Genomic DNA, 54,552 nt, shown 5'->3' with positions numbered 1-54,552 from the left:
GTGACGTTCATCGCATCCAAGTTAGGCGTCTGGGATAAAAGCCACCTCTTTAAATGTGGGGGAATGGAAGGAGAGGGGGAGAGAGATTCTTCAAGCAGCCAGATGAGAAGACAAAGCTGAGGTTAAACACAGTAGTTGTGATGAGACAACCTCTCAACAACTTGTGGAAGTCGCTAGTGGCAGATCAGATGAGGAGCCAAGAGGAGCTTGTTTGGATGTGGTGAAAAGAAATAACTATTTCCAGAGACTGGGATGGGAATAAGAAGTTTGAATTTCAAGTGAGCAGAATGAGTGTATCACAAGAAGCCAGTGGTAGGGAGGAGTCATGCAGTGCGCCCACCTGGGAATACTTATGGGAGGGGGCTGGGGGAATCACACAGCAAAAATGGCAGAGTTCTGCACCAACAGCAAATACCTCTGAAATCTCCTGCGGGGACAGTCTATAGGATACCTGTCTTCTCCTTCTTAACCTTTGCTCTTCTGTGTAAGTGAAATTAAGCCATTATTGCTATAAGTTACTCTTTGATACATGGTCTACATAGTGGCTCCCAAATATCTTCCTAAGGACTCAACCCTTTGCTATGATTTTGCAGCATGGAATTCTAATTCTTCACTCAACTGAAAAAAACCAAACCAAACCAAAACCAAAACAACGAACTACAACCAAAAACATTGTCTTACTCCTTCTTACATGCACACAAAAATTATCAGTATAGTGCAATTTTGTAGTATAGGTTTATTTTAGAACTCACCTACCAGACAGGCTGTCACAGGAAAAGCTGGTAGGAAGACACCCGATTTTTAAAAAAATCCTGCCACTGAAGGAGAGAGAGTTGTTTGGCACTGTTAGACTGCTGTGCACAAATATTGTGTACCAGCAAAAGCATAAGTATTTAGAGGACTTTACTAGACCTATCACACTGAGCTGAGTATCCTATACAATAGACTAGAAACCATCTCCCATCTGGACCCTTGCATTTTTATGGTCAGAGAAAATGGTGGGAGCTCTCAAAGCCAACTTCCAGTACCTTGCTTAAAAAAAAAGGGAGATGCAGGCTGAAATCCCCTCTGGGTGAGAATGGTCCAGAATTCTGTTCCTTGCTCCCCGGATGAGTTCTCCAATGACTATATTGCTATATATAACATGACTACATCTCCTCCTCCTCCAGCAGATCTTCTGAAGAGAAGAATTAGGCAAATGTGCAGTCAAAGATGACACCCAGACACCTCACACGCAGAAGTAATTTCAGTCCTGAATTTGCTTCACTGCAGTGACTGCCAGCCAGCAATGACACACGTGGCCTGTTCTAAAATTTTCAGCTACCTGGTTGTGAGGAATTCCATCTCTTCTCAGTTGCCCACATCTTTGTGGCACTGTGTAATGCCAAGCACCTCCTCTACTGCCTTTGAAAGCTACTAACAGAGGATTTGTGGATTAGTGCAGTGCCTTCTTCCTTCTGTATGAATAGTAGGAAGAGCTGGGGATAGAGGGACTGGAACATAAAGCTTTGAGACTCTTTGAGCTGACTGAATGGCAGCTAAACAGGGAGAAGTGTGTGCCATTTGTTCTCTTGTTCTCTTCCATATGTAGTCACTGCTCTTTCCTAACAACTCTGAAATGCAGCTGCTCCATGACAAGTAAAGGATGAGAAAACAGGCATGCATGACTCGTTGACTAGTAAAATTTTCCAAAGACTGGGCCAGGAGCACACAGAAGTCCTGGGGATAGCAGTAAATATACATTCCCTTGGGGTCTTCGGAGTGGAGAGAAGGCAAGCATCTCCTCTGTTTCCTCCCTCACATAAAAAATACCCTTAAGGTCTGCACGTTTCCAAATAGGTTTTATGCTCTGATTTCAGTGTAGTAATATGATTCAGTAATTTCATTATACAAATTCATCTAACTTAGGGCGCCTATTATTTGCTCTTCTTTTATCCAGTCATCACCAAAAAAAGCATGAATAGGTTTTAACCTATTTGATAAAAGCACATTAATAAAAATAATTTGGTGACAATACTGTTTAAGAACTTTTTTTTCATCATGAAAAACTGCAGGAGATTTCAAATACAAGGCAGCTCTTGGCCCTGCATGGAAGAGGAGTGTGACGCAGACATGAAAGAGGTACAACACCCATCTGTCTTTCAGTGTGGCTTCGATAATGATAGGCAGAATTTCAACAGGCATCTATGTAGAGGGGGTGGCAAGCAGAAAGCCTTGTCATGACAGCTAGTGAGTTTTCACAGATAGTCATCCATGGAGACAAACCAGAGAAATGTGATTAATGAGCTGGAATAACACGATCTTGACGAGTGCCGTAGTTTGTGCTACAATGTTCCTTCACACTGCACACATCTGTCACAAACAAGCTCATGAAATCATTTGCTATTTGCTTTATCTGCAAAACATTCTTTGTGTGCTGACATCATACAGAACGGGCCAGGGTAAGCAAATAAAACCCTGTGGCAAACGGCTTGGTCTAACAGTAACACCTGTCCTCTTAACTTGCTCTGGCCAATTATTTCACAGGGCTAAGCTGATAGCAATGCCCATAGCTTGGGTGAGAAGGTCTAACAACCATCTTTACAGTCTAGCCCTTTTGCTCAAAGTTAGTCTGAGTCACAGAGTTAGGCAGAGAGTCTAAATGTAGTTTAGAATGTAGTAGTGGTGGCAGGATGTGAGAAAACTGCTGCTCCCAAATGACCAGCACATTCTAGCATTAGAAGTGACAGTTCAGGCTTGCTCTATTTTTCTCCAATGGCCGGTGGTAAGTCACCATCAGTGAGAGGACTCCAGCCCTTTGGACCGACCTGGAAAGACCACACTGATGTTCTTATCTTCTCCACACTTGACCCACTGTTCTCCACTTTATGGTTTCACTCATCCTATCACCTCCCTACCCTGGCTATTGAGTTCTACCAGCTCCTCTCTTCTGTCATCATTCAGCCCTCACAGGGGTTGAATTCAGGTGGCATTATAATTTTCCTCATTGTGCTTATGTTGACTTTTTCTTTAATTCCTGAAAAGTAATTCTACTTACCTTCAAGTTCTAGGCCTCTAACTTAAATCAAAGGTTCCAACTCCTGTAATTTTACAGTAAATCTTGAAAATGTGGTGGTATTCTTTAAACATTAACTACTGCAGTAATTTGAGAGTCTCCATTCCATAATAAAACAAATTTCTAGCTCTCATTTCATGGAGGGAAGCTCAAAAACACAACTCCCAGACTTACAAAAAGAAGACAATAAAAAGAAAAAGATATAGATAATTAATTTTTAAATTAATATTTAGAAAAAGGCTCAAGAGTTTGAAAACTTGATGTTGGCAAGGCGCCTAACCCCACCCTTCTTCAGCAGTCTTCCTTTGGACTGATTGTTTAGTTAGATAAATTTGATGAGAAAAGCATCATGTACCCTAAGCAGGCTCTATTTTTACGGTAAATCCCCTAACCTTTTCCAAGTGAAATAGAACAATTTGTCCCTTCATGGATTAAGTAGGATAAAGCTTTTTTTCATTAATTTAAACTTTTTACTCTGATTTCTAGAATTAATTCTATATGTTTCTGTAATTAACTCTACAATTCTGTTTCAGTCTTCCAATCCTCATCTCTCTTGGCACCCACTGTGCAGACCCTCTCACAGAAAGACTGGCTGATATCCAGCGACATCCACACCACCCTTCTACAATGCCAAGCCACCATAAAAAGATCCATAAAATCTGCAGGCCCTGAACCTTGTTACTCTGCCAGCAAGGAAAAAAAAAAGTCACAGAAAATGGGATGGTATCAACAGGAAAAATTAGAGAAGAGATGGAAGACAGAAGGAGGTAGATTTTGTGATGTTTTAGAGAATATCCATAGTTATATACTAAGTATCTAGTGATACCAATAATGATAGCACAAAGGGAGCAGTTTAGATTAATACATGTAATTTGCACATTTAAAACAGTAACTCATTTACAGGAAGTCTTTTCTTACTTGCTGAATAGAATTCAATATAATACACTTGGTATACCTCTATTCACAGTACATCCTCATCCTGGCAAGATTCTCTAATTGCCAATCTTTCCAGGATATAATACATGCCATCTGGAGGGAATGTTTCTCTTTCCCCCACCCTCCCATCTGTTATATATTTCTCTTTGATCTCCCCACCCCCAGCATTTTATCCTCTGATCATCCCTAGACCTCAAACTCTAGCTGTACAACCATTCTCACTTTCAATCTCACTGTATTTCTGTTTGGCTTTTGCCTTCTGGTTTTATCATACTACTGAAACTACTAGTTTGCAAGAGTCTTAAATGAATCCTTATTCATTTCTAATTCTAATCCACCTTTTTTTTTCTTGAAATTCTGAGTAAGCTTCCTAAATTCATTGTAGGACTTCTGCTATCTGATTATATACTCTTTAATCAGGCAGATTGCCTGCATTATGGTCACAAAATCAGAAAAAGAAGTACGAAAGGAGTTCAAGATCCTACCTACCCAAGGCAGGATCAGTTCTTTCTAGAGCAATTTCTGAAAAATAACTATGCAAGATTTCTTACAGAGAAGGCCTTAAAATACAAAGAGATTCCACATCCTCTCCACAAAACTCAGTTCCAGGGCTTTGCTGCCTTTATATTTAGAAATATCGGTCCCTTTATATTTAAAAAGATATTCATAGCATCAGTCCTGAAGTTCCCTAGCAGCATTTTGAGTCTTTTTTTCTTGAGCTACCCCAGTGAAAATGGAGAATAGCTTGTTACCCTCTTCTTTCAGCAACCTTTTACATATTTGAATACTCTTATCACGTCCCTTTTCTGTCTTCTTTTGTTTTAGACTAAACAATTTTAGATTTTTCAAGCTCAGCTTGTAAGTCATATTTTTAAACCTCTAATGATTTTACACTCTTGTGGATTCTCTCCAACTGATTCACATCTTTTTTGAAGCAGCAATTGCAAACCTAGGCACAGAATTCCAAATGAGACCTTACCAGCAGTGAGGAAAGAGGAAATATGAGGGTGGGGTTTTTTTTGAGAGGGGTAAGTTATACAAAGGTTCTATGCATTTCAACAAGGGGGAGAAGCTTGGGTGATTTTGGTGTGTTTTTCCCCCTCAATGTGTAGGCTGACGGTCTCTCATACACTTGAAAATTGTATGCAGAACTGTATTGAACCAGTCAGTCCCTGTTTCATTACTGGATTGCTCATTACTTGTGCCAAAGCATAGTACTTTGCACTTGTCCTTAATGAATTGCATCTTATTTACTGAAAACCTTTCTCCACTTAAAAAAAATAATTTTAAATCTCTATTTTTCTATTCTTTTGCTTGAAGTCAGGCACAGTTATAATAATAACAGTGCTGGACTCAAGATATGTTCCTACGGAAACGCCTGACACAACTTCAGGTAGACCTTGAAGGACTGATGACTCTTTTTGGTCACCAGAATTCCAAGAAATTATACATCATGAAGTTTCACCCAGACTTTAATTTCACCATTTGCTTACAAAAAATATTATCAAAGATGGTATCAAAAATATTAGTAATGTCGGTATGTACTTATATGACAGCCAAAGCTTTTACTCAGTCCACAATTCCTATTATTCTATTCTAGATGATATTAGGTTTGTGATGTATGTGGTATATTCTTAAGCGTAATGTCTGTTAAGAATGACTTTATGGTCTTCTGGAGGCTTATAAACTGACTTTATTTTCACTCTACTGGGAACTGCACTTCTAGCTTACTTCTGATAGATCATTAAGAGCATCCTAAGGTGAAATGTAGTGGGCCCAGCTGAGTAGGAAACATCTAAAAGTGACTCTTTCCCTTTAACTCATTCCATTCAAATTCATTCCTCTTTCTTTAATGCCCTGTGCAATCCTTTTTGCATGTGGCAGGATCTTGCAGGATATGTATAGTCCAGGGACACATCAGGTGGGATGAAGTTATTTGAGATTCTAGGCAGCTGTTGAACAGCAAAGCGGAGCACAGAGCAGAGGAGCAAAATCCCATTTATGTTTGTATGTTTTCCTCCGATTCACTACAGCCATTTATTAGAAGAATAAGGAGCTTCTATGACTCATGATCATTTCCATGCAACTGTTGGTTCCACAAATTCGAATCACACACACAAATCTGAGCTAGAGCAGATGCAGTGTGGGTCTGCCAACAGAACCCACTAATGGGTCATTTGAATTGAAGGAAATTTCTCTTGCTTTCAGATAGCCCCACACATACTGAACTGATAGCAGTTGGTGTCACTGTTCTCCCTCTGGAAAGCTAATAGGAGGTAAGGAATGGTATGGCAGCATTTTTAGAGAATAACAAACTTATGTATCCTGCTGAGCAGTGACTCGGCCTTAGGTCTGCCTAGTCCACCTAAACCCCTCTCGGCAGCTAGCTGGGCTTGCATGTTGTAGCTCCAGACCTGTGGCTCTGCCAAATGGCCCTTCACACAACGTTTGTGGCCAATTAATGGAATGGTATGGAAGCCCCTACAGGAAGGTGGCCTGCAAAGCAGGAAATCTGCATACGACAATGAGTTTGATATTCCTTGTCATCTTACTTCTGCACAAAACTAAGGCTTCTAACACTCTATATAACAAAACTGAATCTTCCAGAGCAGATCACAGGATCACAGAATCCCAGGATGGAAGGGACCTCAGGGATCATCTAGTCCAACCTTTCTAGGAAGAGCACAGTCTAGACAAGATGGCCCAGCACCCTGTCCAGCCGACTCTTGAAGGTGTCCAATGTGGCCTAGTCAACCACTTCCCTGGGGAGATTATTCCAGTGGGTGACTGTCCTCACTGTGAAAAATTTCCCTCTCGTGTCCAATCGGAATCTCCCCAAGAACAACTTGTGTCCATTCCCCCTTGTCCTCTCCATGGGACTCCATGTAAAAAGGGAGTCTCCGTCTTCTTTGTAGCTACCCCTTAAGTACTGGTACACGGTGATGAGATCCCCTCTGAGCCTCCTTTTCTCAAGGCTGAACAAACCCAGCTCTCCCAGCCTATCCTCGTATGGCAGCTTCCCAGTCCTTTGATCATCTTGGTGGCCTTTCTCTGGACCCCTTCCAGCCTGTCCACGTCCTTTTTGTAGAGCGGGGACCAGAACTTTACGCAGTACTCCAGGTGTGGCCTGACAAGCGCTGAATAGAGCGGAATAATGACTTCTTTCTCTCTGCTGGTGATGCACTTTTTGATGCAACCAGCATCCTGTTGGCCTTCTTGGCCGCAGCAGCACACTGTTCGCTCATGTTGAGCTTTCTGTCCACCAGTACCCCCAGGTCCCTTTCCAAGGAGCTGCTCTCCAGCCAGGTGGATCCCAGTCTGTAATGCACTCCTGGATTATGTTTCCCCAGGTGCGTGACCTTACACTTGTCCTTGTTGAACTTCATAAGGTTCTTGCTGGCCCACTCTTCCAGACTATCCAGATCTTCCCACAGAGCAGCTCTCCCTTCTAGAGTGGCTACTTCCCCACTCAACTTGGTGTCATCAATATTTACCTTCAACACCAAAACACCAGAGCCAAGTCCCGGCTCCTGACCAGATAATCAGAAAACTGAATGTGAGTCTTCTCCAGCTCAGAAAAATTACCAAAATTTTGATTCTTGGATCTCGTGGAGGGGAAGACTCTTTCTTTCTTTCTCCATTCTTCCCTCTTCAAACACACATTTTGACCAGATCTACCCATTTCCTTATACACACCCTCACACATCAAACAGCTTTTCCAAACACAAGTTGTCATGCTTTGTTCCTCCAGATACCTTTTTCTTTCATGAATCAGTATTTTCTAATAAAAAACCAAGATTTTTTTCCTTGATCCCAAACACCTGCTCAAATATACACTTATTTTTTCACTGCAAATCTCATATTTAACGATAAAGTTGTAGATAAAATTCCCCCTTCTACAGCTAGAAAAAGACTTGTTGAGACTGTGACAGAATTTCAAGCATATTATTTCTAGGCCAGTTCTGTCATTAACGGTCTGAATTTCCTCCCCTTAAACATACAAACACAAACTATTCTTTTGGCTGGAAAGAGAGTGAAGAACAGAGTAGGCTGTGGCATTTCCTTCAAATAATCCTGTCTCTGTGCCAAAAGCCTACCTTTTTTATCTTGCACCAAATGCAATGAGTTCAGAGTAGCTTTGTCTCATGTTAGAGCACAAGCTCGATTTTTTAATTTGCTTTCAGTATACCATGAGAGTACTTCTTGAATACATTTTTGGACTCACTAACACTTTCCTAAAATTATTTATTGGCATCAGTTTCAGCAAAACACAAAGAAGAAAAATGACCCTTGCTTTTCAGCTACTAACAGTAGTAGGAGATGGGTGAAAGGGCAAGAAAGTGTCTTTCTAATGCACATCTTGCCTGGCTTATGAAGGCAGCCGAGAAAGTTCTCACTTTGCTTGAAGTGATGTGTTTGTGAAAGTCTTATTTCTCCCCCCACATTTCTTCTGCAATGTCCAGTCTTGAAAACAAAGTGACAGATGTTCTCTTGGATCAGCTTGTGAGACTTGCAATGTCAGGAGTGCAAACAGACTTCAGCCCTTCAGTTCAGGAAATGAGATGCAGACAATCTGATAAATAAACAGTGTTTATTACTCCAGTTTAAAGTGTGCTTTGGACTTCTTTTAAAAATACTCCTACGAGGAACTGAGGATGAATATTAAACATATGCTCCTAATTTAGAGACCTCAATTGCGAGGTCAGAGTGGTCTTTAACTTACACAATTTTTATAGTGAGGTTATAACAGAAGTGAATGTTTCTGAACTTTAACCATATTAAGGAAAAAATAACAAGAAATCTGAGTTACTTAGAAATACACTCCGAAGAAACCTACAAGCCTTATGAATACACAGAGATGAATTAGAATAATAGGATTTAGGACAGTGCGCTAAATAGAATACTTTGCGATTTAAATTGAGAGAGACAGAGATTTAAATCAGCTGATACGTAATTACCCAGTTTGGACTGGGACATGACAGAGTGGAAAATATTCTTATACTCATGCAAATAAGTATGCATTTTAATGGTTACAGTGTCATAAATTTAGATTCATACGTCATCTAAACGGCACTTCCTTTGCCAGCAACATAGAGATCCCTAATGCAGCACTAAGATAAGGCATTTCACTATTAATTCTGTGCAGTGTCATGTGCCACCCTACTTCTCTGTCACATCTATGTGGACTACACAGCACAGAAGAGACCAGCATCCATGGCTCCAATGACACATACGCATCCAGACAGAAGTAGTGACAGCCAGGGACCATAAACTTGCCCTGCATGTTCACCAGGAGATGCAAATGACCAGGCACACCAGGACAATTAACTTAATAAAAAGCCTGCAAGGACTTTCTTCCTGTTCTGAGAAAGGGAAGAAGAGGGTTTAGCATGCAGTAGGTGAACTTTGGAGTAAACTGATGTTCTCTTATGAGCTTCACTGTCCTTTGGGACTTGCATAAAATTACAATTTGGCCCTCAAAAGAGAAGACAGAGACCCACTGAGTCACCAGTGACATTTCCTGCACTGCTTTGGATTTGTCGAGGCACCTCCCTTCCAGCTATGCAGTAAGCATCATTTCCAACAGACGGAAGTGATTCAGAACCCATGAAACGGTCATTTTTCCAAGTGATGGAGAACTATTACTGAATGAGTTATCATTTGAATAGCTTTTAGTGCCACATTTGAATTTTGAATGAATTCAAATTCTAGTGAAAGGTGTTGAACAAGCAGCATCAAGCCATGAGCCCTCGTACTCACTATTTCCAAGAGGAACACCCAATACTTGGTGTGACTTCCATTTTTTCCTAGCCTTAGACTCTGCATCACTCTCTTGTTTTTGGAATAATGATTTTTGAAAGAAAAAAAAATGGTTGCACAGACTGATGTGTCCTTTATATTTATCTTCTATAATAAAGAGGAGCATGATCAGCATCCCTCAGAATATAATTAATACCCAGTCCTAGCAGCAGCAATATTATACATATGCTTATCTGAGAGAAATTGTCATCTGTTTTATTTTGTTTGCAAGACAGCAATCAGCAGAAGACGCTTTTCAGATTTTTTATCATTCTAAATTAATGAGATGTAGACTGATAAGCCAATTATGAAAGATTCTGTGAAAATCCTTACACTCATCCTAGATTGCAAACTCTTCAGTCAGGGTTGTTCTGTTTATCTGTCCATATTAGTCCTGTTATCCTATAACCTGTGTGAAGTCTCCAAGTTTGACTACAGAAAGAGATAACTAATAGGAATACCAATACAGCTATGAAAGATTCTGTAGTTCAGCAGTAACTCACAGACTGCTATTTCTAATTTGAAACATTTTCCCCAACCTCTTCCTCGTAACTAAGGTCATCATAAATAATGAAAATATTCATGTTACATAAACACAGAGCTTTTGTTTCTTTCTGATCCATGTTTCAGACCTAACACTTTTCATTTTTATTAGTCTACTGTTTCCTTAAATGGCAAGTTTATATCAAAACAGACATTTTCTGTATTTTCGGTATTGCTCTATAAAGTTATTTAGTAAACTTTATATTTCAGAGAAGTGACAAGATGTGTTCTACAGCAAAATTTTACAGTTTTCTAAGCCCAAGACATGTAATGTGTTTAGCTATCACGTATACCTTCTTTTTCCATAAGTGAAACTGCAGCTGTTTGGAGAATCCAGTCTTGGACCAACTCTGTCCCTATAACAGAGGAAGCAATAAAACACTCACTGTAGCAGGCGATTCTGGATGCTACCTACTGCATTCAAGAGGTCCTTAACTAGAAGGCAGCATCATAATTTCTCCCTTTTTATGACCCTATAGCCAGATGCAGATGGTCAGAAAATAGTGCATACTTAAACCTGGTTCACGGGATCCCATCAGGAGAAACCGAGGTAGTACCTTCCAGGACTGCATGACTTTTATCCCTTGCATGAAAAAGAGGGAAGGGGGAACTGCATGCAGAAGTCAAGGTTGGAAGTTTCATATGCACCAAGTAAGACTCACCAAGTTTGGCATGGTCTCTGGGTGAGCTATGTCAGAGGTCTTTCTTAAGTCAGTTTAACTTTTCTGGAAGTCAACTCAACCCATACCTAGATTAATTAATTTTAAAGTTATGACTAGTCGCTACCTCAGAGCAAATGTGTTTTGCTGATAAGGATGGCACGTAGAGGCAGGGTTTACTGTGCATGCTATGAAGACTGTCTGGGTGACTAGTTAACAGAGCTCTACAGATGCTCTGTTCCACCTGAGTTACTTTGAGATTAATAATAGATTAAAAAAACCCCCAAACCTCAAGAGTTAAGGCTTTGGCAACAGGTTCAATTAATGTCATATAGAAGCTACCAAATCTTTTGCTGAAGTGAACAATGGTGGGGAGCCCAGCGGATCCCGTTTGGCTGTTGGAAAATGTCTCACACAATGTGCTGTGATGCCACATACGAGCCAGTGGCTACCAGGGGGTACATTCAGGTCCATGTGTCTCGCCTTCATCACCTGCAAAAAGGGATCCACGTCCAAGTGCTGATGTGTTTGATATCACAACAGGGGCCCAACCCCAATTATCCTTTGGCAGTGGTGACAGATGTCCTTATTAACGCTGACATTAAAGACGAGCATGAGGGAAGACAAAATGGCTGCCAGCTTCCTATCCCCAGCTCTCGCAGAGGTCACAACCGCTCTCTTCAGCTAAATTCTCTTACATGTATGTATTTATTGGCAATTTTTTAGCCCACCCCGCTCACCCACAACTGGCGGCGTCGAGCGGACCGCCGCCGCCGGCTCGCCCTCTGCCTCTTCCCCCTCGGGGCGGTGATTTACCAGCAGACGGGCGTTGCCCCCCTCGCAGCGGAGGGGAGCGAACCCTGCCCGCTGTGCCTGGTCCGGCCCGCCTGAGGGCTCCCCTTCAGACCGGCCCCCCCCGACCCGCCCGCGGGGAGCCGTCCCTCCCCGGCCGGGGTGGGGCCTGGCCGTCGTTGCCGCCACGGAGCTCCGGCGGCGGCTGCTGGAGGCGGCGGCGGCGGGCACGTCCCACATATAACCCTGCCGCCCCGCTCGGCGCCGTCCTCACAGCTTTCCGCGGCCGCCTGGGGACGGCGCTCACTGTGTGCGGCGGCTTGGCCATGGCTCGGCACCTCAGCCCTGCGAGCTAGTCCCGGGGAGCAGCAGAGCTGCCGCGCCTCGGACGAACTGAGCTTGGCCTTGACTCTGCGCCTTTACACTCCAGCCTCCTTTCTTCCATCAGCTGCTCTTTCCCGCTCCGCCTGCAGAAGCCCTGCTGGGGCAGAAGGGACTTCCCCACCCGTGTGTGCATAAAGCCCGACTTTCCCTTCCCTTGCGATTGCACGTTCTCCCCCTCCTCCGCCTCCTCCCCTCGAGCCGGGCGGGCTCGCACCCCTTCTCCGCCGCTCTGCCCGCTAGCAGCCCGCCGAGGATGCGGGTGTCGCTGCTGAGCCCGTTGCTCCTGCTGTCCCTCAGCTGCAGCCCGGGCGCCGCGGAGCTCTCGGCTGCCCGAGCCAAGTGCCCGACCCGCTGCGATGTCTCCAAGTGCCCCAGCCCCAGCTGCCCCAGCGGCTACGTCCCCGACCGCTGCAACTGCTGCCTCATCTGCGCCGCGGGCGAGGGGGACTCCTGCGGCCGCAAGGAGGACCCGCCCTGCGGGGACAGCCTCGACTGCCGCTACCCCATGGGAAAGCGCTTCGCCAAGGGGGTCTGCCAGTGCAAGCTCAGTGCCCAGGTGTGCGGCAGCGACGGCCGGACCTACGACAACATCTGCCAGCTGAAGGCGGTGAGCCGCAAGGCGCTGCAGCACGGCCTGCCCGCCGTCGCCCAGGTCCAGAAGGGAGCCTGTGAATCGGGTAGGAGCATGACGGGGCCTGCCGATGGGGTGACGGCCTCCTGGGGCGGAGGGTGGCAGGTGGGTGGCACGGGGTGTGCTGGTTTACAGGGCACGAAAAGCCGTGGTTTTCAGTGACCTGTGACGGCTGGGTGGCTCCAGGTAAGAGGCTACAATGTCAAGGCACCTCTCCCCACTGCCCGTGATCACTGTGTGCTCAGGCTCCTTCTGAACGGCAAAAATTCTCCTCAGCAGTGGGTCAAAATGAGGGTCAAAAACCACTCTCAATGTGGAGTAGAGGCCTCAGCTGAGGTTTGGAAGGTTTCCCCTTGGTAGCGTGGCCATGGACGCCTCGGCACACGTGTTGCTGCACCGCTCCTGTGAGCAGGAGGCAAACGCGCTTGGCGGCATGGAAGCGATCTCGGTGGAGGGCTTTAGGCTGTCAGGGCCGCCGTTACGTCCTCGCAAGGCAGGGCAGCAGTACAAGTTTGCTCTAGTCCCGCCAACGCCGCATTGGTTTCATAACGTCAGCGCTCACTGCTGAGGCGTTTCAGTGGCGTCACCCCTGCAGGTTGCACTGCAGATCCATCGCACCATGGCCCGCACAAGCAGAGTGGGGACCCGGGAGCACTTGTGCTCCAGGGCCTTTCCTGGTGGGGTATGGGAAGTTAATTGGATTCACCTGATGGGTATCTCTAGGTGGAAAATGACTCTTAAAGCCACATAGCTCAAACGGCAGAAAAAGCACCAAGCAGTATATAAAACACCTAAAACATAGTCTTTTGCCTGTTTTATTTTCTTTTCACAAGAAGTTTTGCAGTCTTACAGAATGCAAAGTCGGGAAAAAAATGCCTGTGAACCTCCTTTACCGTTTAAAATATTGACACTCGGGGTATCAAACGGTCCTCTGTTTCCTGTAACGTGCTAAGGCCTTTGCTTGACTTTGGCTATTGTCATATGCTATGGTAACTTCAGGCTTAATGGCTTAACTTCAGAAAGTTTAGTAGTCACATTGGTAATTGGTTTTTTTAGTATTAAAATGGGTCAATTTATGGAGGTGTTAATGCTGCTAATACCTTTTCACATACTTACTGATGCATTATTTTAAGAGTTTGCTTCTGTTACCATTCTCATGGTGTTCCTGGAAAGAAAAGTCATATGCATAATGGAGTTTTAAATCATGCACTAGTGTTTCCGTTATGTCAAGCAGACCACTAACCATTCTGTGTATTCATAGGTGGCAAACTTGCCAAAATTATTGGGAGGAGTCAGAGGGCAAAGGGCTACTGTTGTAGCCTTTCTGTAATCAGGGGACCTTTTATATATCCTGCTCTTGAGAGCAGGTGAACAGTGTCACAGAGAGGGAGGAGGTCAAATGATATTCTTGGAGTTACTTTAGGACTGTCTTGTCAGAGCCAAGAATTGCTCCAGATGCCTGCCTGGAGCTGCAATGATCAGGCTCTTCAGTATTTTGTAGCTAGAAGTTGCTGTTTGCCTGTTCGTTTTCTCATCAGTATCCATTAGCTTTAGTACTCCTAATACTTGGTTGGAACTGATCCACATGAAATAATCAGAATGTTTAACCAAAACGAGTGAGCTAGCCTGCATCTAAGGGCTCGCTAGTGCTTGGGGTTTGCCATATATGACATTGTCTTTAAGGATTCCTCCTGAATCTACTGTTAATAGGCTTGGGAATCTGGAGCTGTGAGGTAGAGGTAACTTTTTTCTTTATTTTTTTTTCCAAGCAGCTATTTTAGTGTTCTCTTTATTTTGGCTTTATTTTTTTGTCCCAGAAAACACTGGCTTAGATGAAGCGTCTGGTTCTTTGTTAAGTTTTAATTTTTTTATTCAATTCTACAGCTGCATAAACTGAAGCTCAAAGAAACCAAGTGTCTTGCTCAAGGTCAGACTGAGTTGGTGGTTAGGCTGAGAATAGAACTCAATTTTGTTTTGGTTTTTTTTGTGGTTTGTTTTGTTTTTTAAACAATAATATGCAATGGCTGTAATGAAAGGTTTAGAAGAAAGTCGGCAGTTTAAAATTACTGTCAAGTTTCTCTCTTTTCCCTGTTCTCAAAAGAAATCTGGCCTCAGATGACTCAGAATTTGAAGGGCTAAGCTAGTTATGAAGTAAATCCAATTTTACTTAACCATGCATATATTAAAACAAACTCAGGTAACGGCAGCCTTACATAGCGTGGCTTAGGCCACTTCCAGAACATGCAACGACCCTGAGGAGCAGCTTTTGAAATCTTTACTCCTCTCCATTTCCAGTTACTTATGTTGATGCTAAGTTAGATTCTGGCTGTGATAAACCAAGATAGGCTGAGAAAACTCAACTGTGGTTTCCTAGTGACAGAAGTCTGGTGAACACGGATGCATGAAAAAAGAGTCATAATGGATAGTAAAGGATGCAGAAAGGAGGGGAGGAAAGAAGTACCCAGGATGACTGAGTGAATATTCCCAAACTGACAGAATTTAATTTTTTTTCCTTGTTGAAGGCCTGGATTGTCTTGAAGAACACCACGCCAAATTGCAAATTTTAGTTGCAGTGTACTAAAGGGGGTGTGTACTGCATGGAGATGGATACAGGACCTCTATCACTGATGTTCTTCAGTATGTCTATGTCCTGAAAACTATTACTCATACAGTTAGCCCTATACATCTGAGCAGACCAATGGACTTCTCTGAGATATTAACAAGAACAGTCCACGGAACTCCTAGGCAAATTTAAACTATATGCTACAAATACTATTTTTTTTCCTCTTCAACATTAGATATATGGGAACTTAATATATGGGAATTTTCTGAAGCAGCTAGCTTTTTCCTGCCTTCCGTCCTCTAGTGTGGGAAAGACAAGCTATTACAGGCTAGCGCATAAGCAATGGCATAAACATTTATTGAAGACAACTTCTGTAATCAAAGACACATTCTTGCAGAGCCCTGTTCCTCACTGCAGCAAATTTAAGTTTTAACAATGCCATGTATCTACCTATTAAGTGTCAGACTCCTCACTCAAAGGATTCACAAGGTCATCTGCAATCTATGGCCAATTTATGTCAGACTCTTTCTTGCACAAAGGGCTCTTCATGATCTTTCATTACAGCTTTCTTAGTACAGTTAATAATTCACTGCAATGTTAATTTGCTAATGGCTTCTGTGAAGACAGTTCAGATGTCAAAATATTTGTATTTTCTTACCTAGGACATGGAAGCGAAAGATAGTTTGTTGTTTGTTTGTTTTTTAAATAGGGGTGACGTTTTGTCAGTGCAACAAGGAAAACTAGAAGATTGATTAGAAAACCTTTGAGGAAAGAAGTTCCAGTTAAAAAAGTACCTTAGCTTTGACACTGATCCTTTGCAGGATTCTGTATGAGAATGTCCTCTGCATTGTTTAACTGGAGTTACTGTGAGAAAGTGGTTGTCATGTAAAGCTTCAACAGAGTCAGTCAAATCTTTGCAAGATATGAGCCTAAAAGTTCAGTTCCCCAAAAGAAATGTTTAAAACCCGGTTAATGCATGAGCAGAGCCATTGCATACAGTTCTATGTGGGGTGTTTGGACTGTGCCTGTACATAGCCTTGGATACAGAGGAAGAACTGAGCAAATCGTTATTTGCATTTCTGAGAAAGTGGCCCGGTAAGAGAGACTGTTGTCTACTACTCATTTAATTGTCACCAAAGCCTTACAGCTGCCTCCAGCTGTATTTAGGGAAATGCACTGCATGGTATTGGCTGGAAATGCAAACTCTAGTCACATTCCATTACTGATTGTTTTCCTTATGTCTGATTTTGTTTTGAGTTCCTGCAGGTGAGGATGAATATTGCACAGAGTTTGGTAAATATTCTGAGTATAGTGCTTCTCTGCTTTGTGTAGAATAGCTAACAGGAAAGAGATGTTCTCATTGTCTCTCCTTATGAGAGTTTTTTGGGAAGGAGGAATAACAAGCGCCTGAATTCAGTGAGGCAGTGAAGTGTCTGCTGGAAGGCTTGTGCCAGTCTCTCTCTGTCTGGCTGTTGTGATTGCTGCACTGCACAAGAAAGCCACTTTGGTGTTGGTTCACCAAATTGTTTTCATCTGTGCACAGTAGACATCCATTGTATAAACAAGTTGCCTGAACCATAATGTGACATTAAACTCACCAAGGCTTTATGGTCAGTGCACAGCTATGCAACTTGATCTTAATGCTGAATTCATCAGAAAAGCTGCCCGTGAACCTATGTTTCCAGCAGATGTTTCTGTTTTTTAAGCAGAGACATTATAATCTTTTATTTGTCTTTCATTTCTTTACATGAAAGCACAGTAGGGACAGTGTTTATCCCTGGTGATCAGATCTGCCAGGTTGCAGTCCTCCCTTAGACATAATAATTTTGCTGAACATACAGACCTTTTCTGAAGCTGGTTTTAAAAGGGGGACAGGGGAACAACCTTAAAAGCATGAGTCTCTCAGGCTCACAAATTCTTGATGAATATAAAATTGTGGATTTTTATATAATGTATTGTCTTTAAGAAAGCATTGAATGTGATTTGATTTCATTCTACAAGGAGCAAGTTGGCAGATATTCAGAAACTTTGTCTTTTGCAAATGTAAATAGGTCTAGCTTTATTGTCTTCAGTGGGATTATGAAGATTTATTTCTGCTGAAATTATTTTCGGTTCTCTTCATACTAGGTTAACTCTACAAATTTGTTGGAGTTGTTCCTGTTTTACAGCAGTGCTAATGAGATTGGAGTGGGTCTATTGTCTCTGCAAGAAAGTAAATAAAACATTATTAAATGAACGCATAGCCTGTAGATGAAACTACTATCCAGGAAAAGTCTTAAACTGATAATAAGGATACTCCTACCTGACAGGCACGTAGCTTTAGCCATGTAAATCCAGTGTAGTTGGAGCCCATAAAACTGGAAAAGTAAGTTTTTACAAAACGGACTGAATGCCTTTAACTCCAGTCTATGTACTTATATCCAAATCTGGATTATGAGTGTTCTGTGAGAGGAGCTGGAGAGCTTCTGAAGATTTGATCACTTAATTGAAATGATAGGATGGGGGTTCAGATCTGCTGTTGATTTGTGGCTATGGAGCAGATTGGGAAAATCTAGTTGTGTCAGTTAAGAAATGTGTAGACAGCTAAAGACTCGTGCAGTATAAATTTGGTTTTACTTCGTGTACAACCTGGTTGGAGTACCTTTGATATTTTGTTTATACAACAGATAGCTAATCGGATTAAATTACAGCTTTTTGCCAAGATAAATTAGCTTTGGTTAGTGTGAGATGATTTTGGACATGCAGTAATAACATGGAAAATAATGGATGTTATTGAGAGACCGTTGAAAAAATATGTGGCAAATCTCAGTAGGTCAATAGGTCAAAATACACAAAGCTGATGTAAACTCAGAGCTTTTACATTCACAGTCCAGCAGAGGTCTGAGAGCTGCGTGAAACTCTGCAAGACAGCAAGAGTTATCTTGGGGTGGGGGGAAACAAGAAAGAAAAAAGCACATATTTAATATTATGTTTTAGTAAGAACAGTAGCAGCAGCTAGTGTCTACTAACTAATGCAAATTAAAGGATAGATCAAAGGTCTGACATAAATCCCTGATTCTACTGCAACAGTTATAACGCTTGTTTTCAGGGTGACCTTATACAACTTAGACAATACTGGATGTTGCTGCCTTCTTCGGTTTCTCAGGCTGCAATTCCTTCTAAAGTATATTGAGAACTTCTGAGGAAGACCAACAGTTTAATAATTGTGCATTAAAATGTTATTAATAACAACTAACTTTTCAGTTCCCTTAAATAGGGCTGTATGTGTGAGGGTAAATGTTACTTTGCAGTTACATCTTCCTAATCCACAGTTTGAGTTTTTGAGATGTCATATAATGTGTTGAAAGGTTCTTATCACTCCCAGCTTACAGAAGATGATTTAAGAAAGATCAGTTTCTATGAAGGCATCTCAACGTTGTGTGTCAGTTTTCACCAATACTTAGCCTCCACCAGGCAATAGTAAGAACAGCTCACTGATCAGGCCAGCAGATCTTCAGCTACACCTGTCTTATAAAGTTTGCATGTCTGTTATTCTTGATCCTCCTTTGTTTCAAATTTCCCCTCAATATATAGTGCAGTTTTGGATTCATCTTCAGGTTTGAGTATTTTTGTCTTCTGACTCCAACAGAGAGGTTCTGGACTTCTGCAGACTGAGAAGTGCTTTCACTATGGTATGGAAAGAAGACAAGCTTTGCTTCAGTTTTAGTCTCCTCTCTGCATTGCTGCATTTTATTTTCTTCCACTGTTTCCACGTTTACATTCATCCACTACCTCTTTCAGACTTTTTCTCTCTGCCTTCCCCAAATCTTACCTGGAACGCCACTGCGACAAATAATGTTTTCCTGGTGGCTAGTTCAAGAGTGGTGCAAAACTGAGTTCTTTGTCAGGCATCCTCGTCTGCTTTTGGCCGTGTGCAATGCTGCAGCGATTTGGTATGGGCAGAACAGTTCAGCACTCAGCAGATGAAAAGGGTTTTAGTTGCCCTGCCTCACATAGAGCTATGCTGATTTACATTGACTGAAAGCCTATATTCACCATGCTTTCCCCCCTCCCCTCTTCTGTGCTAGTTCATCAGCTGAGGGACTAGCCAGCTGTCATAGATGTGTAGTCATTTCTATTAAGATAAATGTAATGATAATGTTATAACCTGTCAGTGAACACGGCTGTGTATGCAAGCATTTGAGGTTGTGTTAATAGACTTCAAAGGATATACTGAATAATCAGGCAAGCTGCTTGTGAACTGAAGGTACGATCAAGGCTTCAGTGGCCCAGTAAGCAAAATAAATAACAGTATATTGTGCTTACATTTGACTGTCCTCTGTGATTCCTGTTTGCAGTGTCACTTTTAAACTGAATAGTGAAACAAGCATATTTAATTGGTTAGAGGAATTTTTCAGAGTGCATGAGAATGTACATAAAATTAATAGACTGAATCTAGTCCTGCCAAGTTGTTCCTTCTGTTTATACCCTATCATATAAATTTAGCTTGCTAAATGTAAGCATGGTTTCTTTCTCCTCAGAAGTAAATCCCATGTCCAGTAACAGGAAAAAGAACTCATGAACTTTTATGGAGAAATGCCTGTTTGTCTTGATCTGGTTTCTTCAGTACTTTCTTCCTTGCTACCAGTGTTGTGTCCATTCCCTAAGTTCCTGTCTTTGCTTCAGGTCTTCTGGATACTGTGGTAATGTAAAGCCGCTCGCTTTCTGGCTTTGTAGGTCCTTTGGCACTTACTATGAAAGCCTTCTGAGAGACTGTAGGAACTATAACAACTAGTTCTGTCACCCACTATCTTATGGACTCATTCAAAGAACAGAATAGATCAGTGAGACATCTTCTTTGTAAATAGGTTAGACACCATTGTGCTATAATTTTTACATTCAATGCAAGTAATTTAAAAGTTACAAGGTTTAGTGGTCAGTAAATATCTGTAGATATGGATTAGTGAAAATTATCTTTGAATTAAGAACTACACAGAATACCAAAATGTATGAGAACTCTCCTCTCTTAAACTTCTCTCTCCTTTCTGTTCTGTGTATCTATCTTTTGCGTGATGCCCCCTACCTAAGGTCCTTTTAAAGACTTGAGTAAAGGGCAGCTGATAAAAGAAAAATATGTACTTTCAAAAGACAGATCTGTATCTGGATTCACTACTATGTTATGTGATCTAGAAATAGGCAAATCTAGAACCCTTAAGACCAGGTGTTCACTTGGTATGCAAGATCTACTGTGTGGTAAGTTCAGCATGAGTTGAAGTTAGAGAAAATCATGATGGCACAAAGTGTCACTTATGAAAAGTTGATATTGTTTAGAAGTAAGAATTTAGAGCCTCTCCCTCCTGACTAAGTGGCAGTAAAAGAATTATATCTCCTGGCATAAATAGTGTGCTGTTGCACCAGATTTGAAAAAAAGCCAAAAATGTTATTGCTGTATCTGATTACAACTCGTTTACTTCTTTCCCTAGATCCCATAGTTAATTTTAAAGCATCAGGCTGTGAAAATGAGTAATTGCTGTTTAAGTGTGGTGATATGTCCCCTAGCATATGGTTAACATACATGGTGGTATGTCGCCATGTATTGGGGTTTGCAGATAAGCATGACATTCTAGCACAAACAGTATTACTACTTTGTGCTGTGTGACATTAGAAGCTAGGCAGGATGTTGTGACATTAGAAGCCAGGATGCTTTGGGCTTTTTTCCCTGAGATCTTTATTCCATGGAGTGATACTCGGTGTTCATAAATGCGGTGTATAGTGCTGTTTAACATAGTACCACACTGGCTTCTGTCAGAATGCTTAGTATTTAGTGATCTATTGCTATGTCCAGCTGCTTATGACAGCTTAAATGTGAACTTGCAAAACTTTTTAGGTGCAAAGGTTATAATTTACAATAGGTTTCTAATGTGTCTACTTCAAAAAATCCTAACTTGGGTTCTAAATGCAGTTCCCAAATGAAATGCTGCAGCTAGGTCACTCAGCACTTGCTAGACCACATCTATAATACCGCATCCATTTTGGACCTCTCAATACAAGAGAGGCATTGACAAAGTGGATTGAGTTCAGGAGAGGGTCATGAAGATGACTGGGGGGCTAGACGTGTCTTCTGTGAGAAGAAGCTGAGGGAACTGGGCTTTTTCAGCCTAGAGGAGAGAGAATTTCAGGAGGACCTAACAGCAGCCTTCTGTACTCATGAGGAAGTTATCAGGAAGGTGGAGGCAGGCTCTTTACAGTGATGCATAGGGGGAGGATGAGAAACAATGGGCATGAGTTGAAACATGAGTCTCAACAAGAGAGGTTTGGACTAGATATAAGAAAAACTTTTACCTCATGGAGGACAGTGAAGTGGTGGGACAAGTTGTCCAGAGAGGTTCTGGACTCTCCATCCTTGGAGGTTTGCAAGCCCCAGCTAGACAGAGCCTTTGAGCAACCTGGACTGCCTTTGTAGCCAACCCAGCAGTGAGCACGAGGTTAAACTAGAGACCTCCTGACATCCCTTCCAACCTGACTTATCCTATGGCCCTATGTGTTTTGCATAATTAGTAGTTGAGAAAAATACTCCAGACAAGTCTTGTAGACTTCTAAGAAGGTCAAATAATTTATAGCCAAGTGATGCTGATGTTTTATTTTCTCAGGATCAAGCAAAATGCTGGATAAGTTTTGAACAAATCTTACTTTGATTCATTTTCCAATACCTGTTTGGAAACTATCTCAGTGGGAGAAACAGACCATTTCAAAGTATATTTATTTCGCCTACTTGGTAAAAAAGGGTATTGCCTTATTAACATATCCAATTCTTTCTGCTAGTATAGGTCACCTACAGTCCAGCAGCCCAAGATACAAATTCAACTTCATAGCAGATGTGGTGGAAAAGATTGCACCTGCAGTTGTGCATATTGAACTTTTCCTCAGGTAACACTTGTAATTCTTCATGTTTAAATTGCATTGTTTAACAAAGGTCTACAAAGATTTTCCAGTGTACTAACTTTCATTTTGAATTCTTGAAGTTCACAGCCTACTCTGAACATGACAGCAGACTCATTTGTCCAGAGAACCGCCCATTTGTGTGTTTAGTTCCTGTTCAGTAGATCAATTTTATTGGGCTTAGAGTCTTTACAGTACTGTACAATACATATTATCTGGCATTAAACAAGTCTATCTTGTGTTTGGAGGTCTCTTTAGCTTTCACTAAAATGTGTTCCTTGTTGGATTATGTTTATTGCCTCAGTTTAAAAAAAAACAAATCCAGAAGGTAAGCTGGAAAAAATATAGTTCCTTTTTGCTTATCCCACTTTAAATGAGAATTGATTTTATTTTGGCAGGGACAACATTAACAGGTAACGTGTTGACCAGATGTAACCTATCTAAACACAGAAGTGGTTTCCGATAGGAATAAATGTACTAAATATGCTGATCATAACATACCCATATTCAGTGTACTGAAGCTGGAGCTGAGGAGGCAAGTTTAACATTGAATGCTCAAAACAACTTGAGAGGCAGGGTTAACACTGAGTGCTCAAAACAACCAGCTGTCAGAACAAATTACTCCAGATATTGTATGTACTCCATTACCTGAATATCTTTCTGCTTGGGGTACTTCAATTTTGCATAGGCTTAAGAATTTATTGGAGAATTTTTATATGCTTTCTTAATATGCAAAATCAAGATAATCAGGTTTTCTGAGGCATAGCTTTATGTATGTGGTGATTGGTCTTTTGAGAGAACGTTACAGTTGAAGGTGTTCAAGATCTTTGTATATGTGGTTAAGATTGTTTGTTCTTTCCCTATAAGTAAATGTTTGTCCAGCAGCCTGGTGGGTGCTGATTGTGATACTACCTTCTGCCTGGGATTGGCTCCAATTCTTACTGCTAAATAGCCCAGAACTTTCAAACAATTTCCTAGTAAGGACCACATCTTGGAAGAAAGAAAAATTTGTGGACCTTTTCTCATCATCTTCTGCCCAGGCACTTTCTGTTCCCTTAGCAAATCTAAGGTCATTGAAGCAATTGTTCATAGAAAAAAAGTCGTAGTACTTCGAACAGTTTATAAAGTTTTTTAACAGTCTATATTGCAGCAAATGTTGTTTCCCACCAAGTTTTACCAGTTGTTAGTGTTTTTCATTTCTTTTCTTTCACGTTCCCAGGCCTTTCAGTTTCTAGGCATGCTTTTTCCTGCCAGTCTACACTTGGGCTTCAGGATTCCCTGAGATGTCACCTCTTCTTTCACTCCTCTGTCCAGCTGCAAGGTTTCTTCTTCTTCCCTTTTTCCCATTAGAGGATCAGTCTATTTGTCAGCCCTATTATCTCCTGTAATTTTCTTCCTGTATAGAAGTAGCAACCAGTGGGATCAGATAGGCTTCTCCTCCTTGCCTTCTGTCACCTAGCCTTTTTGCAAGGAAGCCTATAAAGATAATGTTGGAAACCAAAGGGAAAGGACCCTGTGGGTTGTCTGAAAACCTCAGTTCCTATCTCCCTGACTGACTAAAAGCAGTCACAATTTTCAGAAAAGGGTCCTTTCTTCGACAATTTTTTAAATTTAATTTTTGTAAGGGTTGTAACATTGGTCATCAAATGTTCTATTTTGCAGGGTGAAAGGTGGTAAATGATTTCTAGTGTAATCTTCTCTAAGTTATACTTCCCTTATGACTTGTAATTACTTGCTTTCTGTACAGGCACCCTCTCTTTGGTCGAAATGTCCCACTTTCCAGTGGATCTGGGTTTATTATGTCTGATTCTGGTTTAATTGTGACCAATGCCCACGTGGTGTCAAGCACCAATGCTGTATCAGGGAGGCAACAACTGAAAGTGCAGCTACAGAATGGAGATACCTATGAAGCAACCATCAAAGACATTGACAAGAAATCTGACATTGCAACAATAAAGATTCACCCTAAGGTGAGCGACATAAACAGATGAGTGAATGAATTTGGGAACCTTATTTCAGTTTCATTTAGCAAAGAGTGATTGGCTGGAATATATGTTTAGGGATTCTTTGGAAATATATCTGAAGAAAACAATGTACTGAACAAACTGTTTCTGTAGGCCTGGAAATCATATCTTAGAATTAAATTACTGTCTTCTGTGCTAGGAAGTGCTAAAAAAAAAGAAAAAAAAATGCAGCTCAGTTAATATGTGGCCAGGTTCTTCTATCTTTACCTGAAGACCCAGGCTGTACTGGGTAATCCTTCTAGCTTTGTGTCAATATAGGGACTGCAAGGTGGTACATAGTGTAGGGAGAGTGGCAGGCTGGTCAATAGCTGTTTGTATGCTATTTTGAGGAGGAGGAGGGAACAATATGCTGGAAGGCAGGGAAGTCTGTTTCAGAATCTTGCTGGCTTTTTTCTTCTGGATGAAATTGAAAGGTACTGCTGCTAGCAGTTTGTTTCTGAAGACAGTTTAAAGCAGTAACACCCTGCAGTATACTAATTTTACCTGGTGTCAGTTTTGGGTATATGATAATGAGCGGCTCTTTCATAATGGAAAGTGTGTGTTCTTAACTTCTTGCTAGTTTTTGCCAATCAGGTTATTTTCAGGTATAACTAATGTTTATTTCTTTCTTTCTGTGCTTATTTAAGAAAAAACTACCAGTATTGTTACTGGGACACTCTGCTGATCTGAGGCCAGGAGAATTTGTTGTGGCAATTGGAAGTCCATTTGCCTTACAGAATACGGTGACAACAGGTATTGTCAGCACTGCTCAGCGAGATGGCAAAGAACTTGGCCTGCGGGACTCGGATATGGATTACATTCAGACAGATGCTATTATCAATGTAAGTAGTAGGTACGTGAGGAGCTGAGCTTCACAGTCGTGGACCTTGAAATCCCCACCTATTCAGCAGGGAAGTGTGTGCTCTCAAAGATTAATCCACTAAATAAAAGCAGCTTTGTTTAAAGTCAGCGATAGGCTCTTCTTTTCACAAAAGACTGTGCAGTGTCTGTAAGTTGTATTCAGGTATTAATGTTGTGAAAAGTATGTTAAATAAAACTGCCCTCTTTGAGGTTGTCTGTGAAAATGTTACACATGACAGACCCTTCTCATTCTGTAGATCTCGTGCAGTAACACATGGTTGAATGTAGTAAATCAATACATTTGTGTCTCTGCTTGTTCAGCTGATCTGGCTAAGCAAGCTGTAGAATAGAGCCAAAGTTTCTTTCATCTCCATGCATTAGAACCAGACGGAGTAGACAAGTTGATAGTATCTTCTTGAATGCAGTGACAGGACACCCAGGTAAGAACTTAAGGAGAGGGTTAGGTTCTTTAGTTCTTGTTCTTGTTTTCCTTTTGCACATCACATACTCCCCGTAAGAATCTAGATGTAAAATAACATAAAGTTTGAGATACAGTTCAAAGTTAAGGGTCCTAGCACTGCCTGTTTTATAGAAATACATGAAAATAATATCCCTTCAGAGCATATATGTGCATATAACTTGTGGTGATTCTAAAAAAGAGCACGCATATCTAAAAAAGCATGCATATCTGAGGTAGAAAATGGCCTGAAATTTTACAGCTGAAATCTGTTATACATTGAAAGGAAAATATTTTCAGCATTTATTTGCTGGACCTCAATATCAAATTTGACATAATCAGCCATAGTGCTTAGCATTTTACACACAAAGAGCACTTCACAAATATTTATCATCCCAGACTTGTTGAGAGAAATATGGAAAAAAAGAGTAATTACTTTTTGTGCTAAGATATGACATAAAAGTGAGCTTTTTTCAAAAAGCTTCTATACAATCCAGGAGCCAAACCTCTTAAGACATTTAATTGAAATAACTTCCTTCAGTTATAAAAAGAGAATAGGAAAGCTTATGCAAAATGGCTTACTTGGGAGCGCACATTGAATTGGTGGCAGAGACAGAATTAGAACATGGGATTCTTGACTTCACGCCTATAGACATTCCTCAAGATCAGACTGCTTCCTTGTATGTACTTAGGCATTCACTGCCCTCAAAAGCTAATGAGCAAGTTTAGACAAGGATAACAGAGTGTTTCAGATAATGCTAGACCAAATGGAATAGTGATAGCAGAGGAGGTAAGGAAAATGACAATATGTTTGAATTGCTTTGCCATTTGAGACCACAAAATATGAAGATAGTCCCTGGCATAGTGATGCTTTGTGTTAGCTAATGCACTAGTTTTCTCCTGAGAATGGGAGGAGTTTGAGAGCTGGTCTATTCAGAGCATTCCTGTGGCTCAGCCAAGACTTTCCTGCAGGAATGTGCATGCAGCTGCCTTCTGAAAAATGCTACAACAGCAGGAACATGGGGCAGGAGAAAACAGGGCCATGCATTCCTAAATGGAGCTATACTGCATGTGCTGAAGATCTGTTACCGCATCCTTCAAGTAGAGGACAAGTGAATGAAAGATGATACACTGAGGAAGGCTGAAAAATCATTATCGTGGTTTCTTTCTGTCAGTCAGACCTAAAAATTAAGTGTGTAGCCTCTGGTCACTGGAAAGCTCCAACATAAGAAATGATCTCTTTGTTTAAACTTGAACTTTGAAGATGTTTTAAAAACTTTAATGCCTGTTTTCTTCTTCTGAGAATTTACAAGCTTTGCCCAGTGCTATCTAAAGTGTAAACAGTTTATATGGCTCACGTTGCTGTCATGCATCACTTAGCTTTTATTTATTTTGAGTAGTAAGTTGCTGCTCTTGGCCGTTCAGTAGACCTACTTGAAAACTCTGGCATCAATCAAAAATAAACTTGTTGAGCCAGCATGAAGATGGACAAGGAACTTTTCCAACTCCCATTTCCTGTAGTCCTGTTGGATGTTTCCTTTGAAGGCCAGTAGGTATTAGGCAATTTCAGACTGCTCAGAGCTGATATATGCCCTCCGTAGAGAGGGCTGCATTCTGTGGTTACTAAATCAGTCCTTAGTAGTATCTACCTCATAGCAGTATGCTGTGATTTAAACATGTAAAGCACCGTGTTCTTCTCCGGTGGAGAATAAGAGAGACTGACAGTGTTACAAACCAAAGTGATGAATAAAACTGCTTAAGAACCATACATGCACCTCACTGAAATATAACTTTAAATGGCACTTAATTATTTCAAAACCTTGTTCTGACAATTTTTAGAAGAATCAAAATGCTTGTTTTAACTATTTAATGATTCTTTTTAAACTTAGGATCTAACTGTTTGGAGTGGTACGTTCCTGCTCCTAACTTAAGGCCTGTTTCTGAAAAGAAAAAAAATCTGATCACTAGGTCAGATGTGGTATGGTTGTGAATGTGTAGGGTAAGACCTAGCTGTAATCTTCTGTGATTAACATTGTGTCCGTCAGTGCTGCCTTAGAAATGGCCCGCTGCCTTTCATTTACTTACGAACAAAATATTGTTTGAAATAAAAATTGCATTTCCTACAGTGAAGCACCAATTTATTTTGTAATAGCACTTACTTATTAAGTGTTCCCTTATGTTATTTTTACAGTACGGCAACTCTGGAGGACCTCTAGTTAACCTGGTAAGTCCAAGTGACTGGTTTGGTTTGTTTTAAGAGCTAGTTTGAAATAAGTGGGAGAAATTTTTTTTTTTTTTTAAATAAGATTCATAGGTCTTACTAGCTTCCAGTCGTTCAAGCTAATGGCAGGCAGATACCGTGAAGCTAACACAAACTATGCAAATCAGGTCTTGGTTCATACACTGTTGAAAAACATCTCACCATAGAGCAGAGGAAATTTTAGTATACAGCAGCGAGGAAAATGGGATTTGGTAGGAGCAGTTATGCTCATTCACACTATAAAACCTGGGATGCAGGGCAAAGATGGGACCTAGTTAATCCGCACAACTGATTTTAAAATAGATTGCTTTAAACCAGCACTGATTTTGCAGGTCAGTGAATTGTGGCTGTAGTGGTAGTAGTGACTCCACTGCTCACTCAGTGGAGGTAATCTCTTGCCGAGTGGTGGGATGGACCTTGGATGAACAAACTGTACTGTAATCTCTCTGGCCATCACAGTTAAATGTGAGAGGAATTGTGAATCAGAGCCCAGATCCTCCCTTAGAAGTAATGTTTATTTCTTGAGTGATTACAACACTCTAAACTTAGGCAGTGAGCTGAACCCTGTCACTTAGGAGCAAATTAATTGGGTGCTATCTTTCAACAGGATGGTGAAGTGATTGGGATTAACACCCTGAAGGTCACAGCTGGCATTTCTTTTGCTATTCCTTCAGACCGCATCACTCAGTTTCTCACAGAGTCGCATGACAAACAAAGTAAAGGTAAGGTCTGCAAGAAACAGTGACATTTTCCAATTATTTTCCTGATCTGTTGGTGAAATACCAAAAGACACAGGTCTGGGTTTCTGTTACTGAAAGGAGGAGCATTATTTTACAGTATAGAACACCATGGACTTGGAAATAGAAACAATTTCGCAGAAGTGGGACAGATCTTTTATTGCTCAAACCTCCAAAGAGTAGACAGTGTCTGTATAAATCTGGGAAAAAGGACCTCTGAGGGTAGTGAGGACACAGATGAGTCATTACAGTCTCAAATGATCTTGAGAACAGATGGTGACTTGTTCAATGAGTCTTATCCTCCTCTTTCACATATTGCCCAAGCGAAAAGGAGATTAAGGCGTACTGGGGAGAATAAGGTAAAAACTTTTTAAAACACTGGTCATGGATGGAGTGTAGTGTGTGCACTATAAGTGGATGAGCTTTATTTTGCCATGGTCATCTATGTCAGTGCTGTATAATTGGATATTGAGATAGACTCCCAGACCCCAGTGGTAGAAGGGCTATGTACTAGTTTCTGAAGAAATACATGGGGGAGAGGCAGAAAAAAGAAAGGCCTCTGCACCAAAGAGAATATAAGTCTAAATATACCAGCAACTGACAACTGCAGTACTCTGGACTTTTTTCTGTGCCTGTCTCATATCTGTCACACTGAACTAGGTGTCATACTGCATGCTGCACCTAGTTCAGCCAAAGCTGATCTAGTAAGGCTTCATCCAGGCCAAACCTTCCTTTCTCTTTTGCTTGCCAATTTATCTGTCCACATCCTCCTCATCTTTTAGCATGACTGTTGGCTGCCGCTTCTCTTGAATCTTTTTTTATATTAATCTTGTCTTCTGAGTTCATCCAGTTGCTGATGCCAGGGGTTGTTTCCCTACACCATTGTCCTCTGTGTTCCTTCAGATACTGTTATTTCTGAAACTTGCCTTAGTCAGAGGTTTTAAAAGTTACGCATCTGCTTGTAGATTTGAGACCATCACGATTCTGATGGGTCCCCTCATCTGTGTTTTGCCAAATTCCCCAAATTAGATTGTATTCACGTGTTGACTGGGGGGGGAGTTGAAAAAAGTTGTTAAATTACGTTCTGAAAAGTACATTTCAAAGTAGCTGACACAATTTTGTTTCAGCCAACTAGTCAAAAAAACTATTTATTCATCCAGGTTACTAACTGTTGGTTTCTGAGAGAAGCAAGTCTGTATCATTAGTGATGTTACCCTTCAGAACTAATCTGCTCATCTCAAAATGGGGAGGAACCATGGCTCACGCTGCAGATGTGGCTCTAGAGGCATGAACGCAAGCCTCGTGCCGAAAGCCCGTCATCTGCCAGGGGTTCCTGGTAACTGAGGCTGGAAAGTCAGTGAAAGCTAGAGATGCCATCACTGAAATCAGCCACCTTGCTCCTTCAGGCACCTTTGCCTCCAGAGAATGATGAACCTGCTGAGCCCAGCCAGATGGCCTAGAGATAACTTTGCCTATGGAACCCTAAGAGGAAAAAAAACCAGAAGGAATAAAAAAAAGAGAGAAAGATTAACGTTTATCTTGTGATTGTAACGTACTGTCTAATTTTTTTCATCATTCTCATTATCCCCTAATCAAAGGAAAAGGATTCACACTTACTCTTAGCATCAGTGTGACCATCATCGCTTGGCATACCCTGGGCACAGGCAATTTTAAAAGATTTTATTAATTTTTTTTTGCTTGTCTGAAGTACCTCTTGTACTTTTGCTGCAGGGAGAAGAACAGTCTTTTAAAGCCTTTGGTGCATAGAGAAGGAGAATTTCTAGGAGATACTTTCACCGTATTTGAGACTTAGTTTGCATTTTTTAGGCCTTTAGTAATAGTTTTCAGGTTTGTTGTGTAGGCGTTATTTCTTGACATAAATTCCTTATGTAAGCAGAATCTTTGGGATGTTTTTATCATGTTTTCTTTTGCTCCAATTACATTTCAGTAGTTTCAGTGGGATCCACCCTAATGGTACAATTAGGTCATAAAAATAAGTTTAAGGGTATTGCCATTTTGCTGTAAATATCATATTGCCTGACGATGATAAAATTCCCTTAGGAAACTGCTCTTTCTAGATTTTCTCTGACATATAGGAGATACTCAGAATACTGTTTAATAAGCTTGACCTTAGTCTTTAAATCTCAGTTGATCAGATAACTACAAGTTCTATATTTCTGAAGTCACATCTATTGTACGTAACTGCAAATATATGATCAGCTGAAGTACAGGAGCGGAGAGGGGGAAAAGAAGGAGCGGATGGCATTTGAATGAATTATTTGCACTGATTATTACTATCTAAACATTCTGTATTACCTCTTACATGGGTAATATGTAATAATACCTAATGTATTTTTGACCAAAGATTTACTACACTTTGCATAGAGATATTTATCTGTTGAATGGTCTGAAAGCCTTTACGAATTTTGGATTTATCAGTAATAATGTTAACCTCCTTTTATAGTTAGGAATTCCTAAACTGGTGCATGAAGTTATGTCTCCATCTATATCTTGGTTTTAACCATCTGTGTGTTCTGTCTTTGCCTCTGGAAGACAGCTATTTACTTAAGCATTGACTGATTTTTATTTTTTAAAAAAAAACCTTTTGTTAGTATCCCATAGGAATTTCTCAGGTTCAGTCTTGGCTCTGCCATCTATTCCTAGTTTAGTCTTGAGCAGAACAGTAAAACTAGAAAGTGTTCAGACATGGATCCTCTAGGATAGAACACAGTAAGTTAGCAATTTGACAAACTATTGAAGAGAAAATTGAGCCTAAGAGGTCAGCCTGGCCTCTTATACAGTGTTAGCAGAAAATTAATAAAACTTGTTTCTGATGGGCAAGGAGAAATGGGGGAGTTCTGCATTGGCCACACCCAACAATTTATTTTTATTAATCCTTGTTTACATCCCCAGAACATTTTATTAGTTGTGTTGAAACTATATGCTTACCTATGTATGATTATTACTGGTAATTATTACCAGTAGTCATGAGGGCTGCTTAGGAGGCTTGCTGAATGTAGATTCAGACTACGGATTAATTCAGCTATACGTTTTATATGGAAGGTAAACTGCACGTAATTCAGCACTATAGACTTGAGCTGTTTTCATGGTTTCTGTTTGGCAGTGGAATATCATGCTTAAATGCTTTCAGGACTGCTCATGCAATCTGCAAGATGATCTAAGTGCAAAAGGAGTGAGCAGAGAAGTGGGAGTTTTGCCTGCCACTTGAATAACAAGTGCAGGATTTGTTTCTTCACTCAGAGATGTTGGTGATATCCTGACCCCAGTGAAATCAACTGCAATGGGGATACTTGTGTGCCAGAGTTACTCATGCCCGTAAGAGTTTGAGTACCTGACCCCTTAATTTGGATTTATCAGTCCTTTTTGCCACAGTTCATAAGTCTCAAGCACTTCTGCCTTCAGCCTGTGTTTTTCTGGTTTGTATTTCCACTGTTACAAGCATCAATAAAAAGAAAAGAAAAGTTTAACAGTAAAGTGAATGCTTTCCTTACTGTGGAACAGAAATCTCTGTAAACAGTGAACTGCTGCTAGATACTAGGGGTCAGCTGCTTGTCACCTTCTATTAACGTAAAACAGATTTAAGTTTAAACTAGTGGTTGAGGCTGGTTTGCTTGACTTTGTACCACTGGAATCAGTAGTTAGTCTGGTGTTTACAGAAATGCAATGTGATTTGAATATCTCTCTCTGCTGTGCTCTGCTCCAGCTTTAAGCTGCAATGGCTTCACATTTGTTCAACCTGATTGTTTCAACATATTAACCTTCTTCTAACTACTGCTGGGACTTCACCCTGGTGACGTGCTTCTTAGATTTACGACCTCACTTTATTCCAGTTCTCCTAATTGTTTTTTCTTCTGCCTGATGATTGCATAAATTGCCAGAATGACAGGTTTTGAGAGTTTTTATTCACAGAGCAGATGTAATAGGACAGTGGTGGTTCCAGGTGCCACATGCTGTTCTGCCAATGTGACTTGACCCTGACATCAAAACGCCTGTCCTTTGGGGATGATAAAACACTACAGCTGGTTGTCTGTCCCTGTTCAGTCTCTAATGCTTCTAATAAACTGGACAATTACATGCCTTGTAATCACTGTTGATGAAAACTTTTGTTTTTTGTGCAAGATGTTTGACGTGGGTTAAACTGAATGGAATGGACTTCTCTAAAACAAAATGCATCAAGTTTTTTTACCTGTATTCTGACATACAAAACGGCTGGAGGGTGGGAAGGGGACGTATCTAGGCTCTGCTGCTCAAATAACCCATAGCTCATAGCTATTAGTTTTACTTTATCCAATAGCCTGCTGATGTTATAGTACGAACTGCTATTTGCAGTATAGCAGACTTACTGTGGAGAGAGGGCTGAAGACTGGTTTGAATTTTAATGCACGAACAGGAGCGAAGTAATACCCCAGCAGGCCCAAAGATGAAGGTAGAATGAGACTTTCAGTTGTGAATAAGTCTGTAGTTACCAGATTTTTTTTTTTCCCCCAAAGCCTTATTTTTACATGTGTCATGAGCCACTAGGGAAATAATTCTTCTTTAGATCAGAGGCATTTCTGCTGTGGCCTTTCGTTCTTGCCCAATCTCTTCCTTGCTGTTTTGTTTCTTCCAGATCAGTTTCTTTTGACCCTCTTTCATTTTCATTTTTCTTTGACATAAACATTCCTAACTCAGCCCCCAGAGTATGCTTTGTGCTTCTGCATATTTCTACATCACACGGGCGACGACCAGCAGCAAGCTGTTTAATGCAAACAGTAAACTGTCATCAGAGGGTCGGTCATCTATGTGTCTCATGAAGACAGCTTCATAATTTAACCGTCCACTTTGCAGGATGGGGGATTATTTTCAGGTGGGAGAATAATCATGTCTGGATATTTTTAAAAAGTGAAAACTTATATTTATGCCATGTAGACTAGAGAAGAACTCTGAGCACACTTGTTCACGGCCATGCCCAAAGCTTTTGAGACTTCATTTTTGAGTAATCGGACTTCTTCATGACAGTCCTGCTGTAGCTGATTTTGATCTCATTAGTTTCACTTTAAAATAGAGGAGAGAGAGAACATTTCAGGGAAAAACGGGGATGACAGTTACAGATGTAAGATAGTTCAGAGTATAGTAGATGCAATGTTTAGCAGTCAGCATTTTCACTCGCACTAATGGCAATATTGGACATGTGTAAGATTCAGGACTAATTCCTTTACTTGGGACTATTTTTCTTGGAAAGAGTAAGAATTAGAGACTGCGTACATCTCCTTTTCAAATGTTTTCCTCACATGAGAACACGGAGAAGCTCGAAGAAATTGTGAAGTAGTTATGCTGGAACAAGTAAGGGGAAATATTGTTTCATACCGGATATAACTAACTACTGAAGCACTCCCTTCAGGAAGTCATCAAACTGCATTTTTTTCATAAGACAGCTGTGCAATAGAATGACTACTAAAAGCCAACTACAGAAATGTGGCACTGTTCCTAAAGGAGTGAATTTTCACCACTTAAAATTCTGTAAAGTCCTAGGTAATCACAGAATGGCTTGGGTTGGAAGGGACCTTTAAAGGTCATCCAGTCCAACCCCCCTGCAGCGAGCAGGGGCATCTTCGGCTAGATCAGGTTGCTCAGAGCCCCGTCCTGCCTGACCTTGAATGTTTCCAGGGATGGGACATTGACCACCTCTCTGGGCAGCCTGTGCCAGTGTTTCATCACCCTTGCTGTAAAAAATTTCTTCCTTCTATCTAGTCTGAATCTACCCTCTTTTACTTTAAAACCATTACCCCTTGTCCTATTGCAACAGGCTCTGCCAAAAAGTTTGTCCCCATCATCTTATAAACCCCCTTTAAGTACTGAAAGGCCACAATAAGGTCTCCCTGGAGCCTTCTCATCTCCAGACTGAACAACACCAACTCTCAGCCATTCTTCATAGGAGAGGTGCTCCAGCCCTCAGATCATTTTGTCAGAGGTCTATGGGTTTTTTTAAAACTTGCTTTTCATTCTTTGGGGTAGAAATAGCAATCCATTTGCATTAGAATCAGTGTGAGTCTTTTGGTTGTCCTTTCTCTGAAAGGTGGATATTTTAATTTCTTTAACTCCCATTTCTACATTTTAATGAAAATACCACATGATTAAATTGTCTTGACCAGTTTCAGACGAGATGGTAGTTGGTTATGAAATTTTCCTTTTACTGAGGTCATGTGATACTAGAACATGGAAATTTTCCTGAACGTCCTGAAGGAAAACTCATATGGAAAACTCTTATGGAGTGTAAACGAGTGTCCCTCTTACCCTCGCTTGAAGGGACATCAAGGCTAACCAAAATAAAAAATTACCTCAGTGTAGATGTGTATGATTTCTGTTTAGCTTTGTGGAAAGCTGATACATCCTGTTTTAATTGAGAGGTATTTTGGGTCATCAAAGTAGTTATTTTTGTCAGTTTTTGCCTAAATTTCTATCCACTGTGTTATTTTCAGATGGGAAGAAACGTTTCATTGGCATCAGAATGCTGACAATAACACCTGCGTAAGTATCTTAGAAAGGTAATCTGTACAAGCATGCATACAAGATGTCATCAATAGTGGTTCAGAACTTCATCGTTCAGCTTTCGTTACAAATCTCCAGAGAATCCAGAATTGTGTATTAGCTTCGAGGAAGTCTGCAAATACTTTAATCATATTGGTGAAATATATATTCTGAGACCTGGAAAATCACTGTCAGTTATTCTCTAAATACTGATTATAGTGGATGCTCTGTTGGTAGCCGAGAAATCAGGAAGAGCCTGAACACCGATTTTGGTTCTTGAGGAGGATGTCTGGAGTTGCACCAGGTTTTACGTGAGATTGAAACAAGCAGCTGCTTTCAGATACCATGAGTGCCAATGTCAGATTAGCTGCCTGGCGGGTTGGCAGTAGCTTTATCAGTGCCAGTGGAGGCCATATGATGTGAGATTTGTTGCCTAACCATTAACTGGAAAGAAAGTAGTTGGTAAAGTGCAGAACTAAAGCTTTGTGTCTCCATGTTAATAAAGCCAGAATATGCACACCTTACTCCGGTTCTTTACTGTCTTTTCTCTCTCACGTTGCTTTGTCTTGCTGTTACCCAGATACATTCTGGGATAACAAATGAGGGCTCTTACACTTGTGTTCTTTCCTAGCAGTAGGCACATTTCCGACGTGGCAGTAGACTACAAAATAAAACGACACTTTCCAGCTGGCGTAGTAGTAAAGCCATCTTTGTTTATTGAGTTACACTCTTGCAGTCCTCCCCAAAGGGTCAGATCCTCAGCTGGAACAAATCTCTGTAATGGCATTAACATCACCAGGCCACCACCTATGGAGAGAAACTCGGAATGTTTCTCTGTGTAACTGTGAAGTGAATGCTATGTGAGATCTTACTGCTTTTGTGGTGTCTAATGAAGCAGGGTAAGATGTATCCAGGCGTGTTTTCAGGAAAAGACTACTTCCCTTAGAGTGTTCGCTTTAGTCGTTTAATTGTTAGCTTCCTCAGTACAAAACCAAATGAAGTGAAGCTGTGTGCAGACATTTTGGCTTGCTTTCTGTCTGAGGGACTTCAGGTTTTCATGGCAGACTGCAGAGCTATCCATCATAAGTTTAAAACCCTTTCTTCCTAGAAGAGGGTTTTAACCCACAATGTACACAGACCTGAAATGAGGTCATCTCCTCAGAAATGAGAGGATGTTTTTAGAGTCTCTCTTTTGCAGCTGGTTCCTGTCTCCTTTCTTTAGAAAGAGACGCACAAACAATTCAGGAAGCTGGTTTCCTTGGAAAACTCACAGTTCTGATCTATCTGATGACCGAAGTTTTCAAAAGCTGTATTGTTCTAGGCAAAAGACAAATTAAGGATGACTTGCAAAATGAAAGCAGCAAAATCGTTAGCAAATTTCTGCCCCATCACCGGCATCAATTCTTTGCAGCAGGAATGTCTTTTGTCCCTGTGCAGCACCTAGGGCAGAGAGTACTACTGTCCCGGTGCTCTCCGTGCTGCTGTCCCTGTGCTCTTCTACAGTGCCCTCCCTGCTACTGCTACAAATAGCAAAAGTCAGGTTCTTGCAGGAGGTGTACGTGGCCATTAAATATAGCATGTTTTGCACAGGTAAGTAGTTTTGACTCTTCTAAAATCAAATCCCCTACATTCTCATCACAAGAACAAGGGGCAAACAATTAACTGTTAAGTCATTCATTTTTGGTCACAAAAAATTGAGAAAAAAATAACAAATTTTGAATGCTACTGCTTTTTTAGTGGAATCAAATGCTGTATAGTTTTGTTCTTCTTTTAGCTTGGTGGAAGAACTGAAACACAATAATGCTGATTTTCCTGATGTCCGAAGTGGAATTTATGTACATGAAGTTGTTCCAAACTCACCTTCTCATAGGTATGTAGAGCACATTATTTTCTTCACCATAAATAAATAGATCTCCAAATAGATGCTAGTAGGTAATATTTCTATTCAAGTACTTTCTCTTACCAGTCTTGATTTGTATTTAAACAACTAAAAATTGTTCTTTTAGGTTAAAAAAAAAAAGGTTAAAATATTTGTGCTAAGATTCTACTCACATCTACAAAAGTGAAATATTTCAATATCAGAACTTTTAAAATGACATTATAAGCACTAACAGTGCAAATCTAAAGAACACCCCAAACACAATGAACCAAATTATGTTTTTGAAAGGTATGTTGAAGATTAATAAATAGAAACTTGGATAGACTTTAAACAGGAAACAGGATAGCATTCACACAAGATATTGTCAGAGCTATTATCTGAGACAATGTTTTATGTTAAAAAGAGAGACTTTTCTACAGAACAGTTGGAAAATAAGACACTTCTAAAAATTACTTTAGGAATTATTAAGAAAATGCAAAGGCAGTAAAAGCAGCTATTCTGGAGTACATTTGAACAGCAAGAGAGAAATAATTTACCTGGAGTTCAGTTGGCACACTTTGTTTGTCTTGAAATTTTGAGAGTGGTTTGATTCCTGGTGTTTGAAACTCATACTGGAGAGTAAAAGCATGTTTGCAAGTGGATGGAGTGGAGTGAGTCAGTGATGGATAAAAGTCTTTTCTGTTTCTCCTTTGCTTTAGTTCTGTGGAAGACAAAGAGAAAGCTGAACTACTTTTACTGTCTGTGTGTTTTTGCTGTTTTAGAAGAAAATCCTCAATTAATGGGAGCCTAATGTTGCATTTAGCGAGTACTACCGATCATTCTTCTGCAGTCAGAAGGGTGGAATTTCCCTTCCATGGAAACTAAAGTGAAAATTTATCACATCGGCCAAAGAGGTGGTGAACAGTCTTTGTACTTTTTTCTGCATAGAATGCATACTTACTGCCTTTTCCTTCTTGTCTCTGCAGAGGAGGGATCCAAGATGGAGATATTATTGTTAAAGTCAATGGGCGTCCTTTGATGACTTCCAGTGACCTGCAAGAGGCTGTGATGAATGAATCACCTCTACTACTTGAAGTTCGAAGAGGAAATGATGACTTGCTATTTAACATTGAGCCTGAAGTTGTCATGTAAATAGAATTGAGGAAGCTCTCACCATAATTAAACTCACTTACTCTGGAACACTAGATACCTCCTTTACAGCTACAGTAATTATACTTCCTGTTGACTAATGACAAGGTGGACTAACTTAATTGCCTGAGCCATTTCTGTACATAGTAGCTAGAATGAATTCAGTTATGCCATTTATAGAAGATGTAACTTACAGAGAAATTTAAGAACTGTTCTGGGGTGGGGGAGGATGAAAACAAGTCTTGGGTAGCTGGTAGAAGTGGGGTCCACTTCCAGTTCCTGAAGGTTCAGAGCAGATTCAGGTCTGTGTTTTGAAATACCAAAATACTACCAGAAGTGAGGAAGCGTGCCACAAAGGGAAATTTTTCTTAAACTACAGTCATGGCTGCAGCAGGATGAAGCTATTGCAATGCATAATTGAGCTTTTTTTGTATAACTTTTTCAATGTGAAACTAGTATTGGCAAAGCTTGTATTTGTTCTTAGTGCTTGTGTGCTACGTGTCGATGCAGGTAGATTAAATCTGTAAATATCGAAAGGAACAAAAATGGTATCAGGCTATAGAGTATTACACCTAGGTCATGCGATTTTGGAATATAGTAAATGATTCTTATAGAATTAATGCCTTATTTTATATAAATCAAAACGATGTGCTGAACAAAGTTAAGTTTGAGAAAGTGCACAATTTTTTTAAAGAATTTGATACAAATTAGTTTTGCATTTTACTGGTAAGCTTTGCTGTAAAATTGTTATACTACTTTTGGCTTGTACGGTGTATGTTTCTACTGTAAGGAGATTAAAGTTTACACAAGTACTGTGTTGGTGTAAACCTCTTTTTAAACAAGTATGTTTTCCCTCCCTCTTCTGTCAGACTGGAATAGACTCTCCCAAGAGAAAATTTTTTTACAGAAAATTGGGCCCTGATGTTATGAAAACCCTTTGCAGCCCTATGGTATAATTATTCTGCCCTTATATAGGCTATGTTTAGAAATCCTTTGCACACAAGTGATTTATTTACACTTTCCATATTTATGAATTGTGCTTTGATGTCATATAGAGAGAATCTAGTTGGGATCCTGTTGTCCTCAATTCTGCCTGTACGTGACAAGCAGCAGAAAGGATGCGCTATTAACCCTGTTTGACAGCTAGAGCGTGTCAGACTTTATGTGATAAACCTAGGGCAGAAATTGCTAAGAGCTAAATCCAGATTTCCCTGGTATCTAAACCACACAACTATCTTCTTCCTTAGCAAATATTGCTACTGTTCCCAAAGGGACAGAGGAGCGTCTCTATCTGGAGCATTTTCTACAGTAAGCTGTGCTTTCTGGACTCAGTTCTTGTGTCTTTAACTGTTTTTTGCATTAAAGTGTATCTTTGGAGCAGCTAGAACCTTTTCCGTAGGTTCCCGTTGCATATAGACTTTATGGCTCTACCAGCTGACTTGTTTGTGACAAGCTTTGCACCTTTGGGTTTGTACAACACCAGGCACGCTGAACAGAGCAATCTGTTCATCGCTTGCGGGCTGGCTGTGACTGCCAACTCTACAGCTGAAAGGCAGATGGGGTATATTCCTCCTAAAAATGAACACTGTTTCTTTCCATGGCATTATAACCCATGTCTAATAATGGTGTGATGCCCATGCTGTCAATAAAAGAAGAGCTGTTTTCACCCCTCCAACAGAAGATACTTAGTTGTACCTGCTGAGTATTCCATATTCAGAGGGATCAACTCCTTTCCATTAAGATACAACCTTGGCATCCAAGCTTGCAAAAAGCAAAAGCATGTTCTGAACTTAAGATAGTTATGGCATGCCACAGCTGTAGAGGGATGCTCTCATGGCTAAAGTCAAGCCTACCCATGTGTGTTGTACCATGTTAGGAATCTTATGTTCTATTTTGCGAGGGGTGTTTGTGTCTGTTGATTAATATTAGACAAAATATTTCCGTTAGTTTGTTGGTAACCTCAGATTTTTGACCATCGAATTGTTTGGTAAGAAGACCCACAGAGCAATTAGCTTCTCATGTCGTAAGAGACACTTTTTGACTTCCAGATAAGACAGTAATGATTTTGAAATAAATTGCATAACACCTCATTACAACAATACTGCATAGAGTCTGTCAGTGACATAGCAGCATTAAAACTAAAACAATACACCGTTGTTGGCACTGGCCAAGTGCCTTGGCCTTTTAATCGTGGCACTATGGAGGAGAGAAAGCCTGCTTTCTTACTCATCAAAAGCAGTTGTATTCTACCAACAGTTCCTTGTTTCTAAGCTTTCTCTGAAACTCTTAGGGAGCTCGCATGTGTTAAGAGTCTGCAAGTGCTGTTGCGTTGTAGCAGGTTTCACTCTGGGGGAATAAAGATCATATGAGGTTCTTTTAGAAAGAAAGCTGTGTCACTTCCCTCGGCTGCAGGACCGTCTGTGTCACTTCAGCTGCGGTGTGACCCTTAACTGCTGAGATACAAGAGTAGACTTTATTATTGCTGCTCGTCCCCCTGACATTGGCCAGGGCGGCAAAGGCTAATTGCTTGGTCTCGAGATAGAGTCAGCATCTGCTGATGCCAGCAGTTAGCTTCAAGTCTATAACACACCTTTGCTGTCTTTGTGCCTTGGCTAAGATAAAGTAAAATGGCAGTGGGTGTCTAAAACCAAATGTTCAGGCAACTTCTGTGTTATAAGCAGTTACTGGCTGTGTCGGCCAGGAAAAAAGGAAAAAAGTAACCGAAGTGTGATCTTGATCTCTCAAAGAAACTGAGAGCTTTTCCAAGTTGAGGTTGGGTCAACAAGATGAATAGTTTGATATTCATTAGTCTGACCACTCATTACCATGAAGATTTCTAAAGCCTCCCCACTATTTCTGCAAGGCCTAGTCAGCACAATAAGGAGAGAGCTCAGCAATGACAATACGAGAGACGCGAGCGTCTCAGGGTGTTCCTATGCTGCAGCCCGGCAGGGTCTGCAGTGGGAGCTGTGCAGCACTGCCAGCGAGCTAACCCCTGCAGGGAGCTCCCCCCTCGCCGGGCCTGCCCGCCGGTGCCTGCTGTGCGGCTCAGTAAGTTAAAGACAGCTTCTCAGGCTCAATGTACAGTAGAAGAAGACAGGAATGAGGTAACACCATGCATAATATAATACCATTTGTAAACAGAGATGGGGGCTGTTAGGAAGACAAGGGGTGGGTGAACCAGAAAACAAGAAAGGGAAACAGTGCAGAATAACAAGAAAAAATTATATTCTTAGGAGGTAATTTTTGAAGCAAAGAAGATACGTCTGTTAGTTTCTTTTGTGTAATTAGATGGGCATGACACTGGGCCCATCAGCTGCCAGGTACTTGAAGACCCCTTTCTGCAGGGATGGCATCTTATATTTATCTCTGTAGCCTCAGAGCAGTTTGGGATGGGAGGGAACGGTAACATCCCAAAACAGCAGTGACTCTCCCCGAGAGGAACCGATAATGGAAAGAGAGCCTTTAGGCTGCAGTCAGCGTGGGACACACATTGGCACCTTCCCTGAGCACCACGAGCAGCTTCTATGGCTGATTATTTGTGGCTGTCTATCCGCCTCCCCACTATACAAGTGCTCCATCGCACTTGTACCTCTGATATCAGTTAAAAAATATGTCGTCACTGGAGAGAGAGAGAGACACTTTATATTTGCAAACAGGGCAATTCTTTCCCTTACAGGGCATCCTGTAGCTCTATCAGGGAACTGGACAGGACACGAAAGGTGAATGAGTCTTGGGCTTTGCCTGCCTGTAAAAGGCTGTGGCTGCTACGCTGCACAGGCACGGTCCAGCAGTCATACTGGCTGCACCTCCAGGAATTCTGGCCTGTGGGGATCTGAAAAGGCTGGAGAAATGTCACACATAAAATCAGCGCACAGCAGCTCTTCTGCATAACCTGTTCTCTGCTTGCTGGTCGGTATGTTCTACACAAGCTGCTCCACACAACCACGCACCCAACCTGCATTCCCTCCTTTCTACACATCTCTTGTGACTGCCTGTGCACCAGCTCGTCTGTGCAAAGCTCTGCCGCACGGCTCCTTCCAGAGGGGCCATTTCACATTTCTCCCTCCACAGCAGCAGCTCTGTTTGCTCTTCTCCACTGCTTGTGCACCAGCTGTTCTGTACCACCATACATCCGAGACAGCAATCTCACACTCTTTTCATTTTGTTTTGACTGCTTGTTTCTTGCTTGAGGCTTTGTTGGTTTAGCAGAAATCTGGAAGGAAGGATTTTTTTTTTTCTTCCCAAGCTCCGAAGTCTGGAGTGCTATGCTGAGCATTTCAAGTCCATAGCATAATACTAGGGCAGTGGGTTGATGAAAAGCTTATTTACCTGCAAGACACTGCAGGATATAGAAGGTGATGCTGCCTCTGTGTAGGCCCCACCAGCCAGGAACTGGTATTCAAAGACATGCAAGGTTGAGAGCTTATCCCAGAGAGGGCGTGTATGGACAGTGTGGGTACGCTTTCTGTACCCACATATAGGACTAAAGCCTGAGGATTGCTTTGAAGTAGGAAGAAGACTTAAAAAGAGAAGGGAAAGGGGGTATGGCATGTTTATTTTATTCCCCTTATATACTTGGGTTTCTGTAATCTTCATTTAACTTCATTTCCCCATGCCTGGGGAAAGCATCCAGGTCTGTGTTTGTTCCCATCCCTCTTCCCACAGTAGGAGATTATTTTTTCAACTTTGGTGTTCTGTAAATAGTATATTTGGTCTTTTATCCAGACCTTCCCAGTGCTTGTGTCACTTGGTGGCGTTTTGCTGTAGAAGAACTTTACAGGACATGCCATGGGGTGTAAACCTCAGCAGAAAGAAGAACCACCAGCAGTTAAGGCAGGTTTGCTTAGGTCTTGCTGGCTGGTCCAATTCTTTATCTTCTGGGAAACATGCAAGGGAATGTTATATTGCAATTTTCCACTAAAAATCCTCAACAGTATGTTCACTAATGGTGAACTAATGCTTGGGGAGCACAGAGCACGGATACAGGAGTAGAGCTTCAGGCTGCAACAGTCACAAACAAAAAAAGAGGAAAAAGACATTTATTTTTTCTCTTTTGATTTTTATCCTCAGGGGAGAAAGGTCAGACAGAGCAGGTCTCCCTCCATCCTCCTTTCTTCTTCCTCCCCCTTTCTGTGAAAAGGCTCCCCCCGAGACTGTGAGAATATGTCAATATTAAACAGCATTTTCCCTATAAAGATCTCTGGAGAATAACAGAAGCAACTGCTTGCTCTTTCTTTCTTCAACAAACACTGGCCAAGCCCTCACAAACAGCCAACTGAGGCATAGTCAGGAAAAAACAAGTTCTTAGAGGAAGCAGTCGCCAAGAAAAATAATGGGGCAGCACAAGGGGCTTGGCGACGCAGCTGCACAGCTGCTAAGTTCAATGACTTCTCAATTGCCTCCATCTGAAGTTGTGTTCCACTATGAAACGATCTTCTACCTCCATAACTATAAATAGCTGGGCATGCGATTTGCTGCTTGAAATCCCAGAAGCATCTTGGGGAAAAAACCAAAACCAAACCGTAACAACTAACCCAACACACAGGAAAACAAGAAGCCTTCAACTGTCTTCTCAGTAAGATCTTAAATGTCAAAGACAGACAGTGAAGCTATAAAGTATAGTGCTAATGCTTTTGAAGATGACTTTCTAACATCTCAGTTGGTCAAGAAGATGTGAAGCCCTGTAGCAGTAGTGCCAAGTGGTCTGTCCTTCTGTGGAAGGAAGTACACCCCAGGGCTGGTGTTGCATAGACTGACGGTTGTTTCATCTCAGCTACCTGTCTAGATGTCCCTTAGCATCAAGGGAAAGAAACAGTAGCTTTCCTCTACTCAGAAAGTAGAGGTCCAAAAAGTTGTATCCTAAAAATATTTTCTATAAGGGCTCCTTCCTGTAAAGAGGGCCTCAGATGACCAGGATTGATGTGCTGTGCAGTACGGATCCCAAGTTAGGTGAGATGACTTTCAACCCCACAGTCTTATGCCCATTTCAGAATAATGAAGGTTTTGCCTTTGGTTACTAGCTAAATTTCAATGTTAATTTTGAATGAGTGAAAAGAATCTCAACTTTGTCTCATGTCCAGCAGGTGTAATCCATAAAGTTCTAGGGCAATGGGAGAAATTAACTCTTTCTGAGTGTAGTAACACATGTTATTTCATGGTATTGTCTAGGTTTATCTACGAGAGCATGGGGCAGGTTTTTTAATCGAAGGTAGCAAAATGACAGATCCTGCCTCACTCAGGTGTTAAGCTCACTACACCATGACGTGCCTACCACAAGTTATCTAATTGGAGCTTGAAATACATTAATTACACTTGCCTTTCTAGCTGTTTTACCTTGAAAGCTGTTTCTTTCCCATCTATAAATTCAGATGCAAGGAACAGAGGAAAATACACCTAAACCACCAGAAATGCTCCCAAATACCTTTTTTATGTACATAAAAATATCTGAGCTTGAAAGTCCATCACGTTGGTAGGCTTTGCGGTTAGACACCAGTACTCTGTTTCCCACTGCAAGTTATGCAGGTCACCTCCTGCAAGCTGCATATCCCACTGGAAAACTAGCTATTGCATACATTAGGGGCATAAAGCTGCCACCTGTGCCTCTACAGAAAGATTTCAACATCTGAAATACGTTACTCCTCTGGGGTTAAATATCACCATTCTGGTGTACTAAAATATTGCCATTCTGGCCCATAAATCCTACAATGAAATCCCCCATTTAGGGAAAAGCAGAGAAAATTTTGTGGCAGGTTAAGGGAGTTCTGATGTTTTGCAAAGCCTTTTACAGTTTCTCAGTGGTTTGGGATGTCAGATGTTATATGAAGAGGAAAATTCAGTGGGCAGAGTCTGAGGAAGTGACGAGAGGTGCAATGATAAATATATACCATCGTTTCATGTTTTTTCCCCAAAAGGTCCACATGTATGGTCTAAGTTTTTGCTGGTTTTGTTGCAGTAAATTTTCTGAGCGCTTCTGAGATTTTTTTAAGGAAAAGTTATCTGATTTCTTGTTAATCTATGTCTGTAGTGTTACTGGTATGAGGCTAAACAACCACAAAAAGAAATTGAACATGGTTACACCATGTTGAGGGAGCCCTCTTTGGAGTCGTTTTTTTGGTGGTGTTTTTTTGGTTAGTTGGTTGGGTTGGGTTGGGTTTTTTTTTTTCTTCACATCTGTAACAGCTGCTGTAGAAAAAGAGAGACACATGAGTAAATCCTGGCAAACTGAAAAAGAGCAGCCTCTGAAAGCAGCCTGGCAAACTTCTGTAAATCGCTACCACCCTTTAGAATAAAGCAAGCTTTTTTACAGCTTAGTTATACCACTGAAGCAATTTAATATTTGTGCTGAAAAGAAAAACAGTAATCTTTACACATGTAGCACTGGTAGGCGTTACAGGTTTTTCTTAACTTGGAACAATATTTGCAAAACTTATTTTTCAAGCCGTTTTACCCCGAAACGTGGTAGGTAATTAAATATCAGTATGTTCTTAAAGGAAATGTGAACCTTGTCTAAGATAATTTTTAAATGGGCAATATTTTCATAACACAACATTTATTTTGCATAGTACTGAGGAAATTTGACCCGACAAAATCAATTGCTAATGCTGTCAACCCTAGTGGCGTGGAGTCAGGTTCTGAAATGAAAGACTAAGGCACAGAGGTTCTGTAAAAGATACCTGAAAGTCAGCTTGTCAGCTAGCAAAGCCCTTCCATGGACTTTGGGTCGATTTCTGTAGTTCTGCGGGCTGCTGGAGGTCAGGCATACATTTGTCTCTATATGTAACTGTGAAGGCTGTGAGAGTTTGCAGCACTTGGTTTTACAAAGGCTGGGGAGAGGTTATCTCCCCCAGCTTGCTGATAGCAAAGACCTTATCCACGTCCATCTGACCAGGTTTGAGAACATGCTTCTGCAGACGATAAATCAGCATAAAATATAGAGTTTCCTTTTCTCCAGAAAACTCTGATTCCTGTTTAATGCCACCTACATTCCTCTTCTAACATGCAAAAAATTTGCTACAGTTATCACCCTCTTCAGGTCACTTAGTTTGAGGGCTAAATGCAAAGAGATGCTTAAGCTTCAGAAGGTCAGTGAGGTAGCAAGGACTTATGCAGTTGAAAAAGAACTTAGATTTTGAACAAAAGGAACTCAACACATTTTCATTTTGCATGTGCAGCACAGGTTTATGGTCACAGATGCACCCTCTGTCACATCAAGCCTCTGTGGTCTTTTTATTTTATAGAAAATAAAGGAAGAAGACAAAGAGTGAAAAATCAGTTATGCACCATCACACTTCTTTGTTAGCAAGGAGGAAGAAGAGGAAAAGAAAGGCAATTGTGCCCTGAAGTGTCATCTAGCTCTTGCTGGGATTAGGAGTAGCTGGATGATGCAGAGGTTTATTTAACTGTCTCTGTCTTTATACAGTCCTGTTCTCACAGTGTTTGAGGTCCAGATTCTCTGGAAGATGTAGGTGGTATGCCACGAACACTTCATAGATTACATGATTCACTGTGTGTGGCTCATGGGTACTATATTTCCTAGAGACTGGCCATAAGACAAAATTTATATGTGCATGGCAATATCTGACACCACAGCACTGGTTTATGTCCTGATTTAGGGGAGAGAAAGTCATAATGTAAACATCTTTCTTGGAGCAAAGATTTCCTGCAAGCTCGTCTCAACACTTCCAATCACGGTGGTACGTTTTGATATTCATTTATCTCCCAAAAAACAGAGCAGCAGCTCAGCCAGAAAAAAGTAATTTAATTACAGAGCACACAGAGAACCTGGATAGAAGGTGGGGCAAGAGGTGATGTTTTTCTTTCACATACTATAAAGCACAGAAATTTGTTATTAAGTAGATGATACATCCAAATCCCACACTTTATATGAGTAGTAGGTGAAGAAAACTTAGCAACACCTGGCAAGCAAAAGACAGCCATCACAAGCATATTTTGACATCATACATAATTTGTCAAATTTTTAATGACAGCTATGTATTAATAATAAGGAAAAAAATGCAGTTTCACTCTGTAGTAAGCATCTTAAGCTAAAATGGCACCATTTTGAGACTTTGCTTCATGTCCAGTTTTTAAATTTATACAAAACAGGAAAGAGCTGCACGAAATTAAAGCTTACTGCTTAACGATGTGTAGTAGAAGTCTTTCTGCTGTTATTACCAAAAAAACTTGAGCTCATTCTTGCTGATAATTCTCCACCTCTATTTGCGCCAACATTAACAAAGTCATATTGATTGTAATGTACTAAACAGGGTAGGTTTGGTTTAGATTGAAATTCTCCCCTAAAAACAGAAAAGAAGAACCCAGTCAGTGTGCTATTTAACTTTCCTTTTTGTGTTTGTGCACAGAGATTAGGAGGATTAGAAAAGGGGGTTTTAGCAGCTAGAGGGTGTTTTGGGTTAAGCCCAAGATCTAATCCCACGGCTGTAGCAATAGTATTCTGAAAAATCATTTTTCAGCTGCTATGGTAAATGTTTCTAAAAACAGAGGAGAGGTTTACAATCTGTTACAACAATGAATCAAAATAACTCTGTTCATTTTCCATGCTAAGTCTCAAGAGCCTTGGTAAACACCACATTGGCTCATTCGAAACAGGAGAATGATTGACAATGTAATGCAACCAAAAACCTGAAAAAAAACCCCAGGTAGATTAATTATTCATTAGAAACCTAGGGCCCAATCCTAAAATCTGTGAAGGAAAACATATGCTTGAAGTTAAGCACATGATTAATACATTAGTGAACATTGAAATCTGGTCTGCGCTGGAATTCTCATGATGTGAATATTAAAACATCCCTCCAAATCTCTGCAAGCGAGTGATCACAATTTGCCAGTCCAACATGTATTTCATCCGCCATTGGTAGCGAGTCCGTAGTAGCCCTGATCTTATGAGTGACGAAGACATAGCACACACACCTCATTAGCTCCAGGCTATATATACTATAAAACACGCACAATGCATCCACATGTATTTGTTTTGCATGCACATATGCAGCCTATGCAAATATAACATGCAAAAAGGGGCAATTAATATAAATAAGAATCCAAAAATTGTAGCAGCATTCACCAGGGAAATACAAAGATGAAAGATGAATTCTGTGGCTAGCAGACATTAAAAAATCTCACCTCGGGAACTTTAAAAGAGCTGTCCTTACCCTTGATCAGTTGAAAACACTGGTGGAAGTATTGGCATTAATGCAGAAAACATCGTCTAACAGATATTTCCTTCTGTGATTACTACAGAGGTATTATCAAATGAGATAATACCACATGTGGCAGTCAATTCATATGATAATGGTGAAATACTTCTCAGTTTACCAGTAGCTCAGGATGAATTGAGACAGCTGTATCTAGAGCTAGGCTTTTTTAATTCTTTTTCTTTTTGTTACGATTGTCCTTTTATTCCTTGTTTTTTAATCTTATTTTATCATTGGGTTCAGATATCTTGTAGCTGTTTTAGAAACTGTCTAAACTGTCTAATAGTTCATGTTAACTTTCCATAAACCTTAGAACTGTGGGGATGCTCCATGAATAGCTCCAAGTGAGACTGGAAGATCTCTGACATTTTTAAGGGCTTCTAATTGATGAACATATAAATAAGCTTCAAAGAGTAGATTCTGATGGGATTTTTAAGTCAGACTAATAACTTTGCAGCTGATAAAATTAACTGAAACTGGAAATGATAAATGTCTGGAAAGAAGAGGATGATTTTGATTGCGTTTTGTGCAGACCACAGGAATGAGAGTCACATGGCAGTAAGAGGGCGAGGGAGGAGGTGGCTCTGGTAAATAAGCTCTGACTTCAATACAGATAAATTTTTTTCTGCAACTTATTTGAAAAGTAAGGGGTTTGCGGTTCAAATCTATTCCAGACTGTGATTGATGCTGGACTAGTTGTTCAGGCCCTCCTCTGCTTCAGTTCCTGCATCCGTTAGATGTAACTGGTAGCAATGCCTAACATGAAGCACTCTGAAATGTCAGGCAAATGACGTTATACTATCAAATTGCAAACACTGTCTCTATATGATTAAAAAAAATGAGCCCCAATGAGCCTGTGTGGTCTGCAAGAAGATAGATGTCTAAATGGACATTGCCTCCTCTCTGATGTTCAGTCTCTTCACTGAAACCTTAGTTCATGACTGTGAATATGTGCTTTCATAGACGTCTGAATTCAGTGTCTCAGCAGGGTAAAGGCAATGTGCCCAATTACTCAGGGTCATGTCTCTAAACATCCTAATGTTTAATTTGGACTGGCTTTCAGCTGAAAGTTTAATTTTCAATGATTTTTTTTTTAAATCCTGATAAGTCACCGTCCATTCTCCAACATGTTTTGTTTTCCTGGCTCAAATTCATACTCCGTGTTTCCTCTTTACCAGAAAGAATCAATTTTGGTGGGGTTTTATTGGGTTTCTTCTTTTATATATGCTTTCTTTGTGTGTCAAGTCTCAACTAGAGAATTCTCAACAGCATATTAAGGATCTTATGATTTAAGATGTCAAATAAAATTAAAGTATCCCTCAGAACATTTCTTTTTTAACCTTTGTAAACTAGTGCCATACTCTGTATCATAGGAAAAACTCAAAGCTAATGTCAAACAACATAAATTCAGCCTTGCCAGAAGATCTTCCACTTTCTCGTAACTTTTTGAGATGATATGTCCAGTGTTTGAGTCAAAACTGGGAGAAGTCAAAAGGCAAGGATGGTGTCTATTTTTTATAGGGTTTGGAGGAAAAAAATCCCAAATTAAGTTTGCTATTAATGGGAAACACTTTGCAAATATGACTTGCTGCTCTCTTAATTATATGATATGAAAAATTTGAAAGTAATTTATGAAAGATATTTGCTTTAATACTTAGACATATAGGCTCATTAATTTGATCTGTTGTCAACCAAGACCAAAAAAAAAGGTAGCAAGTAAGGGCAGGTTCTTGAAGACCATGGTGTTACTCATGTCTATAAGCTGTATCCAGTGCTTGAAAGGCGGTATAAGTCCCAGACTGAGATCAGCCAGGTAGAAGCCAGACCATGGTCAGTAGCTAACTGGCCTGACTGACTCTGCTGTGGAGTAATGTGTTATTGTGCAAAAAGTTGGGCCTGTGTTGACAGACCTTATCTGCACAAGGACAGACATTTGTCTGAAAAGGTCAGGTTTTTTGAAAACAACCTTCATTATCCGCTAGCTGCAAAGTAACTCAACATTTGAACAACCAGAAACAGGCAAAATCCCCATAAATGCCCTTGCATGTTAACAATGCATTTGGTTTTGGAAGGTTTGAAACATCTGGGAGCTGTTGGAGTGTTTGTGCTATGAAAACCTGCTGAGAGTTTTAAAGTGCGCTCGAAGTGGCTAACTCCGAGTCACCTGTCAGCCTCCTCGTAAAGCTGTTGGAAAGCAGAATATGCATAGACTGGCTGGCATTCTCTATTTTTACGCATGGAATAATATAGCAGCAGGTGACTTTAAAAGGCAAGTACTTTGGGCACATTATACAGAATAAGCTCATCAGGCAGCTATTTTGATATTGGCAAGACTTCTGAGCAAGCCAATTTTGAGGAAGAAAATAGAAGACAAGATTTGTTCCATTTTCTTTGATTCCTCAAGATGCAAGAAAGCATCCAGCCTTTCCACTACTAAAGCATTCAGAAGACCCGTTAGGGATCATACTACAGCTGTATGTTATGTGTTTCACCACTTAGGTTAGGCTGTCAAATTCAATAACCTCTGGCTTCGTGATCCCTGCCTTTCCACTCCCACCCATTGCTTTTTGCCAAACTGCCTTTTCCAAATAGTTGCAGCAGATAAGCTTGGGGAAACGTCAGGCAAAGAAAGGGAGGATTTAAGAACAGAAAAATATGAGAAACTCTAACTTTTTAACAAGAACTCCTACGTTGTTATTACCTATATACAATATTGTAAATTGGGGGGGTGGGGGGGGATGATATGTAGTGAGGCAAGATGTATTCATTAGCTTGTCATGAAATGATACTAAATAAGAAATCTTCATTATAACATGGAAAATAGTAATCTCAGGATAAACTTTTATTTTTGTGGAAGAAAACCCATTATCTGATAAATATTGATGAACTCTATTTTCAGTGGTGATGAAGAGAAGCAATATGAGGAAGGCAAAGAATAAATCCAGACAGTGGTCACTCACTTTCATCCTTGTTGCAAATATGGACAAGGTAGTAGTCTTTGTGATTACAGTTACAAGCTGCTGAGAACTGGACTAAAAGCAACAAACTCCTTTTGCATTTGTCATGAAACAGCTCTAATTTTATGTGAAGGGGTGACCTGGATTTGAGCCAAGCAGCCAGCTAGAAAATATACAGCCAGTTTTACGATCTGTATAAATTACTATATTGAGTTCTTATGAAGAAACTAAGCTATAAATGTTCAGATTCCTTTGAAATGTTGCAAGAATCAAACTGCAGGTAGATCAAATGAAATGGAGGACAGTTCTATTCTATTCTATTCTATTCTATTCTATTCTATTCTATTCTATTCTATTCTATTCTATTCTATTCTATTCTATTCTATTCTATTCTATTCTATTCTATTCTATTCTATTCTACTCTTTTTTATGTCTTGCCCTGTCCTGTCCTGTCCTTAATGTGGTAATAAAAAAAAAGGTGACTATGCGGTCACGAGGTGGTACTCTCTGATACTCAAGGAGTGCATAGAGTCAGTAAAAGTAATGTGATTATGTAACGGTCTGTAGTTTTTAGGTAAATAAAACAGACTGAGTTTAACTTCTAAGAATATGCTGCCCCCAAATCAGAGGAACTTTACCCTGATCAGGATGAATTCCAGAACAGCGTAGGTGTATCCCAAATTTTAAATATACTGAGCTCAGATATGGGCCATTGTGGAATAAAGGGATTAGGACCTTGAGCTTCATTCAAAGTATGTGAGGGGTCAGAGTTGTACCCAAATTGTCACTGAAGAGACGGACTACAATATTTTGCACAAACATTTCCTGAATTATGAGGGGGTTTGGACTAAATAGATAGCCGTTGCTGCTGTTGAAGTGAGAAACACAAAGGCACAAGCAAATGCAATTACTTGAAAGAGAAACAGAACACACGGTCACGCAGAAATGGCCTAAATGCCATCTTCTTTTTTTCTAGGCTAACAAAGGTATATCTCAATAATCAAAATCATTACGCTTCTATTCTAAATATCAGATCCAGTGTATAATTAGAATAAGATGCAATAGCAAAATCTGGTCCTAGTCTCTAATACTGTGAGAGTTTGTTGGTCTACCTCAGATATATAAATACAGAATTAACAAAATTGGTTTTTCAATACTGATGCTGAGGCAGGACAAAATTTGAATCAACACTAAAGCCAGTTTCACAATGTTTGTTGTAGAGCTGAATATACTGATAGACAGATTTAACTTCAGTTATTATTACCCTTAGTCTCCTAGAGCCTGGAGACACATTTTTTAGTACACAATGAAATTATTCTCATGACATCTTTTGCAACAGTTTCTTATTGTTCAGACAGTATTTGAATATGAAATTGATATATTTTTTAAAATCTACAAATTTGTGACAACAATTTCTTTACAACAGATGTTTTGTTCCTCTGGGATAATCTCCCAAATAATGGTGGTCTTTTGTAAGAATACTTTTTAAAATGAGATTTCTTACATCTTTGGCTGAAAACTGAAAAAATAGCCCATAGCATCTTATTGCTGCCTTGAATCTTGGGGCTGTACTTACTTACTTCTGCAATTAGATCAGCTTTTTTTCCAGTAACTTTTCTAAATCCATTTATGGTGATGGAGAAGGTGATATGACCAATAATGGAAGATTTAGAAGTCCCATAGAATAGCTTTAATCCAATCCTCAATAGCATGTAATAAAATTCTATCCTTTAGTAGAGAGTTATCAGATCTCAGAAAGTAACCTTTACAACCCTACTTTCCAGTTCTAAATAAAGAACTGATGGGACTGTTATTAGGATTTTCCTTTCTGGGGCATAAGTGAATGCAAATACCCCTTTTGAAAGCTAGACTCTTAACTGCTGTATATGTGGTAGTGAACCGGATCGCCTTCCCTACTGCGGCCTGAAACCTCTTCAGAGCAACAACTGACTTCACCCTGTGCGTGCGCAGCCCGAGGCTTACAGGCAGAGCCCAGCTACTACTGAACTCTAAATAAGTGCACTGACACACACTCACTCTGATTTAGGCTGGGTTTGTGGTTTGATAGATTTCCCAAAAGCTTTGAGAATTTAGTCTGACATTTTTTTGCGTGCCTGGCATATGTCTTAATGCACAAGCAAGAGTGTGGGAATACACTTTTTTTTTCTACTTCTCCCTCATCAATAGTAAAAGACTTAATCTGTGACATTTTCTCATGTAGAGCAGTGTGCAACAGTGGAGCCACAGAGGCAGAAGTGGTCATGGACTGAGCAGTTCTGGGATCCTGTTAGCCCATCCTCATCTCCACCACAGCTTCCTTGATGTTCTGCTGAAGACCTTAGTCCAATGTGGGCTATGGGCACTATCTGTCAGTCCATCATAGAGCAGATATGCTGCAGTCAGCAATGTGCGACAGTAATTGCCTTACTTTTGTACTTACTGGAACACGAACATTATGAAAGGGTGTTGGGTTTTTTTGGTTAGTTTTTTCCATGTCTTTCATTTCTTCCTTTCCACACAGGAGATGGATTTAGTTCCATTCAGACCAGTTGACCTTTAAGTTCTCAACAGATCTGTTTCATGAAGCACAAATAATATATTAGCTTATTACACCAGAAGCAAGAGTAGGAAAAACCTGGAATTTCTTACTCAGTGTCCTGTATTGTGCTGTGTGATTCTTGCCACAAGGGGAAGAACAAAGACCTGATTGGATTAGATTATGAGGACTAGGGTCTGAGAAGATATGTCAAACAAGCCTTAACTGACATTAGGTACTGAGGTCCAGAACTGCAATATTGAAATATCTCTCCTTAAGAGCAATCGGTGCTGAGAAACATCCAAACTCCAAAGATGTGCATACCTACACCTGCATTTCTGCACCTATCCTGTGTCAATGCAGTTGTGATGAGACTAAGTATTGTAGTTAAGCCAAAATCTATGTAGGATGTTGGGGTCTCTGCTCCATAGGTTGCTTTTGTAGCTGTTCTTGAAGGAGTGCTATGCTGGTATTTTCTGGCTTCTTGTGGTGGTTTCCTCTTTCTTTAAAAAACAAACAAACAAACAAGCAACAAAAACATGTTTAGGAGGGAATATACCCTTTCAGTACAGCATACTTGTGACTCTGCCACTTGCCCAGGAAATGTGGAATCAGGATTTGATTCCAATCATTGGTTAAGGGAGTTCAAACCAACATCTCTCATCTCCTAGTCAGTTGGCTTAACTAAGTCACTATTGGGGAAAATGGCAAA

At 40.5% G+C, this 54,552-nt stretch overlaps 1 protein-coding gene across 1 annotated transcript; it reads left to right on the top strand.

Moving 5' to 3' along the window:
- The first annotated feature begins 11,951 nt into the window (after nucleotides 1-11,951).
- Nucleotides 11,952-38,945, top strand: HTRA3 (HtrA serine peptidase 3). The gene is made up of 9 exons (XM_064449057.1): nucleotides 11,952-12,845; nucleotides 22,169-22,268; nucleotides 24,028-24,250; nucleotides 24,931-25,125; nucleotides 27,793-27,825; nucleotides 28,469-28,583; nucleotides 35,078-35,126; nucleotides 36,901-36,996; nucleotides 37,971-38,945. Exons 1-9 carry the CDS (start codon nucleotides 12,422-12,424, stop codon nucleotides 38,134-38,136), a joined length of 1,401 nt encoding a protein of 466 aa, XP_064305127.1. The 5' UTR covers nucleotides 11,952-12,421; the 3' UTR covers nucleotides 38,137-38,945.
- The last annotated feature ends 15,607 nt before the right edge of the window (nucleotides 38,946-54,552 follow it).

Source organism: Phalacrocorax carbo, chromosome 4 (assembly GCF_963921805.1).
Source record: "Phalacrocorax carbo chromosome 4, bPhaCar2.1, whole genome shotgun sequence".
Taxonomy (NCBI): domain Eukaryota; kingdom Metazoa; phylum Chordata; class Aves; order Suliformes; family Phalacrocoracidae; genus Phalacrocorax; species Phalacrocorax carbo.
This window is presented reverse-complemented; position numbering and strand designations above follow the sequence as displayed.

Coding starts and splice junctions, on each gene's coding strand:
- HTRA3 (XM_064449057.1), top strand. CDS start 12,422: ATGCGGGTGTCGCTGCTGAGCCCGTTGCTCCTGCTGTCCCTCAGCTGC. Junction 25,126..27,792: donor AGACAGATGCTATTATCAAT/GTAAGTAGTAGG, acceptor TTATTTTTACAG/TACGGCAACTCTGGAGGACC. Junction 36,997..37,970: donor CCAAACTCACCTTCTCATAG/GTATGTAGAGCA, acceptor TTGTCTCTGCAG/AGGAGGGATCCAAGATGGAG.